At 32.8% G+C, this 72,089-nt stretch overlaps 2 protein-coding genes across 2 annotated transcripts; both read left to right on the plus strand.

The window, feature by feature from the left end:
- Positions 1 to 12,321: 12,321 nt before the first annotated feature.
- Positions 12,322 to 22,456, plus strand: LOC133198118 (inverted formin-2-like). Its single transcript, XM_061334263.1, has 14 exons — positions 12,322 to 12,769; positions 13,409 to 13,524; positions 13,853 to 14,012; positions 14,509 to 14,687; positions 15,531 to 15,610; positions 15,817 to 16,268; positions 16,469 to 16,602; positions 16,921 to 17,085; positions 20,465 to 20,722; positions 20,961 to 21,142; positions 21,399 to 21,519; positions 21,641 to 21,805; positions 21,901 to 21,985; positions 22,082 to 22,456. The coding sequence occupies exons 1-14, from the start codon at positions 12,322 to 12,324 to the stop codon at positions 22,180 to 22,182; spliced, it is 2,646 nt and encodes an 881-aa protein (XP_061190247.1). The 3' UTR covers positions 22,183 to 22,456.
- A 6,265-nt stretch (positions 22,457 to 28,721) lies between these two features.
- On the plus strand, positions 28,722 to 54,501 carry LOC133198119 (protein diaphanous-like). The gene is made up of 13 exons (XM_061334264.1): positions 28,722 to 29,151; positions 43,811 to 43,926; positions 45,004 to 45,163; positions 45,540 to 45,718; positions 46,809 to 46,888; positions 47,197 to 47,339; positions 49,677 to 49,807; positions 51,554 to 51,658; positions 53,001 to 53,182; positions 53,541 to 53,661; positions 53,910 to 54,074; positions 54,169 to 54,244; positions 54,452 to 54,501. The coding sequence occupies exons 1-13, from the start codon at positions 28,722 to 28,724 to the stop codon at positions 54,499 to 54,501; spliced, it is 1,938 nt and encodes a 645-aa protein (XP_061190248.1).
- Positions 54,502 to 72,089: the final 17,588 nt, after the last annotated feature.

The following is a 72,089-nucleotide window of genomic DNA, read 5'->3' on the forward strand; positions in this document are numbered from 1 at the left end:
GCGTACGGCATGCGATGTTGTCCGGTGTCATACAGCGAGAGTTCCCTCCGGAAGTCTCGTTTAATAGTGAAACTTCCCGCTAGAGGGAAGAATGACTACATGTATAAAGTGGGCCTTCCCTCCTTAACGAACATTGTGTATATATATATTTGTATATATATATAAGGATATCAAAATAAGTAAAAATGATTTCTGCCCTGTCATAAGATAGTGACAGTAACTGAACCATTTTGATAGAGACTAACACTGTAAATTTTCTTCCAAAGATTTTTTTTAAAATCCATGTTACAATGTTTTCAATCTCGCATTTGCTAAGCTAAGACATCTCAACCTCTCAACCATGACGTCACAGTTTATAACACTGTGTTAAGAAAAGACGGGCAAAGAAAAATGAAAGAATATGTAATAAACAGAAAAATCAACTCGTGAGACAGAAAATTCAGCTCATGAGACAGGATTTTTTTTATATCGCATTAGCACTCGTGAAAATAAAAAAAAAATGTCCCGCTCGTAAAATAAATTCCATATCCAACAACAAAATATTGAATATCCTCTCTCTCTCTCTCTCTCTCTCTCTCTCTCTCTCTCTGCATTAGGAACTGTTTTATGTAAATCATTTACAGTATTCTTTATTTACTTTGGAAGTCCAACATTAATGAATGAGATTAACATTATTATAGAATCAATTTCAAAGTGTTTCAGTTCTATTATCCTTCAAATTCTCAGTGTCTTGTATTAATTGATTCAGTGCTAAAATTAAATAGCAATGTCTAAGTACGATACATGCTAAATACATACACTGTACATGTATAAATGTGAAATATGAAACATTTCTAGGCATCATTTTATTTTTTTTACAAAACGTATGTATGCGGCATATATCTAATACAGATTAGAAGTATGTAAATATTCTAATTCTGATCAGTAAACAATGAACTTCAAATAATAAATACGCAAAACTTACATATAGTATATTTGAAAAAAAAAGTTTAGGGTTACTCGAATATAACATCTATATAGCTATACATAATCGCTAATTTTAAACGAACATAGTTTGTATTTTAGTTATACTACATATATTCAATATGAATTATTAGTGGATACATGTGCTAAGCTAATTCATTTTTTTTTTACATCAATTTAAAATTTGAGTTTTAGATTGCATGATCGTGTGTCGTTTACATAATGCTGATTTTCACAAATCTTTGAAATAACCTATGTAGATCCTGTTAGATTGCATCATTTGAATCAGGAAACAAATAGGGAAACTGAATAATAAAAAGAACAGTATCATTAAAAAATGCAACTCTATCATTTGACAACAATTACGATAGGGTAAATTTGCAGTGTATTATATTGACTGTAGATTGAGCCTAACTTGGCCAAAGAAAAAGGAAAAGGAAATATGCTCCGGCAATGTAATTACTCGGGTGGACAGACGCGAACGGACGGACAGACTAATCACTGAGAGTGGCCCTGAAACAATTTAGGTAATGATCTTATAAACTAGCCTTTATTTTCAAATGAATGAATAAAAAAGTGTGCATTAAAAATTCACCGTTAACAGCAAATTACAGAATTGTTTTGAAACGATTTTTATCAAAAGATATACATTATTAGTTTAACATTTGACAGGTCAATACTTGTGGAATCGTGACGTTTACCTATGTTTACCTGCATGAAGAATGCAATACAACAGTTTAGTAAAGATGAATACTTGTATCAGTAATGCACGTTTAAGCGCCCTTTTCTTTCAATTAGCTCACTTTTCAATATATGTAATCCCAAAATCATTGCAAACAAACTGTTTAAACGTTATCAAAAATGTTTTAATAATTAATTCATATGACGGTGAACTTATATTCAAACATTAAAACATTTGTTATAAAAAATGTTTTAAAATTAAAAAAAAAATATTCCGGAAACTATATTTGAGGGGGGAAGTCTCACTATTAAGGGGGGGGGGTCTTGCTATATAGTGAGACTTCCCCTCGGAAGACTGGCTATACTGTGAGACTTCCCCAGGAAATAGCCAGACTTCCGGGGAAAGGTCTCACTTTCAGTCCACGGGAGGGGGGGGGGGGTCTTACTATATACGACACCTGCGTAACGTAGATTATTGACCCGAGTTTAAAATTGAACCGGGGTTTATTTTTCAACGTTGAATATTGAGCCAGGGGTGTTTTTTTCTGTTGAGAACTTATCAAAATTCGTGAAATTTATACCCAGAGTCATTTTTCAACAGCCTGGTAATTCTTTTCGAATCTCTGCTGACCTCAACACGTTGAAAATTGACCCTGTTAAATATTGACTCCAACTACAGAGTTTTGAAATTGTTGGGGTTTTTTTTTTTGGGGGGGGGGGTTGGTTTTTGGTTTATTTGAATCTACATATGTATTTATAAATATTTCATTTTCATTTTTCCAGAATAATAAAAATAATTTTAATTCTAATCTCTGATTACCTCGACACGTTGAAAATGACCCTGTTTAATATTTCTGTATAATAAAAGATATTAAAGATCAACTTCAATAATGATGATCTACAGGACCCCTTTGTCGTCTACTTCTTCCTACGTCTATTGTTGTTTATGCACAGCTTAATAACTGTAAACCTAGGACAATTTTGTATGAGTTAAGTTTTTTCCAAAATTTATGGCTGCATATCTTTGCAACTATTTCATGTTCATTTCGACTTGTCAGACTCAGGTGACCTATTGCTTTCTGTTTTCGTCCGTCGTGCATTGTCCGTCGTGCGTCGTCCGTCGTCCATCATCCGTCGGTCGTAAACTTTTGAACATTTTCAGCTTTTTCTCTTGAACCACTGAACCAATTTCAACCAATTTTGGCATATAGCATCAATGGGTGAAGGGGTACAAAATTGTGAATTTCATGGTCCCTGCCCCACCCCACCCCCTTCGCCCTGGTATTAATATTTAAACAAATTAAATACATAGTTATGATAAGCAAGGATGCCTCTTCTAAAATTATCAATTTCATGGCCCCAAGGTCAGGGGTTCTGGTGCTAGGGTGGGGCTATATAGATCATATAGTGAAAGTGCATTATTTCTTTGAAAATCTTCTTCTCTACTCCTGGGTATTATTTAAACAAATTAAATACATAGTTATGATACGCAAGGATGCCTCTTCCAAAATTAAGAATTTCATGGCCACTGGATCAGGGGTTCCGGTGATAGGGCAGGGCTCTATTTATTATAGAGTGAAAATGCATTTATGTTTAAAAATCTTCTTCTCTGCTCCTGGGTATTATTTAAACAAACTAAGTACATTGTTATAATGAGCAAGGATGCCTCTTCTAAAATTGTGAAATTCATGGCCCAAGGATCAGGGGTTCTGGTGTTAGGGCGGGGCTATATAGATCCTAGAGTGAAGGTGAATTATTTCTTTGATAACCTTCTTCTCTGCCCCTGGGTATTATTTTAACAAATTAAATACATTGTTATGATACGCAAGGATGCCTCTTCAAAAATTGTGAATTTCATGGCCCCCGGGTCAAGGGTTCTGGTGAAAAGGGGGGGGGGGCTCTATTGATTATATAGTGAAAAAGCAAAAATTCTTAGAAAATATTCTTTTCTGCTCCTGGTTAAAAATCAGAGAAGCTAAGTGTATAGTTATGATGAGCAAGAGTGCTTCTTCCAGAGTAGTGAATTGCATGACCCCTGGGTCAGATGTGCTGGTGTAAGGGTGGGGCTCTTGATAATATAGTGAAAAATTAATGCATTAATTCTATTAAATAATCCTGTCTGCTCTTAGTGTTAAGCAGATAAACAAAGTGATTACTTATGATGGGTAAACTTCTGCTCCCAGGGTGAGAGGCTCTGGTGTTTCTCGCTGGGGAGGGGGGAGGCTCTATTGATAATATAGTGAATCTGTAATAAAAATGCATTATTTCTTTAAAAATCTTCTCTGCACCTTGGCATATCAGGGGCAAGAAGAGTAAAAGTTTTAATACGGAAGAGTATTTTTACCAGAACATCTGGACCATTTGCTCAAGTGTTCTGCTCCTAGCATATATTAATTTGTATTCTACTGAGAGGTGTTATTCCCCTTTGCCATTTACTTTTGATAATTAATCACTGTAAATAATGTACTTAAAAGCTTAATAGAATAAGAAAATTATGCAAGAATTGTTATTGTATAATACAAAAAGTACTTTCATAGTTTTAATGATCAGGTAGACTTGTAAGTAATACATAAATAAAAAGAGACAAAAATAACTTGTCTTTTTAAATGTTCATCAAAGACCAAGAGAGGCCAATGTAAGAGATCTCAACTAGGAATTAAAATAGTACAGAAGCACTAATAGTTTGTTAATATACTGTATGGTGATAGTGATAAATGGGAAACAGATTAGAACCTAATTTATGAACTGTTAATGAATACTAGATTAATTATTTTGTTGATCCTGATAACCCTATTTTTCTTGCTTTTGGGCAACAAAGTTTCACCTTTTAGTTCATTTTATACTCTATTGATCCTCTAAATTGTTGCATTATACTCAGGTGACCGTTAAGGCCCTTGGGCCTCTTGTTTTAATCGTGTCCGATATTTACGCCAAGATGTCAGACACTATAAACCTGGTATCCTGTTATCAAATTGTGTTTATACCACTAAAACGAACTACCATTTAATTCTGAATGGGTAGGGTGGCAATTTTTTTTCGAGTCAGATTATTTACTAAATTCTATTCTAAATTCATATATTAAAACATAATCTTAGTAAAATTTGAAATTCAAGAGTTTAACATGTTAATCTAAAGAATAAAATTAAATTAGGTGTACATTTTTAATTGAATAAATCATAATTGTGAATATCAATTTATTAATATTAAGATGTGTTTTTATATTGTTGAATTTAGAACCGGTTTCATGACCAAAATTCCACGAGGCGTCTCAATTTTCAACGCACCTGGGTCTAAATTCAATACATGTACTTTCGGTCTTAATATTCAACTTTGAAAAATGACCCCCCTCCCGGGTCAATTTTCAACTCGGGTCAAAATTCTACCTTACACCGATTTCTCATGGGTCTATAAATAAAGCGGGGAAAAGTTTATTTGTTAAAGCTGGTATATAAATGATTTGAGCCATGACGATGATAATTGTATATTGTGATTGATAAAATTTAAATGTATGACTAATAGATGGAGAAAAAGGGTTGAATATCATTTATTTCATTTTGTACATTACGCCTTATTATAATTTTGAAAAACAAGTGCATTATAAAAATTACAGATCCTTGAATGTACTACTATCCCACACGCACTCGGCATGAACGGTATGATTTGCGAAAAACACAGCAAGGTTTACGCGATACGCTACACAATATTCACGAATTTCTACACGCTTTAAACGCTTTGAACGAAACAGTCTGCACGGTTTACACGGTTTGCATGAAAAGCTTTTTTACACGTTTCTTATACATTTTGAACACGGTTTTCGCACGATTTGGCCTCCATGTGGATTTCTATTTGAAACGCTAGGACATTGTTTGAATTATTTATATATTATCATATATTATTTAAGAATCACAATGCGTTTAAAAAAAATTCGCTATACCAGTACTTTATTAACCGATAGAAATATCAAATGTTCAGTTGTTATTAACGAAAACTTGTCATTTCGTTTTTAACCCGCTTTTAAAGGTTAAATGCCTATCATTAATAGGATCGTCTATGTGCACGCCCTTTTTCATTAGATTCTAATGACGCAATCATCTTTGTAGAATTCACTTCCGGTCGCCCGTTTTCCTGTTCTCAAAATGAGATTTTGTTCACACAATTGTTCGGCCAAAAGAACTGAGGTCTAAATCCTTCAGGACTGATGAGTCAGTCAGGGATGATCTGAATTTGAATAATTTAGGTGTGGAATAAACTTTTTATTCGTCTGGGTCACTTCAGCTCATGATAGGAAGTATATAAAGAAAACAGAAAAGTATTTCGGTTATGAAGTCATTTCATTTTTTTTTTATCTGTATCACATATCTTTGGAAGCTTTGAGCTGACATTTGCTAATCATTTAGAGTAATCTTATTGATAAGATTGTTTTTCTGAAAAGATTCAATAGGCAATAAGTTTCTAGTTATTATTATTATTATTATCATTATTATTATAGCATTATTACTTTCTTTTGCTTTAATAAAAAAAATAGTAATTCGATTAATTCAGGTTCTGTTTATAATTTGCAAAAGTAGTACGTGTACACTTCATCGAACTCAAATAGGACCATTATGCAGTTTTTTTCTTTTTTTTCTTTTCTTTTTTTTCTTCTTCTTCTTTTTCAGGGGAGGGGGTAATAGATTACCTAGATTTTACTTTTGAAGATTTATTTTTTTACAAGGCTAAAGATTACGGGCACTTGCTCCAGTAATTGTACCGTTGCGAAAAATTATAAAAACAATTGCCCATGCTAAAGAAAATAAGATTTCCGATGTCTACAGAGGAACAAAAAAATGCACTTTACTGTGCAAATGGCAAATTTATAATGTCTCATAACGGGATTAAACTCTAATTTCTCATTAGAATTTTAAACGGGTGAAAAAACCGCCGGAGTGGGCGGGCGCGATAAGTCCTGCAATTCTTTACTTTTCTTTTGATGCAATGTGTTTATCAAATAGCAAAAATATACCCACCACCTACTAAAATCCTTATTTCCAAAACACGGCTAAAAAGGAAATTTTATGTAATTTTGTCACAATTTGTGATAATGGCATGGAAATATTCCCTCGCTGTAACCAAGTCTTTGAAAAAGGACATTGAGTACGTGCAAGCAAGTTTATTATAGTGCTCAAAAACAAAATGCAAAGAACATCTGCACACCTGCACACACACACAACACGCACACCTACAACACTCATGCAAATAAAATAAAAGCAACAAAATAATAATAAACTAAAAAAATAATGATAGTATCAATACACCGACTATAATATCGTCATACCAGACACGACAAAAGTTTCATTGCCATGAGCAAATTTAATCAAAATCGGAAACACTGACTGGCAAGACCACAGAGGTTAACTCAAGACGTTACCATATACTGTTCATAGACACACAGTCGTTGGTTACTCATGGAATTACGTCAACGCCGTCCACGCCTTAGTACGTAGGATTTCCTCAAATGTTTCAGTATGCTATAATGTTCACCTGCTACTTCAAACACGCACATACACAGCTGGTCACCTATAATAACACATTATTTAAAGATCTGGGTTTCCAGAGTCGGTGATAAACACATTCATACGGAATACTTCAATATGTCGAGTACATTTTCTAGTACAAATAAGTCTTAACAAAGTAATGAAATAATAACTCTTTCTTTAAAAAAAAAAATAACAACAAAAACCTAGATAACAAAATATGCAGTTCAAACTCACCGCTGCCAAAGTTCTCAAAATTACTCTACTGTCCACACAGGAAAACTTCTCGAACACACACAAAACATTCAGGCTAAATGCACGCAGTCATTTTTCTCGCGACCACACAGGTCATACAACATTTTACTTAGGAAGGACACACCCTCTCACTTCTAGGGCCTGCTCAGAACTAACTTACACGTAGACGAATTGTTAAGTTCAGACGATACGTTCCTCAAATGTATGTTTTGTATATCTTCGTATTGTGTGGAAATTATTCAAGATTTTAATTACCTTCTAATTTCAAAACTGCTTTCTAATTGTCTTTAAAAAAATTAAAACACATAAAAATGTGTTATTGGCTAATTAGGTTTTTTTTCCAAAAGGATTTTATAGGAAACATCATCCTCTGGTATCTTGCACAAATGCCTGGTAAGGTACCTCAATTTTTTGCGAGTGAACATGTTAAAGTAGCAATACTTCAAAGACAAAATCTAAGAAAAAAATATATATTATTGAGGAACGTATCGTCTGTCCTTAAAACCGGTCTGACAGCCGTGACCAGCTATCCGTAATATACGATGAGAATGAACCTATGGTACACTATAACCAACATAATCAAATTAAACAAAATTGTGTCAATACCTCCCCTTTTTTAAGTTTCAGAATTGGAAATCATATTTTGAGAGTAAACATGAAACAACTATATTACAAAATATGACGACTCAAAAAAATCAGCGCCCACGTTATCAACATCTTTGATAGCATGAACTACAAAATTATAGGACTGCAGAAAGATGGCCCAGCGCATTAACCTACCATTTAAAACTTTTGATCTGTCCAGATACACCAATACACCTAATCTGTCTACAGAATGAAAGTCCTACCATACAAGTATGCCTGAAATTTTCTTACAGCCCATACAATAGCTAAGACCTCCTTCTCAATCACAGAATAACCTCTCTCTCTCTCTCTCTCTCTCTCTCTGCATTCAACATTCTACTGGCATATGCCACTGGAAATATTTTCTCATGCATTTGCAATAAAACTGCACCTATTCCGTAGTCGGAAGCATCTATTCTGAGAAAGAAATCTTTATTTAAGTCTGGCAGTCTCAGAATTGGGATGTGTAACAGTAATAACTTTACAATTCATAAATGTTCTTTCACGTTCATTAAACCAATCAATTTTATTTGGGGTGCTTCTTTTAGTCAATTCCGTCAAAGGACAAGCGACAACGGCAAAATTGGGAACAAACGTACGGTAATAACCAATCAGTCCCAGGAAAGAACGTACCTGTTTCTTGGCTTCAGGACGAGGGGGATTCTTGATGTCTTCATGCTTGTCATTATTAGGTCGGATTACAGCATTTCCAACTGAGTAACCTAAAAAATCAAGTGAGGAGAGACTAGAAAAGTCTAGATATTGGGACACTTTAACAGATTTAAAACTTGAATTCAAACATCTTGATTATTACAGTCTAGTGTCTGTGCCTCACAGATTATGATCATTGATTAAATATATCACTTCTCAGGTTTGTAACTTTGTCGCTCGCGTGGCGCAGTGGTTAAAGCGTCTGCTCTAGAGTCGCGAAGTAAGGAGTTGATCCTTATGTCGCGGGTTCGAATCCCACTGCGGGACGTGGAGTCCGGTCCTTCGGATGAGACCGTATAAACCGAGGTCCCGTGTCGCAGTAGGAGCTGGCACGAAAAAGATCCCTCACTGCTCTATGGCCCTGAGTGCAGAGCATAGGACAAAATTTGTAGCCCTCCACCGGCAAGTGCACGTGGTGGCGTCTCCATATGAGTGAAAAATTCTCGAGAGGGGCGTTAAACAACAAACAAATAAGGTTTGTAACTGACTGACTGTCTATAGAAATATATCGTGTTGATCAATTTCACATCTGGCTCGTATGTACGTCGCCGTTTATAAAAGCGATAAACCAGATATACTAGTATTTTTGTGTGTGATTCACAAAGAAATACATATTTTTTCTGATTTTTTTCATCAATGATTTATATTAACGAAGATAATTTGCCGTTCACCAATCGTTCTATTATTCTTGACCTCCTTCAAACAAACAAACAAACAAAAATTAAAAAAGAATATTATGTATGTACATTTTATTTCTCCAGATCAAAAGCTTGAGGTCAAACACTTGAAAAGTGGTTTTAGAATGTTAGTGTTACCAGAAAATATGCACATGTATCTGTGTGCATGTAAGGGGTGGTTTGCACTTTCCGGAATTTGCCGGGATGAGCATATACAAACCCATTCCTAACACTACCTGGAATCCTTTTCTTTTAAAAAAAAGTTGCAATCGGTAAGCTTTTTTTAAAGAATAATACTGCTTTTTATTTTTGGTTTTAATTCGTGGCAGACAGGTTCAATGTATCTGCATCTCAACATACGTTGCGGTGATGCAATTTGAATTAATGGTCATTTTCAGAGTTTATTTTCGTCGAGCCTTAACTCAACTGGAGGAGTGATAATTATTAATTAATATTTCACAGACGGGGAATATTGGCTCCATATTCATCAACGACACTGACAGTCAATCTGCTTGCTATGCAGTGATTGAATAAATGATTGAATTAATCCTTTGTTTATTTTTTTGCGTTTGCTTTACTGTTGATTATATATTGCATCCAGGTCTTGTTCACGTATGAAGTGAATACCCACTACCCAGTGCACCCATTAAGTGGTCATCATGGATCATCGCACATTTACTTCACGATTTGTTGCGCTGCGTTCTGTGGGTAGTGTGCAGTACTTATTTCATTACGGTTTTCCACATGTGAATAATATACACTATTAGTCGGTAGTTATTCCTTGTTTAAATTCATATTCTCCGCTACGAATTGTAGTGCTGGTGTAACCCTAAGGCCAAATAAAAAAATATGTGTGGTTCCGGTTACCCGACCTTCCCTATTTTATACCCCCGACCCTAAACTTTTTTTGGCAATTTTCATATTTTTTCCGGAATTTTCCCCGATTTCCATCAATGGCTCCGGTTTAAGTTTTAGTTTCAGCAATGACGGCCTCCTTGCAAAACATAGTGCAAGTGTTTAATAATATTAAGTCCAAAGCAAGCTAGCATGTAGGTGTCCCCTACCAGTATTGACTAGTATATTATCACATCACATCTAAATGCCATTTGCAAAGCAGTGATAGGTAATATTTAGAAAAATTAAGAAAATCATTTTGTTTAAAAAAAAAAAAAAAAAAAAAAAAAAAAAAAAATCCCTACCTACCTACCCTAATTTTTTTGGAAGTGTAACCGGAACCACACATGTTTTTTTGTTTGGCCTAATGTCAAATTGCGATGAAATATCTAAGTACTATATTCTGGAGCACATCATCTTGTTCCGACTTTTCACGCTACAGAAGTTAGTTTGTAAATAACACTTGTAACTCATGGCCATCCGACTTCTTTACTCTCTCGGACTTTGCACATTGATCCAAATAAACTTTTCTCCGCAGTAACATCAAGACCCACAATGCTTGTGGATCTCGCTGCTTACTTCGTTCTCGCGGTAAAAACAACTTAATAAATTTTTGGGTTTTTTTTTTTTTTAAATTACAGAAAATATTTTCAACCTGATTTAATGGTTATTGCATATAGATTGTAGATTAAAGGTTCTTTGTTATTTTTAAATTTTGCCTGGAAATGCAGCTAACATACGACGTCATGTGACATAACAGTCTAGACGTTCCAAATGTCTCGTGCGGTTTGAAGAGGCGGATCTTAAAATTAAGAAGAATTTTTTTTTTTTTTAAATATTTCTTGCTTTCGTTAATTTTTTTTATTGTTTTCTATAAATTATAACAAAAAAGACGGAAATCAGGAAGTAAAATAAATGATTTTTTTTAAATAACTCCGAACAGCCCTTGTGCTGAGAGTTAACGATGTGCGCAACCTTTGTAACTAAGAGACTGTTTTACAAATAATGTAAGTAAAGAGCTTATTTATAAATCATATAAGCTCTACTTATACACAGGGAAGAAATGCGCACTGAGATTTTAAGTGTTTACATGTTTTGTTCACAATATATAATTATATACTTACATATGTAAAAGATACTTCAAACTCAAAACATTAGAGAAATATTTTCCTTTTCCTTTCTCTATGACATTCCATCCCGACATCAGATTTTTTTTTTTTTTTAATCATTTGCAAATCTTCTCTTACCTGTGCTGAAGGGAAAAAAAAAGTTTGTTAAATTGGAAATCCAGCTTGAAATGCGGCAAGTCTGATATATATAATAAAATAAAAAAACATTTTTCTCGTTAATTAATACTATATATAGCAGACAATGGCTCATTTTGAAAATTACATGCTTTGTATATCTCAAAATCACTAAATTTAACGTAAGCTTAGTGCATCTTAAAATCAGCTATTACTCTTGATTTGTTTTCAAACATACAGAAAATAGTCGTTTCTTTTTTCTCTTTCTATTGATTAAAAACTGAAATATTCACTGATTTAGAAAAAAATTATTTCCACTAAAATTAATAAAATTAATATTAAAAAACATTCCTAAAAGGTTTAAATTCCTACAAAATAAATCTGTCAACTTAATTAAGTAGTCAACCTTTCGACATCTTTAAGAAGTTACTGAGTTGTTTACATTGAACCCCAGGCGTAAATATATCAGCAGGTGAAGGTCGGCGTTTAAAGCACAGATTTTTTTTTTTTCTGTTAGGTATAAAACAAATTCAATGACTATCATATATCGTTACTCGGCGAACTTAACAGATTTCAAGTATGTTGTAAAGTGAATTGAACGACACTGCTTGGACTGCACAAAAACATCATTAGTGAAACATTTGAAGGTTATTTTCTTCGTTGAGGTAAGTACATGTACGAGTAAACACAACATACTTGAGTCGACAAAAGCGAAACCAGTTCCACTCTAGCGTAACAGACAATGTAAATAAAAATAAAATGGATGATCGGAGGAGCTCATCACAGGAAACATCGTCTGTGAATACGTCGTCTTCATCGTCGTCGTCGTCAGACGAGGAAAATATACAAGAAATATCCCGAAAAGAGAAATTTCGAAAAGTGGTGAAAGAGGTTATTCGTCAGATACGTAAACTTGACCCAGAGATTTGTGTTAAATTGCTGCAGGACCCTTCCCTTAATGTTTTGTCCGCTCTCAAAAAGAAAATAAAGAAACTGGATAAAAATTGGACGCTAGAGTTTCTGAATTCAGGCGGACTTGATGCCTTGTTAGATGTCGTCGACGTAATCGGAAACCGGAGAGTTACAAAATTTTCCGAAGCCGTAAAGCTTTTGGAATGTGTTGTTTGTGTTACTAAATTGGTAAATTCTAAGGAGGGGTTATCTTTCTTTGTTCAGAATGGAAGCTACACGAAGAAACTTGTCAAAGGTATATTTTTTTTTTCTTTTTTTTTTTCTCCCCCCCCCCCCCCTCAGTTTTCCTAATAAGACATGGAGGATGTCACTTAATTGTGAATTACATGTCCAACAAATCAGATAATCAGATAAATCGAATGCGGTGAGATTTCCCGCTAATACAAATCTGTTTCAAACTATGTACCCTACATTTTTATTGAATTTCCTGAAAATCAAGTCTTGTGTCTAAACATTTAATAATTTTTCAATTAGTTTCGGAATACATTTTTATGTTACTTTGGAAAGTATTTTATAATATCAATCGACTGGGTTCTAAAAACAAATATTTTTTCACTGATAGTGTTTTCTTGTCAATTCTGAACTTTTGCTCATTATTTAGCACGAGTCAAAATACATGTGCTGATCAATTATGAAAATAATAACGATTAGTAAATATACATTTAAGATCATATCATTCATTGATATTCCTGTATCTTTTATGCAGATTGTTATTAATTTTTATTTATTTATTTTTTTACTTATTTATCTTTTTCACGATTGCTTTCGACTATGAATGGATTTAAACAGAGTTCCTTATGTATGTTTAACGCAGAATGTTGATGATGTTACATTTGTCTTTTTTTTTTTAAATATTTTATTTATTATTTTCAAGCATTGGACACAAGTCATGCAATGGTGAAAAAGCAAGTATTTGAACTACTATCAGCATTGTGTATATATTCCAGTGAAGGATACAGTGTAGCAATGAGTGCTCTGGACAGCTATAAGGTATATCAACAGCTAGGCCATTTTCCATCTATTTTAGATTTCTAAATATCTTATTTTAGAATGAAAATAATGTCAATGTCAATGGAAAATTGAAATCAATGCAGGTAAGTGAACAGCATTGAGTAAAGAAACAATATTTATTAAAAAAAAGTATCCGATTTCATTTTAAATTTTATTGAAACATTCTTTAACTTCAATGAAAAACATGAAGAATATTTGAAATCATGAACTTTGTATTAAATTGTTTTGTCAATTACCATAATATCATTTTTATTAAAAATGCATGTCAGGAGGTCCCAATGGCTATCATCTTACATTTGTTTTCAAGATGATGAAGAAACAAAGGTATCGATTTAGTGTGATCGTAAATGAATTGAAAACGGCGGACTTGGTTCCCTACAAAACCACATTGATGGCTTTTGTTAATTGTGTCATTGCGGCTAATGAAGAATTGGAGGAGAGAGTAAGAATCCGCAATGAATTTATTGGTAAGATGTACATTTGTCATTAATCTGTATGATGTAAAACTGCATGAAACTATGTCATTCAGTTAGATGAAAGGTGGACCTGATGGTCACTGAATGGCGGAACTCTTCCATTCAGACACCTTTTTAATACTTTCATTGTCCATTTATTTGACTGAATGACGCAGCCTTATACCGTGAATTAAATTAAAGTGCTTCTTTGCGATCACTGATAAATTTTAGAGGATTAATTTTCTTCCACATATGAACTATATTTATAGCTAATATATATAGGCCCGTAGAAGGCGGGGGGGGGGGGGGGCTTTTTCTGAATACAGTATTTTGCTATAGTAGATTTTCCTTTAGATGCTGGTTCAACCCCCACCCACAGTTTAGGTTTTTTATCTTGCTTGTCAGATTTTGGGGGATCCCCCCCCCGCACACAAACTTTTGAAAACGTTGCTCCGGGCCTGTGGTACATAGCTGTTAAGCAAAAAATGTTGTCTGTTATAATTTTTAGGCTTAAACCTTCTGGATGTGGTCAATGATATGCGAAACGAGGACGACGAGAAAACGATCATCCAGTGCGATGTTTTTGACGACGAGAAAGCCTCAGATGACGAGGCAATGGCGACCTTGAATCCAGCCGTGATTGACATAAACAATATCAGGGAGGTGTTCAATGCTCTCTATCACAAGGTTAGTTTCTATTCTCTTTTGTATTGTGGATTTTATAGAGAAATAATTCTATACTAGGAATAGTTTATATCTTTACAAGGACATCGACGCAACACTGATGGTAAGATATAATTTAACGATGATTTTTTGTGATTTATCAAATTATCAGAGAAATCAACTTTCATATTTTTTTATAAGACATATTTCACAGTCAAGATGTAGCACGTAAAGTTTTACAGCAAACTGTTTGTTAGAACAGTTCCATTTCCCAGATCAAAATTTTAACCTATACGACATACAAGGATTTAAATGTACAGGAAGATTATTAGACTTTTTCCCTCAAAGCAAGATTGATTGATTGTAAGTTGTTCCCATTCGAGCATTTTTCACTCGTATAGAGACGTTACCATATACCGGTGAGGGGCTTCAAATTTTGACCTTTTACTCGGCACTCAGGGCCACTGAGCAGTGAGGGATCTTTATCGTGCCAACACCTGCCGTGACGCGCGGGGCCTCGGTTTTTAAGGTCTCATCCGAAGGACCCGCAACTTTCACTTCAAAGTGCCGAGCGAAGGAACAGTTGCTTACCATTTTTATCGACTTAGGTCAGTTGCGGCCGAGATTCGAACTCACGACCTCCCGAACAGGGAGCGAGCGCTCTACCGACTGATCTACCGTGAACGGTTTAAAACAAGATTGATATCAAATTTTATAAACGATAAATTTCTCTTCTAGGGAAAACTAAGTGAAATTGCATATGTATATGTGTGAGATTCGAAAGAAAACTCGTATCATGACTCATGAATATTTTTAAATCCAATGACTGGTGAAAATTTTGAGTAAATATTATTGCCTTAAATTTAGGTTTACAATACACCATTGGCTGAAATGCTTCTGAATATATTACAAACACTCCTACAAACAGAGCCAGAAAACCCAAGTAGGTAAGATTTTTTTAATATTTTGTTTACATTCATAAAAGCATCGCATCTATTCCGTCTACTAGTTTTTATTATGAAAAGAGGACGTAGCGATTACATATAGTTCATTATGCTAGGACAAAAAGGACTTTTTTTCTTTAATTAATCTGTGAGTTGATTAATTTTGACACGCTTTGGCTCTCAATAACATTAAATCTACTTCTTTTCAGTGACGATTGTTGGAAACTAATTGAAAAGTCAGTTAAGAAAGCATTTCTGATGGACTTAACTCGTGTCAACAGATGTCTTTTATGTGGAAAAGACGCATCACTACCAGGGAGTGTGGTGCCTCCAACTCTTCCTCCTCCACCACCACCACCTCCACCTCCACAATGTACAGTGCCTCCCCCTCCTCCACCTCCACCACCGCTAGGATTATCGCCACCACCTCCAGCACCACCACCTCCTCCTCCACAATGTACAGTGCCTCCCCCTCCTCCACCCCCACCACTGCTAGGATTATCCCCACCCCCTCCACCACCACCTCCTCCTCCAGGTATAGCGGTCATCCCTTCGTCTTCAGCAACAAACTCTCAGGGGTCCTGTAATGTGTGTACTCACACTCCCAAACGCAAATTGAAAACAATTAACTGGACCAAGATACCTCCTCGTAGTATTTCATGTAAGTGTGAAGATGGATACATAAATTCACTATATTATTTCACTCAGAAATTGAATACATTGTTTATGTGGAAATTTATTTTATTTAAAATAAGATCTGGTTAATTAAGAATATCTTTGCAACATAGATTATTTGAACCAATAGATATAAGATTCTGCTTAAAAAAAGCAGCGAATCTGTAATAACCTTTATACCCTCAGGCAGAGGAAATGTCTGGAAGGAAGTTATCATTATGAAAGATAAGGTGCCTGTGAAGCATGAGACCTTAGAACAGGAATTCTGCCGGAAGCAATTCCAGAAAAAGAAAGAAAAGAAAATTAAACTTCCTACAGAGGTAAGATTCAAGATTGGGAAACAAATACAAACATAAATATGCAACATCACCAATCATTTTTTTTTTAAATTAAATCTAAATATCATGTCAAGATGAAAGATATATATAAATAATCAGTAGCAATGAAAATCAATTTACTTCTACGTATTTGTTTTACATGACCTCGCTCTGTTCTTATTTCTTTAAATATCTCCTTCCATTTATGTTTTTTTTTTCTTTTGCGATGAACGAGAGACAACGTAAGTAATTAGCGGAAAACATTTTCACGTAATTAATTACGTAATTAACGTAATTGATAAGAAAAAAACTTTCTTACAGATACTACTTCTTGATGTAAAACGAAGTATGAACGTAAACATCTTTCTGAAACAATTTAAGTGCAGTCATAGGGAAATCGTATCTATGATAGAGAGGGGTGATGTACCAGACATCGGCAGGGAGCGTCTACTGGGGTTACAGAAAATACTTCCAAAGGAAGAAGAGGTATTGTAAATTTAGCATATATACGTTTTTAGAAAACGATCGATTGAATGAAATACATGAGTTACAGTGCAGCCTTTCACAAATTTACGTTTGTTTGTTTGTTTGTATGTAGTTTAACGTCCCTCTCGAGAATTTTTTTCTCATATGGAGATGCCACCACTTGCCGGTGGAGAGCTGCAAATTTTGTCCTATACTCGGCACTTACGGCCATTGAGCAGTGAGGGATCTTTTTTGTGCCAGCACCTACTGCGACACGGGACCTCGGTTTATACAGTCTCATCCGAAGGACCGGTCTCCACGTCCAACAGTGGGATTCGAACCCGCGACGTAAGGATCAACTCCTTACTTCGCGACTCTAGAGCAGACGCTCTAACCACTGCGCCACGCGGGCGACCACAAATTTACGTAAAACAGTCCAAGAACATTTTCTGGAACTTGTGTCTGGGACCACAAGGGGACAATTCTATCAGATGCAAAGTATATCCTGTACTGTCCCAGAAAGCACACAGGTTGATTAAGGCTTACCCTAATTATCATTGCACCCTGGCAGTCACTTTCTTGAACTACTAAGATATGATGTCATTATGTAATATAAAAGCAATAATGAGCTTATACTGTTACTGGGGGGAGAATTTTACTCTGCATTTTAAACTTCATGTAAAATGTTAAATGTAATGAAAGTTTCTGTGTCTTAACTGTAGTTTAAAGCTTGATGGTGCGGCTGTGTTATTGAATATAATAAACTGTACTAAGTTTCATTACCATTGATAATTTAGTCTACTAAATACGAAACAAAAATATACTTTGAAATTTTTTTTTCTTTCATGCCATTGGTTAGAAATAGAAGTTACCGTATGTGTATAAAAGCGACTAGCACAAGTGATAATAAGGATAAGTTAAGAAGTTGAGAGGAATCTGTTCTTCAACCTAATCTTGCTTGGGAAAATGAGTAATTACTTTGCTTTAATATTAAACACGGGGGAAGTGGAAAATACCCCCAAGTTGAACTCAGAAAAATTATTTCACTATGACTCAAGCTCTTTTCAGGAAGAGAAATATAGAATAAGTTTATTTATGTAAAAAAAGTGAAAAGTAATTGCCTTAATTTTCTACTTTGAAGTGTTTTCTATTTCTCTTTAAACTTCTAAGAGTCTACTTTCTCTATAATATAATCAGTTCTCAAGGAGGTTAGATCAAAAGTATTATCAAAAGAATTGAGAATTTTTTATCAAGTATATTTTTAGAATCTACACGCATAGGTTAATTAAAAATCAAAACAAGGAATGGGGGTCAATGCGCTTCTTTTGGCGCTGCGGAGCTTTTAATATTACCTTTTTGCACTGTAATTACGTATAACACGTTAATCAATTTTTTTTCAAACTTTTTCCTCTGTTTTTTATCCAAATAAATTAATACATCTTTTTTTTATCTTGAATAGTCACATCTAAATTTATGACATCAAGACAAGTTTCAAAATACTTCTCATAGTCAATTATTTGACCTTTCTGCACCAACAAGGTCATTTTCCTGGCATTAAAAATTTAACAATAAAATCATTTGAAAGTAATGACACTTTTCTGAATTTAAGCAAAATTGTTAAAATTACCTGATAAATTTAGAAAAGAACATTAAAAGTGGGGGGTCTGTGATGTTAATTTTTAGCTATTTCCAAGATAGTGTAAATTTTATACTTAAATTGGGCTACTTCTTTCCAGGGCTTTCACAATATATTTGTGATATTTTTCCAAATATGATGATAGAATTCATGACAGTTATTTTAATATATAATTTAGGAACAGTATAATACATTTTACTGCACAAAACAACTCTCTGTGCAGACTGCATGTAAAAATAGGAATCCAAACTTAACAATACTGGAATACTTCAAAAGAGAAAAATTGATCATTTCCATCTAAAAAGCCTTCCGCTGCAAAATATAGTTCCTCACTTTATGCTTTTTGTATGGAATTTCATCATGGGTTTTAATGGAATATAGTTTAATTAGCATTGTAGAATCCAAATTAAATGAAAGAACTAAAACATTATGCAGATTTTTTTAAAACAGAAATCAAGACCAAAAAAAAAATGCTCAAAAGCTCAGGAAAGAACCTCTTTAATGTTTTAGCATCACTAAACGGTTGTTTGTAAGGCAAGTCCGCAAATCATCTATTACATCTTCGACCCTTAAAATCATTTTTTTTTCATATTTGCTTTTTTAGCTCACCAGAGCTGAAAGCTCAAGTGAGTTTTTCTGATCACCTGTTGTCCGGAGTCTGTCTGTCTGTCTCTCTCTCTCTCTCTCTCTCTCTCTCTCTCTCTCTCTCTGTCCGTCCTTTCGTCTGTAAACTTTTCACATTTTTAATTTGTTCTGAGGAACCTTTGGGCCAGTTTCTTATCAATAGTTGTTACAAAGCAAGGATAGGACCAGAAAAGGAAACCAAAGTTTTACATAGAAATAGAAAGGAAAAATCTTTGAAAATCTTCTCAAGGACACGGATTAGATCTAGAAAAGCTGAATCAATGTGAAGCTACCTGAGAAAGTTTAGATTGTTAATTGTTCAAATCATGTGGGGGTAGGGTGGTCAACAATAGGGGATCAAAGTTTTACCTTGAAATGTTTAGGAAAATTCTTCTTCTCAAGGACCACAGGACTAGAGAAGATGAAAGTTATGTGAAAGCTCCTGAGTTTGTGTATATTATATTTTGTTCAGATCATGGTCCCCGGGGGTTGAGTGGGGCGATAATAGAGAATCATTTTTTTTTCATTAATATATATGGGAAAAACCTTATAAATCTTCTCAAGAACCTCTGGACCAGAAAAGATGAAACTTAAGTAAACGCTTTCTGGGGTATTTTAGATTGTAATTTGTTCAGAGCATGCTCCCAAGGGATAGAGTGGGGTCACAGTAGGGATTATATAGGGAAAAAATCTTTAAAACTCCTCTTCTCAAGAACAGGGAAGCCTTGATTTATTGTATTGATGTGGAACCATCCGTTTGTAGTGTAGATTCATTTTTGTTCAAATCTTGGTCCCTGTATATAGGATTGGGATACAAAAGGCGATGGGAATTACTTAGGAATTCATCCAAGCTGATGTAAAACAGCAGGGCCAAAGTGATTCAGGTGAGAGGTGTGGCCCATAGTCATCTAGACTTGTTTTTTACTATACAGATGTGGAAAATGTTTGTCACATCTGTTGTTTTTCACACGGTATCCATGCATTGAATTCTGGTTGGAATATGATTTGTAAACAGAGTTACTCTCATTTCTTGAAAAGAACACACATTTTTTTTTTTTTTTTGAATTTATTGTGACTAATGTGTAAGTCTACCTATAGAAAGCAATCATTTTTTTTAAATACCATCTTTTTTTCTATAAGGTTAACATGCTTGAAGAATTTGAAGGAGATAAGGAGAAACTTGGGAATGCAGAGAAATTTTACTTAAAACTGATCGAGTTACCCGCCTACAGAATCCGTATAGACGGTCTTGTTCTCAAGGACGAGTTTCATGTCACAATGGACAATCTTCTGCCAAATATTAATTCTGTGGTTAAAACATGCCAATGTCTCCTCGAAAATGAGTCTCTCAAAGTTTTCTTACGATATGTTTTACATACTGGAAATTTTATGAATGCGGTAATGTATTTTCTTGGCTGCAATTTTTTTCCAGAAAATTATAGAAATAAAACAGTTAATCAGGAAAAAAGAAGAATCATTTAAATCGTTTGTTTATAGAATTCAAGCGTTTTGTACTTGTACCAACTGTATCTAGTAAAAAGAATTTTAAAATTTACGTTTTAAATATTAATACTTCTTAATAGTAAATCATTGAAAAAACACATGTAAAAACTACAATTCATCCATTAATCACTAGGGTGGGTATGCAGGCAACGCAATGGGTTTCCGGATAAACTCCTTAAATAAATTGATGGACACAAGAGCCAACAAACCAAGGGTAACTCTTTTACATTATCTTGTTGAGGAGGCTGAAAAAGAAAACAAAGACGCTTTATCATTTGTTGAGGAGATGTCTGAACATCTGACCATAGCCTCAAAGTATGTCAAATTTTCAAACTCGGCATTCATAATCAATTTTTTACCTAAGTCTAAAAATCATTTAAAATCGCTTCATTGATAATAAGAAATAAATTATAGGGAGAAATGAAAGAAAAATACACTTAATGGTATAATAATAACATGTATTATATCATAGTTATTAACATAAAAAAGCAAACCCTTTTATGGTGATAATAAGCAATAATCTTTGAACATCAAAATAAAATCCTTTTACAAACCTTTACGAATTTTAAAGTTTGACAGTGGACTCACTGACAACGGAAGTAAAGGAGGCAAAGGGCAATGTTAGCAGCCTGAAAAGAGATCTGACAAAATGTCCCGATGACGTCAAGAAGCAACTCGATATGTTTGTACAGGCAAGCAAATTAAGCCCGTTTTATAATTTGAATCAAATAACACAATAAATTGTTCTTTTAATCTAAACGGTCAGCCTGATGTTCTTGAAACATATGGACAAATAAATATTGATAATTACAGGAAGCAGAAAAGGAAATGACGTCATTGGATGATGGTTTAGAGAAAATAAGTGAACTGACAAAGCAACTTGTTTGTTACTTCTGTGAAAAAGAGAAAAGTTTTAAAATAGATGAGTGTATACACGACATGAATACATTCTGTGATAATATTAAACGATGTCAAAAGGTAAATTAAATACAGATCCCTAGATTATTGATCTTAATTAAAATAGAATTCTTTTTTTTTAACTTATAAATGCATTTCTGTGAACTCTTCAAAAGGAAAATTTGCGAAGGAAACAACAAGAAAAAATGGCAGAGCGTAGGAAAAAGCAAGAAGAGGAAATGACAAAGACACATGCTAAGCGTATGTTATAAAATTAGAAACTTCAATATAATTAAGAAAAGGTTTGATCTTAATTGAGATAAGAGTATATATATGGTGTATTTTTTTTCTTTTCAGATACTTCAGCGAAAAAGGAACCAATGGAGGATAATTGTATCATAGATCGATTATTGGAAGATATACGGAAGGGACACAAACTACGAAACACACGACAATAGACATTGTTTCGAAACAAGAATGACATTTCTCCTTTAAGCCTATTAATATTGAAATCACACGCATACACATTCTCACACAGACAAAAAAAAAAACACGCAATTAAACAAAATGTATTATTTTCTACATTATCTACAGCAAAATAGTGATTTAAATCCATTCATAACAGTTTGTACCGCTTAACCATAATTTGGAATAAATGTAAATATTAACATCCAGTGAATATTATCTCCTAAAGAAAGTCATTGCCGTTTATCAGTCAGTAAACACCACTAAGTAGATCACTTCTACAAATTTCTGGAACAGTGGATGTTCCAACAATTAAACGTACAGTGACGTACATATCAATAATACACTATTTCTTCTAAATTTTATTTTAAATGATTATTTGCACAGATAAAAATATTCACAATAAAATGTTCTTTGTTTGTTAGTTCGTGAATTAACGATGGAGCTATTGCAGGAAAAAAAAATACATAACCCGCTTACGCTGGTTATGCATTTTTTCTTCAACAGCTGCAACATTAATTCCCTTAATAACAAGCAAAGAGAGCATTTTATTGTTGAAATAAATCATTTATTATGAATTTAATTATAGTACGTGGTCTAGCCACAAATCTAATCATTCAGTCTAGAAACAAAGACCATGCAACACATGGGTGGTTGTTGCTTGGTAACCACATGAGCATCCTTTGAGGCTGTGCAACGACCCATTTATGCTTCATATATCTCTCTTTCATGATGGTTATCAAAATAATTGTCCAAACACACACAGGTATAATACATTTTTTAAATACCCCTCAACATTGAAAGAATGACATCACAATCCGTCGTTCCTATCATTGGTGTGTTAAAGTTTATAACGTCGTTGTTGAATGCATGATTACCAATGATTCAAGTTACGCAGTTGTTGGACTTATTTCCTTTTTATCAACTACAGTAAATGTATATATATATATATATATATATATATATATATATATATATATATATATATATATATATATATATTCGAGGGCTGTTCGAAAATTATTGAGACAATTACTTTTACTCCACAAAGGACAGAGATAAATTCATGAAAGTTCGTCAACATTTCATAAAGAACAAATAAAACAATTGTGCAAAATTTCTAATTTATAGGATAATTGAATAGGTTCCGGTGAAATTATAAACAAGCATATGTCGTTTAGTCGTCATTATCAGATTGCTATACCGCGCTTAAATTTTTAATGATCTCCGTTTTTCTGATCGAAATTCTAGCAAACTTGCACAAATTGAAGTCAAAATTAAATCGAAAAATTATACACATAATTTGAATTATTTTCGCTCTCACTATGGATCCACTGGGAGGTTTAACGTTGGTGTCACAAATTTTTTAATATCTGATTTCGTGACTGCGCTGGGTACCCCTACCATTGACACATTTATATACCATTGAAAAGAAGAAATAAAATATTTTTAAAATATTTCTAGCTTTTATTAATTCTTAGTGTTTGTCAAACGTATATGCAAATTTTCACCGAAAAACGTTCATTAGAAAGAAGAATATACACAATGTCTCAATAATTTCCGAACAGCCCTCGTATATATATATATATATATATATATATATATATATATATATATATATATATATATATATATATACATGTATATATATATATATATATATATATATATATATATATATATATATATATATATATATATATATATATATATATATATATATATACGTTGATAAGTTAAATTCTTGGTACAGTAAAAATACTTAAATAAAGAAAACAGAATGCTACAGTCCAAGTTAAATAAAATCTTTACTGCCAATATATATATATATATATATATATATATATATATATATATGTATATATATATATATATATATATATATATATATATATATATATATATATATATATATATATATATATATATATATATATATATCTCTTTTTTTCTATTCTGCATAAAGGCGAGGCGATATTCTGAAAATAAATTGTTAAAAAAAATTGTTTCTCATTTTTATCGTAAAATTTCCTCTATTGATTTGAATGTTTTAAGTTTTAAAAATATAAGAGTACAATTTTTAATCATTTTAAATAAAAATTACTCATATGTGTAAGCTTAAAATTGAAGGAATTAAAAGTCTTCAAATCATAGTTGTTTTAATTTGCAGAAAAGGGAGAATGAGTATTTATTGAAATTATGAAAACTATTTTCGCTCTCTTTAACGAGTTTTCAGAAAAATTGATATCCGAAAAACATCATTCTAAGAAGATCAAGATGGCAATGAACTATCGAAGGGAAGATAAATATTGATACATGGCCCGGACAACATAATGTTACATTAGCAATAACATAATATGTGACAATTATGCGAGAACTGTTTCAATAAGACGGATGTATCATGAAGCTTCAGGTGTTAAGCAATAACTTCAACTGCGGAAGGCAGTGTTCACTGAAACGATCGTTCCTCTTAAGATGGTTAAAATGTGTCATTCTCAAGACAGATCTATGTTCTGTTCATTCAGACAAAAGATTTTTTTTACAATTTTTATGCATAGTTATATAAATTTAAAGAATGTCACAACATATTCAAACGAAATATTTAAAATAAGTATAACTTACAATGTCCCTATATGGGTCATGGTGGATGGTCGGTAGAGCGCCCGCTTTGTGATCAAGGTTTGTGGGTCTTGGGATAAAACCTAAAAAAAAAAAAAACGAGGACCCATATCACAATAGGCGGAAGGTGCGATAAAGAATTGCCCTGAGTGCCAACTGAAGTTTAAATTTCAGATCCTAAGCCGATATGTGGTGACATCTCTATATGAGTGAAACGTTCTCGACTGGTACGTTAAACAACATACACATAATCCATCAATCAATTACTCACGGTGTAGAAAGCGTGTGGTAATATGAAGACCCACATGTTTCAAAACAGATTTTTGTAAAAGGTCTCTAGGTGGGTATTTGGTCTAGTTGTTCCCTAGAACAAAACACATAAGGGAACCACTTATTTTGTTTTTGGAGGGGGGGGGGGATTGTTACCTTTAAAAAACAGAATACACAAGGTATGTGAAGTAAAACATGAGAACGCAGACCTCGCTGGTTGGTCAGCATTGCAAATATTTAAATACAACACGAGAGTCAATTACTGACCAATACAATCAATTTCTAAGTTAAGGGTTCATTACAGGTAAACTTCAGAAAGGGGCTCTGTAAATGAAAATAAAATTGATAACATTTAGAAAACAGAGTTTCTCCATATCTCAACATTTAACCATAGAGGAGGCCTAGGAAATTTGAAAGTGCAAATGCGTGTTCAAACCTCCAGGTTTCACTTCATCAGATGCTTAATTTACAGAAGTGTCTACATGCCAACTATTTTCGGGAAAAAAAATACATAATTTCGTATTCATTTAAACCAAATTCAACTGAATTTTAACAAATAATATAAGAAAATTATCGTTGTTGAAATATTTCACATATTTTTTTCTAATAATATAACCAATGCAACACCTAAAAATAAAAAAAAAACAGAATTATGAGGTCTACTGAGATATGAGGTCTGCATACATATAATACTTTATTGAAAACCGTAGGAGGAAAAATTGTTTACATACAAACAGGCGAACGATATTACATAAGCTTTTTTTTCGTCATAATGTATTTATTATATGTTTGTATAAATACAATATTCACAACAGTATTTTCTATCTTTCTTCTACCTTCTTCATTTCTTTTTACCTTGCAGTTCTCACAGTTTTTTCCTCCGTAAATGTTTATTTTTCCAAGAGATATTGATAAAAAAAAATGCGAAATATAGCACCGTGATTCTTTTTTAACTTCGATTAAGTGTACGCTTTTCATGGATGATGGGATATGTACATATACACATGTTGTAGCAAAAAAAAAAAAGCAAACAGACTAAACAAATAAAAAAAAAACGAAAGCAAAAAAAAAAAAAAAAAAAAAAAACCCAGAACATTTGGGTGGGGCACTTTTGGTGGGCTATGCAGAGATGAGATAAATTTTGTCTAGCTTTAAACATGTTAACTTAGACTTATGAAGACTGGGCCTTGCTTGGGTGCGTGTCAATTACTAGAAATTGTGGATTAATTTTTTGTGTATGTTTATTTGTTTAATGTCCCTTTCGGGAGAATTTTTCACTCATATTGAGACGACAAGACTTGCCGGCGGAGGGCCACAAAATCAAGACCTATACTCTGCAATCAGGGCCATTGAGCAACGAGGGATCTTTTTAGTGCCAGCACCTGCATCGACACGAGACCTCGGTTTATACGGTCTAACCCAAAAGACCGTTTCCTTGTCACGCAGGGAGATTCAAACCCGCGACGTAGAAATCAACTCCTTACTCCTCGTCTCCAGACCAAACGCTCTTTCCACTGCGCCACGTTGTCAAAGATTTTTTTTGGTAAATCCTCTGTAAAGTATTTGATACATTTACGCAAAATAAATGCAGTACCAGGTCTTGGAAAATAAAGGAAAAAAAAACTTTGAGTGATATCGTGTGCATTAGTTGATTAACCTATTATTCTTCATGCTTCACTCAACACAATTTGCCCCTAGATAAATCATTGCAGCCCGGAGGAACGGGCTGCTCTATACATATAAGTTTAAGTGTTGATATATGGGGATCGAGGTGGGAGAAGTTATTCAGAATTAAAGGTTTTCTAAACATTAAAAAGATTGTTAATCAGAATGTTCTTTCCCTTTATAAATTACGAGATACACAATATATTTACTTCCATAAAGTGAATCTGTAAAAATATATATGTTTTTCATAATTAATATATAAAGTTGCTTATCATTTACTATCGAAAAAACGACAGGTCCCTTTTTTTAGAACATCGAATTTTACTTATCGCATAAAAACGTAAAAATGTACTTTACACAGTTCGTGTTTTATATTCTTAAAGTGAAAGATATTTTTGAAAATAGGTGATGCATGTGTCTGGTTTCAAATTATATTTTATGCAGCCAACATTTACTTGAGGAATTGATAAAGTTTAAAAGGGTATCGTTTTTGTTCGATTTTCATCCGACTATAAGTTTTCAAAATATTCTCGACTATCGTCTCCATCATTTAGACGCATGCCTTTTTCACACATATCGAAGCGGTTTGATGATAAAGACTCATTTCCATTGTTTACTTTATTTATTTCCCGGGCGACAATTGATGGTTACATCAATGTTTTCTAGTATTTATAGTTTCAACCTTGTATTTATTCAACATAGTATCCATCTCCCCGTTTGGAGGGAGATGCAGCCACGCTGTATTAACACAATTAACTACTCAAATTATTAAACTACTGGTGTCAACAATGTAATGCAACAGAAAAACAAATCTTGGCGGCCGCTCGTTGAACAATGTCCCATATAGATTTAACTATGGCGGGCCACTATTTAACTGTTGCAGGCCGTAATGGTAAAATCCCTTATGAAGAACCTTGATGAAATATTGATTTCCCGTCAGTGATAGAAAATCCGGAACTGAAATTTGACTTGACCTAAAGGTAGCAAAATGTGGCTGGAAGATGTGTAAGGGGCTGTAGACAATTTTCCTAAAAGTATCTGGAAGATAACGTATGATTTAAAGGCAGCTTATAGAAGTTTGGACATGAATAATGTGTAAGCTGTTACTTATAGGTTGCTTTACAGAATTACCTTCTTTAAGGTATGTTAAATTTTCTTCAAGCTTCCGTTGAGCAAATGCTTCAAATGATATGTTTTTCCCTTACATGCAGAATGATAGTCTAATACTCTACCGAGATAAGAATATTTATGAATTCCCTGAGAAAATTAGAATACAGGGATGATTATGGTCTTGGACGTAAAGGGCATGGGGATTAAAACAAAGATATAAAACGTTATAAACATGACGGTTGTACGACGTGCTAAAAGAGTTTTCTATTAACCAAGAAATTGACGTTTTGTTTTGTTTTGTTTTGTTTTTTTTTTTTTTGTTTTTTTTTTTTTTTTTTTGTTTTTTTTGTTTTTTTTGTTTTTGTTTTGTTTTTTGTTTTTTTTTTTTTTTTTTTTTTTTTTTTTGTTATTCAAGATAGAATTATCACAGAGAAAAAACTTCCGATAAGGAAGAAAAAAAATGTAAATCTGTTATACTGAGAAATATTAGATTTTTCTGAATAATAAACGTTGGTTTCCGCTTTCTAATTGAAGATGCTTATGATACTGAAGTAAGAAGTGGACATAAATATTGAAACATTTTCATAAGGACATATGATTGCTGTATCCAATTAAGCATTCAAAAATACACACACACAACTCATATATTATAGGAAATCCAACTCGAATTTTGAATTAATATTGTATAAAATTTCAAACAGGTATGGAATTCTTGGAAATATATTTTGATCTGAAGCTTGACGGATATTGAGTGGATGTCAAGTATGTTGTAAACAAGACTTATTCTTATAGGAAAGAGTACTTAGTGAAGCAAAATTCCAAGTTATTAAAAGGAAAGGAGTTTGTCTTTTGCATTTCAGAGGATAGGATGACTGATAGGAGCAACTCCTTCCGGAAGAGTAAATCATCTCTCCCAGCAATGGAGAACGATACTCCATCGAAAACCCCAAAAGAGAGATTTCGAGCATTAGTGAAATGGATAATCTACCAGATACGTTTTGATCAATTTGATCCTCAGGACTGCGTACAATTATTAAGAGACCCTACTCCAGAAGTCCTAGGTTCCCTGAAAAAGAAAGTACAAAAACTGGATGAGGAATGGACGCATGAATTTATGAATTATGGTGGACTTGATGCTCTTTTGGACGTTGTAGATACAATGGGAAACCGAAGAGTTTCTTTTTTTGAAGCATTGATGCTTTTAGAAAGTGTGACATGTATCAGATACTTGGCCAATTCTGCAATGGGGTTATCTTTCCTGGCTCAGAACGACAGCTACACCAAAAAACTTGTTACAGGTAAGATAAATTGTTGTTTTCTATGGTTTGTTTTTAACATAGATTTAAGACCTGTTTGTAACAAATTGAGAGTCAAGTGAGCAAAAAGTTCATTTTATTTTTCTATTGAGAAAATGTTTGAATAGCCTAAATATATTGATAGAATTTCTATATCATTGTCAATAAATATTCGCTTTCCATTCTTGATTTTTTTTCCCAATAACTTTGGAATGTATAAAGATATTTATGGTTCCTAAAAAAACAAAACATGAAATAAATAAATAAATAAAAATAAAAATAATTGATTGTTGCTTTTCTAACATCATGCCTTCTTAATATTTTTTTTTTAATTTCGAGGGTTGATCAAAAAGTTCGCGAACTATCTCTATATTAACAAAACCACAATTCAGATCAAAACGAAATTTGGCAAACATATAGTCATACACATCTTCTATAAATAGCAGATGTTATATAATGTTTTGCTTCGTGTTTGTGAAGTCACAAGTAAAAATGATGTCAATAGGTAGGTGACTTGTGACAAAAAATGATTGACACAGTCGTACTCGAGGAACGAACGGCTTTAAGTTTTAACGTATATCTGGGAAATTCCTTTCCAGTAGAATACTGTAAACTAACTTTTATTCGCGTACGAGAAATATTCGCGAGTTTCGTTACCTACTTTAACTCGCGAATATTAATCGCCGCGAACCATTCATTTTGTTTTGTATTTATAGAGAATTTTTCCCCAGTCGTGAAAATTAATCGTCGCGGATTGATTTTAAACTGACGAATCGCGAATAAAAAGATGACGCGAATAATAGTTGGTTTACAGTATGATAATTTGTACAAGGTCGATGAAGACAAAGGACTTACCAGAAGTTCAATCACTCATTGAATTGATTATTTCAATGAAGGCAAGGAGATGGTTTAAAATGATGTCTGTTCTGTCGCCCAGCGAAAGTATACCGATAAAAAGATGTGTCCTTAGTTGAGCAATTTGTTTTGAAAGATCGCCAAGTTACAATTAGAAAAATAGTTGAATATCTGAACAATAATATATTTATTAAATATCTAAAATATCGTTTACTTTAGACTTTAAACATATCAGATATTTTTAAAAAAAGCGCCCATACTTTTTCCATATTTGATAAACGACGCTCCCGAGACAGAGGACTCGGGTTGTGATAGTCACCATGCTAATTTTGGGAATGGATCTCCCTATCCACCCATCCTATTGCTTAGATTTGGCCATTTCTGACAGATGGTCTGGTACTGTTGTAAAAATAACTTTCATGGTAAGAAATATAAGACTCGGTAAAATTTCATAGCCTCTGTGAACAGATCGCCACGGAGCATGTCACCTGACCGCCTGGATCGCGTGAGTCGCGCATCGGCAAACAATGGCAGGTGTGCATTAAAATCGGTGAAGACTACTTAAAAGATTAATGAACACTGAGACCTCATTTTATTTCTTTTAAGGAAACAATTCAATTAGTTCGCAAACTTTTTGATCACCCCTCGTATAATGACTTATAATCCATATTTGCACATTCTAACATAAAACCAAACATCTTAACGTTTTCAGTATAAATCTGTATTAAGCTACATTCATGATCTTGTTTTCATTCAGGGAAGGATTTTTTTGTTATAATAATAAATATTTATTACCCTGTTCAAGTGAACTTGTACTTAAGTACCTCTTGGAATCAGTCAATATACATTTTACACGTAAACAAAGATCCTAAGTTTGCTCCTTGATGAACCATTATGCATTTAAAATGAATGATAAAGAAATAAGTATAACTTAAAACATCTCTCGAGATATGAAATCGGGATAGACGAGTAAATTGGGGGGGGGGGGGGGGGAGGGGTTGACTTATTTTCATTTATATATAAATATAAGGGATGGCTATCGATTAAATTGCTAATCGATTAACCGCAAGACGTTCAGACCGATTCACCCGTTAATCGAATCAAAATACATATCTTCTTGACATTTCTTTTTCAAGTAACTCTACTCATATAAGATGTTAGAAACAATCTGTTTATCTTGATCAGGAAACTACACGTACATGTATTTTATTTCAATTTGAATAGATAAGAAAAAATTAAGAAACCATAAAAAAACATGCCTGAGAAATCAGATATTGATAATTTCTTAGAGCAGATGTTACACATTCTGTATTGTCGCCATAATCAAAACTAAGTCTGAACTTTCACTTAATTTACAATGTTTGTATAGTAATATAATTTGATAGATAACTGCAAAAGATAGACATAATAATTCACAGTACGGTGATTTATTTAAATTCATTAAAGAACTAGATGCTGTCATGAGACAGTAATACCCGCACAAAGGTGTTTGCCTCTAAATGCACACTCCTTCATATTGGGCTTACCAAGGAAAAAGTCCAAATAATTCTAAAATTTACACAGTACATGTATTCGTCAAATCGAGCATAAAATGCTCAGGTGACAATGTGACCCATGGACCTCTTATACGCATTTCATATACTTAATTCATTACCAGTCTGAAATAACAGAATTTAATTAATGATGTAAATTAGGTTTTGATGAAAGGGGGAGGGGATATAAATTTTTGGCCCATAATTGGAATTTTTTTAAATTTATTTTCTCAACAACAAATAATATTATTTTAGTACAAAACGTTTTTGATGAATGTACAAACTTATTTTAGTATTTGATTAGGCAAAAACCTCCTTGAAAAGCCATACCCAATCAATTTTGTCACCCCCCCCCCCCAAACACACACACACACAATTTGCCTGTTTTTGGAAAAAGGCCTAGATGGCAAAGTCATGTTAAAACATCGTTTGTTATGATAATTTAAAATTTGTTCTTGTACTGTACATGTATGTGAACACCTTTTTGAAAATTTCTACATCACATTGGGCTTGCGTCACCCTACCAGTACTAGTACTAGTTTTACCATTATCATTTTTAGATTGCACATGGTGCAGTGTTACATATATATCAGTGGAAATTAATTCATTTTGTGTTTTAATTGAATTTCATGAAGTTGACAGGACCTATGACAGTCGGTAAGTACAAGTTTAAGTATAGATTGGGGTAAAATAAACCGAAATGCAAATGGTTAGATTAAAGTTTAAAAAGGATCAAAGATCATCGGCAATCTCCCATGCAGAGTTGTCGTTCGTTTCTCTCTCAGACACTGAATGTATGAGCCGATGGTAGAGAGTGGATCATCGGATGCCACAGTAGACGAATTTCACATTCTGAAGAGTTATCTCGCGTTGTCGACATTACATTCAGTTACAGGCACAGATCCAGGAATTTTTTTTTCCGGGGGGGGGGGGGGGGGTCCACACCTCACTCAAAAAAAATTCCAGCCCAGAATTTCCTGAGAAGCAAAAAAAAAAAAAAAAACAAACAAACAAACAAACAAACAAACAAACAAAATAAAAACAATGATCGTGGGGTCCATATTTTTTTAGGGGGGGGGGGGGCATCCAAATTCATTTTTTATTTGCTTCTGTAAATCAGTATATAGCCCTATTTAAATAACTCTGCAAATTCGAGGGGAGGGGGGGGGTCCAATCTCCCTAGCCGCTCCCTGTCCCTGAAATGACATATGATCATGTGACTCCAAAATAGTAGAAAACTTTTCCATTTGACTATACATAATTTTGTTTCTTGTGTTATTATGTTATGTACATCTAATGGTTTAAGGTTATGAACCCCTGGAGGTCATTCCCACTCTCTTAATAAATTGGAAATGTTCATAATATGACTACATCAAATTAAATAAAAGTGCATCAGTGATAAGATTACTTGACATTTCATTCATGAATTTGGGTCAAACCATGTACAAACAGGGGTCTGGGAAGGGGAAGGGGCAAGGGGAAGGAGTTATCCTTTACGTCTTAATTGTTGAAAACTCCTAAAATGAATGTTAACCTCAAATCCGACTTGTACGTCTTCATTAATTTTAAGTGGTGGTGTCTCCATATGAGTGAAAAATTCCCGAGAGGGACATTTAACAACAAACAAATATTAATGACTTAAAAAACACAGTATACATGTACATGTTTATTAGTGAACGGATATACTTCTGGTCATATCTCTAGTTCTTCCTTGAATCAGAAATGGTGATATAAATATTTTAAGAATGATTAAGAGTTGAAAAGGTTGTGCATTTTAAAATTCATAAGCTCTATGGTTGAATTAGCTATACCAGTTTAGCTTATTTTGCTACTCAAAGCACCTTGATTAACTATTTTTAATCATACTGTTTTCTGAAATGTGAAGTTTTTTCAACATGGATACAAGTCATACCTTTTCAGCTTCTGAAAACAATGCATGAAAAAAAAATGCTTTTCAAATACTGTAACTCTTTCCAAGTACTTGTGATCATCAGTTTTTAGCTCACTTGAGTTTTTCTGGTTTTCTGATCACATTTTGTTTGTCATCCATCTCTCGGCCTGTAAACTTTTCACATTTTTGTCTTCTTCACTAGAACCGCTGAGCCAATTTCAACCAACCCTGCCACAAAGCATCTTCGGGTGAAGGGGATTCAAGTTTGTTCAAATGAAGGGTCACACCCTCTTTCAAGAGGGGATAATCAAGAATTAGTGAAAATTTGGTGGTATCATTTTAAAAAAGTCTTATCAAGACTCACTGAATGGGCCCAAAAAGTTTAGTGTAGCTTCAAATTTGTTGAAATTATGACCCACTGGTGTAGGGTGGGGCCACATATGGGGATCCAATGATTTACATAGAAAATGCAGGGGATTTTTTCCATCATAAATCTTCTTCTCATGAACAGCAAGGGCATTATTGTCATCCGTTTTCGCATGAAGGGACCTAGGGGACAATAAATCTCATTTGTCTGTCAGTCTGTTCGTTTGTCAGTCTGTCCGTCTGTCACAATAAATTTAACCTTGGTCATAACTTCTGAATAATAAGAGATAGGGCTTTCATATTTCACATGTACATTACCTACAAGAACTTTCTAAACATGATTTTTGAACCCATGACCTTGACCTTGAAGTTTGACCTACTTTTCCAAAAATTTAACATTATTTTAAATTGATCATTTTGAAAGAGAAAAGATAGGGAATTCATATTATAAATGTATATTACCTGTGACAAGACCTTTCTAAATATATCATGTCTTTTGACTCTCTGACACTGACCTTGAAGTTTAACCTACTTTTCAAAAATGTTATATTTCCTTATAACTTTTGTTTGAGAAGAGATAGGACATATTTGACATGTACATTACCTGTAACAAGATGTTTCCGAGCATGCTATGATTTTTTTACCCCTTGACCTTCATGTTTTACCTAATTTTCAAAAATTTTAACTTTGGTGATTACTTTTGAATGACATATGATATGGCGTGCATATTTGAAACAACATGTCATAAATAATGGCATCCCATCCACTAGGACACGGAAAGCAGGGGACCACAATTCTTTGAATTTGCTTATTAGTCATTTTGATATGGACACATCCTCACATAGTGTAGATTCAAGTTTTTTATGCCCTGCCATAAATATGGCCGAGGCATATAGTGTTTCTCATGTCCGACTTCAATCAAACGTCATATGCTGATACATACTGATGTAAGCTTTTCAACTGCATCAACCTTTTTGACCTTGACCTTTCCTTTGACCTTGACCTTACTTTTCTTAAATTAGTGTCTATATCAGTTTTGAATAAACAATTCAAGATATATTTATCAAACTTCATATGCTGATATATACTGCTAAGATCTATCAATTGCATCAACTTTTTTGACCTTGACTTTTCCTTTAACCTTGACCTCACTTTTTTAAATTAGTGTTTATCTACATTTATGATATTTTTATCGAACTTCATATGCTAATAGTAAATACATACTGATATAAGCTTTGAACTGCATCAGCATTTTGACCTCAACCTTTCCTTTGACCTTGACCTCTCTTTTCTCAAATAAGTGTTAAGCTCAGTTTTAAATAAATCATTCAAGATATTTTTATCAAACCTAATATGCTAATATGTATTAGTGAGAGCTATTCAACTGCATCAAAAACTTTTCACCTTGCACTTTCCTGTGACCTTGACCTCCCTTCTCTTTAATTTGTATTTTGCTTAGTTTTAAAGAAACAATCTAAGATATTTTTATGTAAGCATGCACTTATACATAATTTTGTGAGATTTTATCATCTATATCCATTTTTTTTTTTATTTTAGTTTCAATTTAAAAGAAACTGTTCAAGATATTCTCCTCAAACTTCATACACTCGTACAAATTTTCATGTTGCATAACAGTAGTAATATAGATTTCAGCGGGGCATTTATATCCTATGGACATATTTCTAGTTTTCCAATCATGACCTCCGAGGATAGGGTCAGGCCACAATAAGGGATCAAAGTTTTATATAGGAATAAAAGGTAAAAAATATTCAAAATTCTTCTTTTTAAGAACAACAAAAGCATGATTAATATGGAAACATTCCCAAGAAGTGTAGATTCAAGTTTGTACAAATCATGACCCCATGGGTTAGGGAGGGGCCATTTTTTTTCCTGCCCCTATTTGCTATCCACATGGAAATGCAAATTTTAAAACCATTTTACACATCCACAGGAAAAAATCATGCATCTTCCAAATGATCATGATTTAAGACTAGTGCATAAAATATAAGAGAAGTTCTGGGAACCAGGATGTTTAAACATGTAAAATATTTTTTTTTTTTTAAATTTGACCCCCCTCCCCCATTTGACCCCCAGGGGGAAAATAAAAATTCCAAAACCTTATTGCACATCCATAGGGCACCACCAACCATCTCCAAAAAGATGATTAGGCTACTGTGTAAAATGTAAGAGGAGTTCAGGGAACCAGGGGCTTTTTGCATAAAAAACGTCATTTTTCGACCCCTATTTGACCCCCAGGGTGAAAATGAAAATTCCAAAACTTTACTGCACATCTGCAGGACACCACTAACCATCCCCCAAAAGATGATTAGGCTACTGTGTAAAATGTAAAAGGAGTTTGAGAAAGAAGAGTGTGACAGACGGACGGACGGACGGACATGAGTAACAACAATATACCCGAACTTTCTTTAGAAAGTGCGGGTATAATTACAGGACAGTTTTGATAACGACATGATGTAGTAATTAACACTTCACATCCTGACCAATTAGCCTGCGATCTCAATCAGGAGAACAATAATTACCTCCAATTCGGCTTAAGAGCTTCCTTCCTGAGCTTTTGAGCAGATTTTTTTGTCTTGATCTCTATTTGAAAAAAAATCTTCATAATGTTTTAGTTCTTACAATAAATTTGAATTCTACAATGCTAATGAAACTGTATTCAATTAAAATCCCATGATTATATTCCATACCAAAATCATAAAGGGAGGAAGTATATTTTGTGGCTTCAGGTTTTTTTAGGAGAGAATTATCTTGTTTTTTTTTCTCTTTCGCATATTTACAGTATTATTAAGAGAGAATGTCACGAATCATCAAGCTTCCTCAGTGTAATTGATGGAAACTATAAAATTTAAAAATTTCGGGATTTTTGCGTTAATAAACTTCTTTAACAGTCTTATCATTTGTGGTAAAACTTTACAATGATTAGCCACTCGTTTCCATGGTAACCATATATCAAAGTAAGTAAAATACACGCTTTGAAAAATTCAGATTCAGTCAATTTGCAGTACTTTTTCATAGTACAACAAATAAAAAATCAATAATTATTAATAAATCCGATTAAAACTATTTTTAAAAAAACAGTATTTTTATATTTTGTCTGCATGTGAACAAAAACTTTTAAATTTCTATTAGTTTTTCTACATACACTTAGCCTATTTATGACCCTGTTTCGGTGACTGAATTCTCAAATCTCAAACAAGAAAATAAATATCTGATGCTATCCTCAAAAAGGTGAACATTAATACTGTTTATATCAAAATTAAAATTGAGAAGCATTCTTAAGTGGGCTTAAATTGAAAGGGTTTTTTTATCATACTGATGGGTACTTTTCCCATCTTTTATTGTCATGAATTACCTCCCTTGGAGCTCTTCTGTGATAGAAACAAAAAATGTCGGCAACCTTTGGATGTTCTGGTGCACTGACTCAAGGAAAATTCATGTTGTTTCAAGAGGGACAAAGATTCATAAACTTGGAATCTTGTCAACAACAAAAACCTTATGACAAATCAGGTAATACAATTTAAAAAATATATATATTTATTTCTAAAAGCGATCACTTTCTTCCTTATCCGAATTGTCTCCATTCATCTGTGTACAACTTAAACTGGTAGCTAAATGCATGTAAAATCCAAATGAATTGGTTTCCTTTGTTTATTATCCCAAAAATCGCCACACACATTACATCGATCTTCAAATATTTTTCCTTTTTGTAGAAGTATGCAGAAACAAATATATTAATTTGATGCAAATATTTTAATAACAAATAATGCAAAGCTGATACAGTGACAATCAAGACCGACACCTGGTACTGGTACATGTATATATTTTCTCTATATTTATTTGTTATTGAAATGCCCAGTATAGCTATGTACATGTTATAATCACAGATTTTTTAATCATCATGTAAATTTATTTAACATTTAAAATGTTCTGAAAGCGAAACATTAATTTGTATAAATACATTTAAAAAAGCTCATTGAAATTCAGGTTGCGGATCAAAGATTTTTGTGGTGGATGGAATGGAGGTGGGGTTTTTCAAGTTAATTTTAACAGATGCCAAACATAAAAATTTTTGACATGCAAGAAAAAAAAATAAAAATACCTGAAAAACCTTTTCAATTTCAGGATTTGGGGGAAGGGGGGGGGATGAAAGATACTTTCTTAAGGCAATTCTTTCAGATATATTACTATGCTTAACAACATACGAGGGGTCCTTGTTTCCTTGGCAAAGATCATTTTACTGTTACTTTTACTATGATAGTCTGTAGATCAGATTTGCACATGGTAATTGCAAATTGCAATACAATATTACATTAATTAATTTTGCAAGATAACAGTGTCAAACTGATTTGTTTTCAGATAAAAGATAATGCGTGAATGTATTATAAATGTATTTCTATATTTCATTCCTGTTTTACTCTACAAAAGCCAAGAAAAATCTCTTGTTAGCAGCACTACAGATTTTCATGTAAATTATACAAGGTAGCTCTACATGCAGATACATGTACATGTACTCTACACTCTACAGATTCAAAAGAATGTTTAGAAAATGCTGCTAGCATCTAGAAAAAAGACAATTTAGCCTTTAGCAGTTATTCACTGGTATTAAGAGTCATTTACTTTTAAATAGAAAGACATATTAAATAAGACTAGAAATATTAATCATTATTTTAATATTTATTTGTTGTTTTAGTTTATGTCTCTGATCAGAAGAAAAGAAATACTGTAAAACATATATTTTTTAATTTTGAGGGGTCAAATTTTCAAGGTTTGAGAACAAATATTTAATTTCATGGTTGAAGATGTGTGGCATTGTTAAAATTTATAAAACTCCATAAAATTAATGTTTCCACAGTTCAATACTGCATCATAATGTACATGCCCATGCATGTAAAACCTTCCAATAGTGATCACTGAATTTTAATTCCCTCTGTCTATTGAAAAAAAAAAACATGTTCTTAAATGTATTTTATTTCCTCCATTGAATATTTCTCAATTTTCAAGTTAAAGGATGTGTGTCATAACATTTTAACATTCACGGAAAAGTCAGTATAATAACAGGCATATTTTCAAGGGCAAACCTATAATTATATTTTTTTTTATACTTTCATAGAGAGAATGAAGAAATTATCTATTGAAACCAGAATCAGTTATATTAGGCACAGATGGATCGTAAGATAATGTAAGTATATTGTCATTTATAATAATTATTGGGTTTTTTTTCATTTGCACCTTTTAGCTCACCTGAGCTGTAAGCTCAAGTGGTCACATTTGTTCAGTGTTCGTCTGTTTGTCCAATTTTAAACTTTTTGACTTCCTCTCCAGAAAAACTAGGCCAATTTCAACCAAAAGTGTTACATAGCATCCCTGGGCAAAGGAAATCCAAGTTTATTCATAGAAAGGTCACACAATCTTTCAAGAGGGAGAAAACCTAGTGAAAATTTAGTGGCATCTTTAAAAAAAAAAAACAGAACCACTTGGCCAGATAAGTTGAAACTTATGTGAAACTTTAATTACATAGTGTAGATCCAGTTCTGTTCAAATTTTGACCTTTTTGGGGTAGGGTGGGGCCAAAAAGGGCAATCAAAGTCTTACATAGGGATAGGAAAAAGAAAATCTTTAAAAATCTTCTTCTCTAAAACAGCAAGACCTTGATCAGTCATATTGATATGGAAGAACCCTCAGGTATGTAGATTTAAATTTATTCAAATCACGTGTCTTAAAATAAATTGTGTGAAGCGTCCTAATTCATGTCCTTATGAATTCTTAAAAGTTGAATTCATTTCTTAAATGAACTCATTGTATCTTAGTGTTCCAATAACAAGCAAAATTATAAATGGTGTGCAATATATTTCATAAGAAAATCGAAATTCGCAAGTCTTGTAGATACAAGCTGGGTTTAGTGGGGCTAAAATATGGAAGCAAATTTTACGGCTACATAAGTCATATTGCTATCCAGCATATGCATGTTGTGAGTGGATTCAAGTATGCATAAGTCATGGGCTCTTGATGCTTGGGTACAGCCCTGGTAAGAACATTTTTCATGGGAATATAGATTAAAATGTTTTTTCAAAAACTTCTTAAAGAAAAGAGCATTGCATAGGTGGCTCAGGTGCGCAGTGTGACCTATGGAACTCTTTCTTATTAATTTTTTTTCTTTTAATTCATAAATTTGAATCCAAAGTAATATTTTAATTTTACTCAGATTAAAGGGAAAAAAACATCCTTTGAGATTGTTAATTTTTCTCCATTTAAGGAAATGTAGTTTAGCTCACCTGAGCTGAAAGCTCAAGTGAGCTTTTCTGATCACCCATTGTCCGTCGTCCGTCCGTCCGTCCATCTGTATACTTTTCACATTTTCAACTTCTTCTCAAGAACCACTGGGCCAATTTTAATCAAACTTGGTACAAAGCATTCTTAAGTGAAGGGAAGTTTAAATTGTAAAAATGAAGGACCAAGACGCCTTCCAAGGGGAGATAATCAAGAAAAGACAAAAATAGGGTGGGGTCATTAAAAAATCTTCTTCTCAAGAACCAATGGGCCAGAAAAACTGCAACCTACGTGGAAGCATCCTGGGATAGTGTCGATTCTAAATTGTTCAAATCATGACCCTGGGGCTAGGGTGGGGCCACAATAGGGAATCCGAGTTTTACATTGAAATATGTAGAAAAAACCTTTAAAAATCTTCTTCTTAAGAACCACTGGGCTGGAAAAGCTGGAACTTAAGTGGAAGCATCCTGGGGTAAAGTAGATTTTAAATTGTTAAAATCATGACCCCCGGGGTTAGGGCAGGGCCACAATAAATACTACAAGGTGGGAAATAGGTGAAAAACAACAAGGCCAAAGTTACTCAGGTGAGCGTACTGGCCCATGGGCTTCTTGTTTAATATTGTTTTTAATTTTTGAAGTTTTTACACAGAAGTCAGATTCTAATGAGAGACTGTGATTTCCAGGGAGTCAAGACACACACATGACTGAGACAAGTGAGATGACACAAGCCATCAGCATTATGGGTCTCTCTGATTATGTTCCGAAAAGTACCGTTTGAGATGATTTCTTTGAATGCTGTGACATGGGCATTGCCTTATCAAGAAACAGATGAAAATTAAATGGATTGAAGATTTCATTGAATGAGGAATGACTACTCAATTAAAAGAAGAGAAATATTGAATTTAAGACAAATTATGTAAAGGTTAAACCTAAACAAACAAAAAACAAAAAACAAAAACAAAAAACAAAAAACAAAAAAAAACAAAACAAAACAAAAAAAAAAAAAAAAAAAAAAAAAAAAAAAAAAAAAAAAAACAAACAAACAAAATCAAAAACAATTCTCATACATAAATTGATCATGTTTTGTTTGAATTTTCATAAATAGTTCATTGGAGTGTTACCAACATTTTTTGATAATTTAAGGATTACAAAATGTCTGTTCAGCTCTGTTGCTGTTGACCACTTTGGTTGCTATACACAGATTACATAACTGATGCAGAAAATTGACTATGTTTTTATAATTCATAAGTGATGAAGCTTAAATATCTTGTTTTCTGTATATAAATACATATTCTCCTTCATTTTTTTGTCAGTGTTTTGAAAATATATCGGTTACTATGCAGCAAAATTGGTTACTAAGGGAACATTACATAATTATTTCAACATTATATCACTTTATTTATTGATGTTGCAAGAGTATATTAGCAAATATACATGAAATTATGTAATGGACCCTTAACCATCAATTCGGAAGAAATTGAAGGTTTTTTCCCTTAAAAATTGATGTGTTTTTAACCTTTATTGGCGTAAAAACTTAAAAATTAACTGTTGCTATGGACATCATTTGGTTGCTATGCACAGAATATGATTGATACTGAAATTTAAGTATGTTTTATTATTCCTAAGTGAAATAAAGCTTGTTGATTTATTTTTTTTTATATGTAAATACATGTTCTCCTTTATTTTTTGACACAATCTCTTGAAAATGCCTTGGTTGCTATGCAATAAAATTGGTTGCTATGGGCACATTACAGGATTTTTATCTCATAATATTACTATATTTATTGATAATGCAAGAGTATGATAGCAAATATACATTAACAATTATCAATTGGGAAGAAACTGAAAGTTCTCCTTAAAATTTGCTGTGTATTTTTAATGTTTCTTAAGAGTAAAAACATAAAATTTAACCGTTTTTTCCACAAAAACAATAAAAATGCTTCTCAATTTTATATGCCATTCTTGAATATCAACCTGTATTGTGTAAGAATAAAATTCATTTTAATGTTCAGCTTGTTGTAGATTTTACATATATAAGTTTAAACTTGAGAGGTAATTTTCAATTTTTCAAACTGTAAAACTGTACAATATTTGTGTTGCCATGGCAACCGATGCCTAGGTATTTAGATTTGCTTTTAAACTTTTTTGTATACTATGCATCTTTAATAATTAGCATAAAGTCTGTTGTAGGTGATATCTCTATTGTTTTTGTAAAAATATTCTTTAAAAAAAGTTAAAATTGAAGTGTTTTTTCTTAACTTATGTTGGTTTCCATGGCAACACATAATAAGGGGAAAAAATAATAGTTTCGTTGATCAAGCATCATTTTCATGTATGTGAAAGTTGTGTACTATGAACACTTTTTACAACCAATAAAAGAAAACAGGAGGTTAAAATTTAAAGTTTCCATCTGAAGCTTGATGATTCGTGACATTCTCTCTTAAGTATGGGTTCCTAGCTAGTTTTACATGCAGCCTGCACATAGAGTTATTTTGTGCAATGAAATATTTTATGCTGGTCCTAAATTATGTATTAAATTAACTGTCATGGATTCTATCATCATATGTGATAAATTTAGCTAAATAAATATATTCAGAAAGTTCTCGAAAAAAATATAGCCCAATTTAAGCTTAAAATTAACTCTATTTAAGTAATATCTAAAAATGAACATCACAGATCCACACTTTTAATTTTCTTTTCTGAATTTATAAGATAATTTTAACCATTCTGCTTGAAAATTCAGAAAAAATGTCATTACTTTCAAACGATTTTATTGCTTGTTGACTTTTTAATGCCAGAAAAATAACATTTTTTGAGTGCAGAAAGTTATAATGATTGACTATGCGGAGTAATTTGAAACTTTTTTGTTGTCACAAATTTTAATGTGAGTATTGAAGAGGAAAAATAAAGACTGCGTTTGTTCCCATAATTTATTTGGATAAAAAATATTTGAAGAAAAACTGATTGATTTGTTAGACGTTATAACAGTGCTAAAAGGTAATATTAAATGCTCCATGCGCATAAGAAGAGCATTAAGCCCCATTTTTTGTTTTGATTTTTAATTAAGCTATGTGTGTAGATTCTAAAAATATAATTAATACATGTAAAAAAAAAAATTCTTAATACGTTTGAGAACAGGATCAAACCTCCTTAAATAGATAATTATGTGAAAACGCTAAATTGTCAACGTTTATGTAGACGTCTCATTTTTTAAAATGAATTGTAAGAAAATTGCGTTCAAATTTACATGTAAATCATATACGATACCAATTTTGATGCACCAGATGCGCATTTCGACAAATTACGTTTCTTCAGTGATGCTCAAGCCGAAACGTTGGAAATCCAAAATATTTAATTAAAAAGACTTGGAAGAGCTGAAAAAGATGCCAAAAACTGGAGCCAAATACCTCTAAGGATCAGAGCTATGCATGAGGGAGATAATCCTTTTTTTTAAAATAAATTTACAAATATTACCACAGCATTTAGATATATGTTCTATTTTTTTCGACTAACCGATTACAGATTTTCTAACCGACTACAATCGTTCCGACCGAATAATCGGTTATCTAGATGCAAATTGCCTTTCCTAATAAAAATATTGCTGAAAAAGTGTTATACAAAACGGAACATGCAAATAAAATATAAATTCGTAAATACTAAGCTATAATTTATCTCAGCTCAATTCTCTAAATATTTTGTTCAACCTTTTCTTCATTATTTTTGTCTCAAGCATTGGATACAAACCAGTCAATAGTGAAGACCCAGGTCTTTGAATTACTGTCAGCGCTGTGTTTGAAATCAAGCGATGGATACATCCTCACTCTTTATGCTCTAGACAGCTATAAGGTATACCCGTATCATAAAATATTCTTCCATTTATTCATTTTGCTATTAAGTGTTCGAACCTTGACATAATTCTTGTCTGTATTGTGAAGAACTATGAACACAAACTCTCGATTTTATACCTTTATACCCATTTAATTCATCTGGCCATTTAATTCGTTTAAATGACAAGAAACGGTCATTAGTAATGATAAATAATTTTTAAAACAGGTCAAATAGTTAATTGCTCTAATTTATGTCTTCTCATAGGAGGGATAGACAATTTTATCCATTAAAATCAGGCTTTAAAACATCACTAGATTTTCAAATACTCATGGAAAATGAAATAATGACCCTTTAATCATTCTTCATGTTTGATTTATGTAATATTCAACATACACTGTATATGATTGATAAAGCTATTATTTTTTTAATTTGTAATCTCATTTGAAATTTATAATAAAATAACTTTTTTTGTTGTTCCTTGTCTGTAAACATGTTTCCCTTCCCTCTCCCTCGTGAAACAACAAATTCTTTGGTATGTATTGTGAAATAACAATTCATAATACGTGTAAAGAAGAATTTTTATTTCAGGGGAGAGAGCCTTTAAAAATCTTTTCCGTTTTCCTTTGATTTCTATAGTGAAAAAAACCCACATGTTTTACCAAAATAGTAGAGTCGCCTTTCTTTGTTTTCCCAAATAAGTTATGAAAATTTACATAAATCTGTACATAAATATGAAAATTCATTTAAATATGTTAATTCTGAAAACTGACTTAGCTTGGAGGTAGGCGGCAGAAAAATATGATCGCTCTTAGTTCTTTGTCTTTCAATCCTTGTCCGTTATTGTTAATTATAAAAATAAGTGTTTCTTTAAAAAAAAAACAAAATCCAAACGAAAACCAAAATCAAAGCAAAACATGTGTCACAACAATTCCCTAACTACGCGAAATCAGCATTGTTCCCAAAGATGGGAGCATGGGCGAAAACAGATAAACAAAATGTGCATTAATAACTTTGTTATGAAGGCAAAAAAGTTAAAACATTCCAAACTCAAAAAAGTACTTTTCAGCAAAGTCAAGGCTGACATTTGTTTTTCAGATAAAGAAAAACCAAAGATATCGCTTCAGTGTTATAATGGATGAACTGGAAAAGGCAGATTTGGTTTCCTACAGAACTACATTGATGGGTTTTGTCAATTGTATCATTTTGGCTAATGAAGAATTGCAGGAGAGAGTAAGAATCCGCAATGAATTTATTGGTAGGTAAAGGAATACCTCTGCACAGTGCTTTTACAAAGCTCTGTATTATTTTATTATTATGTATGGGGTGGGCTACCTTACAGAAAATTTTGGTCTTTCTTCTTTCAATCACAGGTTGATTGTTTACATGTCGAAAATTTATATTGAAACCAAATAGAGTTTAACATATAAAGGAAACGATAGGAGAACCCCTGATATCTTGATTTCCATATAACCCCAGTTTTCAAAATTTGGGATACATGGCTTCTTTTCACGTTTCTAAATGAAAATGGTGAAAATAAAGAAATGTATGAAACATATATAAACAACATATTGAAAATCGATGTCCAACACTAAAACTGCATTTAAAAAATGCATATTTTAATCTTTATTTAGGATTAAACTGTCTGGGTATTATCAACGATCTACGAAAGGAAGACGATGAGGATATGATGGTTCAGTGTGAAGTTTTTGACAAAGAGAAGGCGTCAGATGATGAAGAAATGGCGACCTTATACCGGACATGCATCGATATTAACAATGCCAAGGAGGTTTTCAATGCTCTTTATCATAAGGTTAACATACATATGTTGTATTAATTTTCTATATATTATATTCTTTTCATCTTTCAGTTGACATTTTTTTTTTCAATTATTCTAGGAATCTCTTGTAATTTTCAAAAAAGAAAAAAAAAATCTTAGCGAACAGGAAAAGACCATATCCTTAAAAAAATTCCTTAAAAATAAATCTGCTAAAATTCTCTTTAAATTTTTTTCCTAAAAAATCATGTCTGCGGGTATGTTAAGGAAGCATACAAATCGTTCCTCGGGAAATTTAGACTTTTTAAAGAAAATTAAGTTTGATAATTTATCAAAGTCGCCGATAAACTTATATTAACTAATGCAGAAAGACAACAGAGTGTCTGAGGCCAAGAAATGCACCATCACGACGTCATCACGTGACTGGTATTACATGTAATAGCAAAAATTTCCTTAATAAAAAAGTTAACAGAGCAACAATACCCCGGGGTTTGATAATTTCTTTGAGTAAACTGAAAACTAGAAAACTTGTGTTCTACAATTGACGTCATCTCGCCTACTATGACGTCATATTGTATCACTGACTTAGTCTAGTCAGATTATCTTAGTGCTTCCTTAACACCTGCGTCGTTGAAATAACCTGATTGTAGCCCCGAAACAATCTTATTCTATTTGATGTTCTTGAGCTGCAGCATGATACTTGAAGGTATTTAACGGAATGAAAATATTTCAAGTGCGGGAGACATAAATTAGATCTCAAAACAACCTTGAATCTTTGACATTTGTTTTCCTAGCTTGGTTATTGAAATAATGTTTTGATTAAAATGCGTTTCGATTCTTCACTGCTAAGGAGAATAATCAAATGTTTCAATTTAAAAACATATCGTAGTCAACTTACAAACCACTAATGATGAATGCTGATTTGAATGTTTTTCTTCTCTAGATGTACCTTAAATTTCCAAACATAATGTAGTGAGTCAATGTGATCTATTCAGATAAAGACAGACCTAGTTATATCAGTGCAAAAATGAAATTTGAATATTTCAGTATTCTTAATTTTTAAAGCTGATTTCTTTTGTTTGAATAACCAGGGGTCGTTAATTAAATTCTTTATGATTGTTATCAGGTTTACAACACACCATTTGCGGAGGTGCTTCTTAATATTATGCTATTTCTTCTACAAAGTCAGACGGAAAAATCACCCAGGTATAGAAAGAGTTTTGCATCTTCATGAGTGTCTTTGTTTACTATCATAACTATTAATTTTATAAACAATCAGCTTAAAGGGACAAAAACTGCTTCCAGTAACTGTCTTTGATATATCAATATGTTATGTCTTATTTAACATTGGAAACATAAGCACAATTGTAATTCTTCTTCCCAAAATATCATAGTTTCACAAATGCTTCAATTTTTAAGACAACTTGCGTATACGTTCATCTTTTACAATAAACTTATTGACTACTTAAGTACTAACAGTACCATTTGCGAATAACCCGAGACTAAATTTTCAGTATAAAGCAATGGAAAAAGGTTGAAGATTCCGTGAAGGAGGCATTTCTGAGATGTGAAACACAAGTCACCCGAAGTGGAAACCACGTATCACAACCCCCTCCCCCTCCTCCACCAGTGCCAGATCCAAACTTTAGAGGAGTCGGTAATATTTGTTCTCGCACTCCCAAACAAAAAATGAAAATAGTCGATTGGACAAAGATCCCTGCCTCTTGTATTTCAGGTAAATGAAAGTAAGGTATATCAGTCTGGACATTTTTTTTTCTTGGGGGATCAGTAAACTCTTTTTTTCTCTTAAGTTTTGAGAATAAAATGAAAGAGTACTTTTCTTGAAACGACAATGACAGAAATGTGGATGATGCTGGTAATATCAAAGTGCCTACACCATCTGGATTAATATTTTTAGCTCACCTGAGCTGAAAGCTCAAGCGAGCTTTTCTGATCACCCGTTGTCCGTCGTCCATCCGTCCGTCCGTCCGTCTGTAAACTTTCACATTTTCAACTTCTTTTCAAGAACCACTGGGCCAATTTTAACCAAACTTGGTACCGAGCATCCTTGGGTAAAGGGAATTATAAATTGTTAAAATGAAGGGCCAAGCCCTCTTCAAAGGGGAGATAGTCAAGAAAATACAAGAATTGGGTGGGGTCATTAAAAAATCTTCTCAAGAAACACTGAGCTAGAAAGACTGAAACTTATGTGGAAGCATTCTTGGGTAGTGTAAATTCTAAATTTTTAAATCTTGACCCCCGGGGTAGGGCGGGGTCACAATAGGGAGTCCAAGTTTTACATTGAAATATGTAGAAAAAAATTTTAAAAATCTTCTTCCCAAGAACCACCGGGCGAGAAAAGCTGAAACTTAATTGGAAGCATTCTTGGGTAGTGTAAATTCTAAATTGTTCAAATCTTGACCCCCAGGGGTAGGGTGGGACCACAATAGGGAATCACAAGTTTTACATTGCAATATGTAGAAAAAAGATTTTAAAAACTTCTTCTCAAGAACCACTGAGCCAGAAAGACTGAAACTTATGTGGAGGCATCCTGGAGTAGAGTAGATTCTAAATTGTTCAAATCATGATCCCCAGGGGTAGGGCAGGGCCACAATTAAGAATCTTAGTTTTACATGGAAATATGTAGAAAATATCTTTAAAAATCTTCTTCTCAAGAACCACCGGGCCAGAAAAGCTGAAACTTAAGTGGCAGCATCCTTGGGTAGTGTAGAATCTGAATTGTTCAAATAATGACCCCCTGGGGGTAGGGTGGGACCACAGTAGGGAATCACAAGTTTTACATTGCAAAATGTAGAAATTTTTTTTTAAAAATCTTCTTCTCAAGAACCACTGAGCCAGAAAGACTGAAACTTATGTGGAGGCATCCTGGAGTAGAGTAGATTCTAAATTGTTCAAATCATGATCCCCAGGGGTAGGGCAGGGCCACAATTAAGAATCTTAGTTTTACATGGAAATATGTAGAAAAAATCTTTAAAAATCTTCTTCTCAAGAACCACTGGGCCAGAAAGGCTGAAACTTATGTGGAGGCATCCTGGGGTAGTGTATTTTCTTAATTATTCAAATCATGACCCCCTGGGGGTAGGGTGGGGCCACAACAGGGAATCCAAGTTTAACATTGAAATATGTAGCAAAAATCTTTAAAAATCTTTTTCTCAGAAACAACTGGGCCAGAAAAGCTGAAATTTATGTGGAAGTATCCCAAGGTAGTGTAGATTATAAATTGTTCAAATCATGACCCTAAGGGTAGAGCGGGGTCACAATAAGTACTACAAGGGGGGGGGGACGGGTGGAAAAACAGCAAGCCCAAAGTTACTTAGGTGAGCGCCGTTGCCCATGGTCCTCTTGTTCATATTTTTACCCTGGATATGTCATATTTTCACAAATAGATGAAGATTTCCCCTCAAGGATAGCAACAAACACTTAAACCTTATGTTTCACTTTTTGGCCAAAAGAGACACTGGAATTTTTTTTTTTTTTTTTTTTTTTTTTTTTTGAAGATCTTGCACGATTGCTTTTATCTCTGCAACTAGTACATATTTAAATCGAATATGGTTTTTTCTTTAATCAGACTCAATAATCATCATGAGGGTGCATTAACTGTATTGAGCACCATGAATCTTTTATACTTCTTTTTCCTTAGGTATGGTTGATGTTAAACGTCATTTTCTGTTAATCAAAACGTATGTACAGCTAAGCTGGTTATCATTGTCAAGATTAATTAAATACAGTCGGGGCTTGGCCATCCGGTCGCTTATATTTCCTGGATTAGGTCTCTGGATTAATGATACTTTTTTATATTTGGTTTATATACAAATATATATTTTTGTTCCAAACAAATGTCTTTCGGATGGTGAAGCTTTTGTGGTGAAGGTGAATGATTTTTTTAAGGATGAAAGAGTCTTCACTTTATAAACATGTACATGTATATTATTTCTATTGATAATAATTTTTAAACTTGTTATAATTTTGATAGCTTCAGATCAAGAAAATGTTTGGAAGAAAGTCGGGTACATGGAGGATCGAATCAAAGTGAACCATGAAACCTTAGAACAGCTATTTTGCTCAACAGAAGATAAAGCAATTAAAACAAGGCAATCGAAGGAGGTAAGAATATTGTATGAAATATATGGAGATAACGAAATTGTTCGAGCTCAAAAGTCCATTAAACATAACAAAATAGAAGCAGAGCAAACCTCTAAGACATCAGAGGTGGGATCAGGTGCCATGGTTTAGTGAGCATCCCCTGCCGACCGGTCACACCCGCCGTGTGCTCGTTGTCATGATCTGGAAATAACGGGAAAATACGTCGACAATTTAGTGTGTAAATAATGGTCAATAGGTATGAAAAACGTAAGTCAGTATTTGACTTAGTGAAAGATTTTATTTGCTGACAAGGTCATTGTATGTATTTAATGGAGTTGCAGATAGAGTACTAGAGTATTAGGAGAAAATTAGCTTTTTATATATGATATCAGTTTTTAAATGCTGTGATAACAAGTAATAGTTTAGTGAATTATCCTAAATGGCATTTCTAATAGATATTTCTTCTTGATCCGAAACGGAGTATGCAAGTCAACATCTTTCTGAGCCATGTTAAGCATAGTCACAATGAGATCATCTCTATGATTGAGGGGCTATCAATAGGCAGAGAGCATCTACTTGGTTTGCAGAAGATTCTTCCGAATGAAAATGAGGTGACAAATTAATTTGTTATATTCAAAAGAATGTAATTCCATGGCTAAACAACAATTATACATATCTATGTGTCAAATGAAGACAAATATATAATATAACGTACCCCACTGACTACAACATTGAAGTATTTTCCCTATATGACTGAAACCCTTTATATGCACCAAATATTCTTGACTATTCAAAAAATATTGTCAAAAAACGACCATAAGTATAGATATTCTCTTCTCAATGAAATTGAAATAGTTCATAGATAATATTTATCTCTGATTCATCCCAACTGTGTCTCAGCTATGTAGAATATAAAACCATCCCATCTCAGCGTATTTGGCTCCAGTCCTTTTTTCAGCTCTTCCAAGTCTTTTTTTTTTTTTTTATTTAAATATTTCGGATTTCCAAGGTTTGGGCTTGAGCAGCTCTGCTGGTGGACTTTTAGTCCCCGAGGGTCTCTACAGTAAATTAATACTTCGTTACTAGCTTAAAAATATGGATATATATTTAATTGCTGTGGTAAAATTTCAAAAATTATTTCAAAGTTAAGGATTATTTCCCTCATGCATAGCTATGATCCTTCAATGTATTTGGCTCCAGTCTTTCACACCTTTTTTTCAAACTATTCCAAGACTTTTTTATTTGAATATTTTGGATTTCCAACGTTTTGGCTTGAGCATCACTGAAAATATATAATTTGTCGAAATGCGTATCTGGTGCATCAAAATTGGTACGGTATATGATTTACATGCTATATTTAGTTATGAGCTCATTTATTATTTGTAAAATTATAATTAATATTAGAACTAAATTTAAACTAAGTTATTCAATGAAACAAATGGTATCAATTGAGTGTATTCCTACTGATATTTGTTTTGAAAATAGACTTGTCGTCTGTTCTAGCAGGATTCAATACGTCAAGGGGTCATAGATTTCCCCATCAATTTATTTGTTAACACTATGTCTTGTACAATAAAACGGGGAAATAAGGATGCATTTTTGGGACCTCCTTTTTCAATTCCGTATGACATATCTTTCTTTTTATTCATATCTTATAAAAAATGTTAAATTTTACATCCCTTTTACCAAGATTCAGTTATGACAGATTCTCTGGTAAGCAAGCTTTACTGTTTAAAATATAATGTATAACAAAGTATAATTTTTCAGGTTGCAAAGCTAAAAAATTTCGATGGAGACACAGGAAAGCTTGGAAATGCAGAGAAATTTTACCTAAAACTTATCCAGTTACCTGGCTTCGATACCCGTATTAAAGTACTTGTTCTCAAAGAGCAGGCTTGTGATAAAAAAGACATTCTTCCAAAAATCAAGGCTTTTGAGCGAATTTGCCAACAATGGTTGAAGAACGAGTCCCTTGAGTTTTTGAGAATCCACATCTGATTTACCCCACTTTAGAATATGCTGTAGCACAATACGTCTGTAGTTTATCCTTTACTCTGGTTAATACTTTGTAAGGAGTAAAGACAGGGGCTTGGTAGGGCATTTGCTGGACCCAGAATATATCTCTGTTTAATGCATTATTTAAGGACCAGTATTTTTATTTGGATACATTAAACTGAGTTATTTGTTACCATTTTTTTTTTTTACCTTTACGATTTTATGATTCAAACTTTCTTTCACACGTATCCTCCCCACCTGTATTTCTGTATTTTTGTCACAATTGGTCTAAAATAATTGTCTTTTTACAAACAATTTAAATTGATATTTTATTCTTCTACCTTTACTTAAAAGATAAAAAAAAAAAAGATAATTATTATCTCTATAATTATTTACTGCAGAAAATTGACCAGAGTGATCTTTACAGCTATTGTCGATTTCAGTACTAGTACTGCTAGATCTGCTTCCTGCCTTCTCCCGTGGATAGTTTAATATCCACATTGTCGTTCATGTAAAAATATATTCAAAAATAGCATTTAGTTGAACAAATTCTATAGCATAAAGTTCAACGACCTGATTAAGCCGTAGTAGTCGCACATTCTTACACATAGCAGGTGTGAGTCCCAAATTTTTAATACGACATTATGTTTTTTTTTTAGTTTTGTTTGTTTGTTTGTTTTTGTTTGTTTGTTTTTTCTGCTTTTTTTTTTTTTGTTTGTTTGTTTGTTTGTTATTTTTTTGTTTTTTGTTTTTGTTTTGTTTTGTTTTGTTTTGTTTTTAAAGATGCAAATTGCAATTCATGGGAATTAATTTTAATATTTTACGAAAAAGTTGTTATGTGTTCTTCATTCCATATCCTGACTAATCTCATGATTGGTACATTTTTATGACCATATATTATCTAAAACAATCTCAATATCAATCTGATTTGGATAACTTTAACAAATAATTTGTTATCGAATTCCTTATACTTTTTTATATTTTTTTCAAAATAAAAAAAATATCTAAAAACATATATTTTTTAAAAAGTTTTTGCCCCCCCCCCCCATTTTTATCTGGTGATGCAACGCTTAATTGCTAGTGCATATGTGCATATTTTGTAGACATTATGTCGTCTTTAAAGAGGTGATTTTTTTGTTGTTGTTGTTTTAACAAAGTAATTAGAAAATCACTGATATGTTATTATATCCATTTAATATAAATATATGTTCATCTTTAGGGTGGTTACGCTGGAAATGCCAAGGGTTTCAAAAAAGAATCCTTAAATAAACTGATTGTCATCAAAACCACAGATCCGAATGTCACCCTGCTTTATTATCTAGTTGAAGAAGCTGAAAAAGAAATAACGGATGCTCTAAATTTTGTGGAAAAGATGTCAATCGATCTGGATATAGTCTCAAAGTAAGATATGTTCATCGATAGGCTAGATTATTGACTGTTGGTAAAAATAAGGAGAGAACATAAGCCATACATTTTTCTATTCTAGTTAAAGTGTAAAATGAAATTTACTCAAATATTCAAATTGTAACATGTTTTGAGAAAGATATAAGCATGTTATCACTTACGTGTATCAAATCCATCAGTGCGATTGTAATACTTGTATACTTTTACATTTATTTGTATTGACCCATGGAATGTCAATAGATGATGTGTTTATTGATGCATATTTTTAAAGCATGATTCGTAATAAAAAAAAAGACATGAAAAATAAATTATCTATATCAAGCAAATTTGCTTAATTCAAACATCCATTTTAAAGGCTGAGCGTGGACGAATTAAAGAAAGAAATAAATACGATGAAAGACAACGTAACAGTAATTAAAGAAGAAGTTGAAAAATGTCCAAATGATGTCAAACATCAACTAGAAATAATCCTTCAGGCAAGCGTGTTAGGTTCAGAAATTTCAATTTGTTTCATTATACTTGACAGAGGTAATTTTTGAAGTATTTTAGATCAGATGTTTATAATGATACCTCTCTCTCTCTCTCTCTCTCTCTCTCTCTCTCACACATAAATACACACACAAACGCAAGAAACTGCATAATGTTTTATATTGTTAAATTGTACTTATATTAAAATAAGCAGCCATTTCTAATATAGTGACTAATTATATAATCATATTAATAGGCTGCAGAAAAAGAAATGGGGCCATTATATTGTGGGATAGGTAAAATTACTGAGAGGACAAAACTGCTTGTTGACTACTTTTGTGAAAACGGGAATAGTTTCGACATTGACGAGTGTATTGATCAAGTGAAGATTTTTTGTGATTGTGTGAGACGATGTCAAAGGGTAAATTGGAAGTAGTATTTTTTTTAAAAAAGGAAATAGTACTCTGGTTTTTGCATCCATTACTAAATAAATGGATTTGAATTACTTTTAACAGGAGAATCTTGAACGAAAAGAAAAAGAAGCAAAGAGGAGACACAGCACAGAACATCAAGGAGAAAAGACAAAAAAGAGTATGTTACATTATTTATACTTTTGTTATCATAGATAGTTACTCAGTTTATTGAATTGTTTTTTCTCATTTATCAAGGTTCAACCCAGACGATGGCAGACAAGAGCCATATCATAAACCGTTTTTTAGAAGATATAAGAAGAGGATTCAAACGAAGAAAAAGGCTTTCCAAAATAACAGATGAAAATTAAAATCTTTCCTTTTTCAGTCCTGGAAATACGTGATGGAAGTAGAAGATGTAATGTAACTGCTTTTTAAACTAGAACTACAATTAACTTTGGTCAATTTGTCGTTAATCTCTTTTTATAAATTGTCCTTTCTTTAAAAGGTGAAATTTTAGATCACAATTAGATTAATAGTGTAATTGTAGAAAGCCTGTTTTGTTTCAACCTTAAACAACAAACAGACAAAAAGAAAAAAAAATTCAATTTTCGGTAATTTTCGTCTTTTATTTTAAATGTTTAATGGATTAAAATGTTCAAAAATGTATGTCACGCTCGAATAAGCACTTCATAATTATAATATTTATTTTATACACTTACACATCTAGAATATAAGAATACGAGGGTCGTTCAAAATACTTAGACAGTGTTGCTATTCATAATATCAATACTACAAAGTTAAATATATCAACACATTTTCATATGTAAAAACCATTATTTTCTCGAATTGTGAAGTTAAATTCCATTTGACTAAATGGAAATCCATCGTCGCAAACCACGGCCAAAATGTACGAACCTCCCCACTTTTGGTCGTTGTTGGGTGAGAAGAGAACATTTCGTAGCTCAATAAAATATTGACCAATGCGAGGAATGCTAGTCGGAAAATGAATTTTGAGGCGACTTTGCAATACGCAATCGCTGTTTACGTAACACTTCTTGTTTATCGCTGATTTCAATGGAAACAATTATTTTCATTGCATTAAAACGACGTCACACCTTAAAGGCGTGATTATCCATGATTACGATACTTTATGTGATTAAGCAGCCACTGGTAGGAGAGAGCTATGTGTGGGCTCCGGACCGTGGCTTGAGACGATGATTGAAATTAGTAACTACTTATTTTAATATTGACCTGTTTATCACCACGGAGCGGTCTCAACAACATCGGACTTTCATATACATTATCAAAATGACTCTTCCTATTCCCATTCATAAAAAAATGACTCCATAACACTTGACACTAAGTTTGTAAGCAATGATTTATTGTGCGAGTAGCTTAAGTTAGTTTGTGTTTTCAAATTCTTTATACATGTATCGCGGATGTTGTAACTCTGCTTTAACCATTTCTGCAAAAATGAAGCGCATATCACTTTACATGACATAACGTACTTTATTGTTTAGATTTTTACTTCTTTTGTTTTTTGGGTTTTTTTTCAAAGTCTCTATCCTCAAAAAATGTCATGGCCATTCATGAACAAACATAGGCCTCGTCTTTAAATGATTTCTTGATCCTCTAGTATTTTCAAAATGAAATCGCTACTCCATGCTTAGTTCCTTAGTGTCCTACAATGTCATCTTTTTTTCGGATGAGAAATGCCTTTATTCTGAAATTGATTTCTTTTCAAAGAAGCAATGCAATACATTACAACTTAAAGACAAGATTTTTTTAACAATGCTGACTTGGAACGGTTAAACGTTTTTCCTTTTATTTCCTTTTCAGGGATATGACTATAGAGACTTTTATTTAAGTTATTTGGATTTACTCTCAAAACATACCGACCAAATTCGGTTAAAATATGAGGTTGAATTTCAGAAACTTAAGACAGAAGTCTACGTATTTTTCAATGACCCTCCTATAATGAGAAATAGCATTTTTATAAAATCCTCTCAAATGAGGAAGAACTAAATTGAAGTTAGTATTAACCCATTAAGAATGCTTAAAATTGACTAAGATTATATAAAAGTAATACGTTTTTTATCTACTGTATACTAAGCGCTTATGAGGTTTTGAAGTTAGTCTTATATCAGCTTGTTAAAAATCTTCAGAGGAAGACACGTATAAAGCTGTTCTGTATCAAAAACTTTTTATTTATGTCTTTATTTAAATAAAGTTTTCATTGTCTTTTCTCCAATTGATGATTTTCATTCAATAGTAAATAAACTTAATATTTTATTTATATTCATTGCAGTTTTCAGATAATAGAGGGAAATAATGATAAAAACAGATTTGGTGTTGAAAATAATGCTTAAAACAGGAATGTTAACTATGGTGCGAGAGTATCGTAGACAGATAAATTTATTTCACAAATAAATTTCAGACTAATCAAATTAATTTGAAGACATCCTTGCTTTCAGTTCACAAAGCTGTATTGAAGTGTGATTACATTTCTGCTGTTGATTTATCTTTATCTTTTGTATTTATGCATTGTAATCAAGTGATTTAAAGAAATATGAAAGAAAGTTGCATTAGCACCTGTTTCATTCTATATAGGTAGAAAATTGTTTAAAAAATTTTCAAATAATTTTTGATCAATTTCTTAACTAAAACTAATAGATGTGTGTTCCATTGAAAGGTACGAAAAATCGACCACCAACGAAATGAGTTAATGAATAAATACAAAACGAAAATCTTGCGAAAAGATGTGAAAAGAGAAATGTAAAGTAATTCTTTTTTACCTAAAAGGACAATGATAACTTTCGAAAACTTCATGAAAAAATAACATAGATAATAACATTAAAAAACGATAAATTTGTTCTCAGCAAATGTTTCAAATAATCATGTTTTTTTCTTACAAATTTTTTTGGAGAACTTTACAGCCTCTACAGACTTTCCCTCTAAGATGATATTTATAAATTAAAATCTTATCTTTAAAACGATTATATTGTGTTTGCTCCGCTCCGTATTTGTATTGGTTCAATGGACTTTTGAGCTTGAGCTTGATTACTGTTCATTATCTCATTACTAGTATCTTACATACATACATCTATTTCTATTCGAAATGAGTCCAAACACATTAAACAAACAGGCTTTTTTCCCACCACGACATATATTTAACAAATGAATTTAATTTTTGAAGATTCATGAGGACATGAACTACGACGCTTCACGCCGGCATATTTCATGAAGCGCGTTAGCATTTCTTATATTTACATTATTTTTTCCACAATTTACGCAATTCAACTGTCATTTTTAAAGCAAAACAGTTTGCACTATAGTTTTGACGTCAAATACGGTATTCTGACGTAACAATGGAGATATTCATGCACATCCATGGTAGTTCATGAGAAAATGAACAGTCTTCTAATTTGCAAAGAATCTTAAGGAAAAATATTTGGAAATGTAAATATTTCGCTATATCGGTAAATCTACTATATCTGTGTTCATACTGGACGAGTTTTCCTGTACTTTAACATTTATCTGACTATCTTCACTATATATTTGTGACATTTTTTGCAAACGTTTATGAAATCATATTTAAAATTGAATATACATTTATACAGACTATCAATACATTCATTTCAAAAACAATTTAATTGTTTTATAAACATTATATTAATTTATAAAATATTTCATCAAAATCAGCATAAAATGTAGCTTATATGAAGAATTAGGACTGATAAAAGCTATTCAAATTTCACTCTTCGACCTTAAAAAATCGAAAAAAGCCTAATACATGTACGCATATGGAAGAAATGTTATATTTTCTGAAAAAGGGGACTTGTTATACTATTATTAAACACAACTTTGGCATCACTAAGCATTGACAAAATAAAGTCTTATTCAAAATTACAGGTTCCCCGATATAGATTTTTTTTCTTATTATTATAATAGTTTTTGGAAGTGCCCATCTTATAACTTCATCTGGAGATACACCATCAATTATTGCCTCCGATTTGACAATGCTGAATTTGTTAAAGAACTGCTTCAAATGGGAGCTTACCTAAATCGCAAAAAAATGACAAAAATGTTCCCCCTTATTTGTTTCCTCCAAAAATGATCCAAAAAATACAAAGAAAATTCTGCTGAAGGGAGTTTTGATAAACATACCGGCCGAAAATAAAGTCAGCCCTTTCTCAGTTGAGACAAGAGAGGGTTACATAGAAGCTGTCAAATTTCTTCTCAATAAAAATGGACATTCATTCACAAGATACGTCATTTCAAAGACCTGTATAATTGGTGGCTTTATCAGGTCATACGCAATGTTTAGAAATTTTGATTTAATGTCGGTCAAATGTTTACGACTGGAATGAAAAGCGTGAAAATCATATGTTTCTGACATGTCAAAGAGACCAATTTGAGATTATTGGGATAGATTAAGAGCTAGGTGTCGATAAAGAGAGGTCAACAGTCGACATAAAAAGGCGAATTGCTGCTGCAGCAATGTCAAACAACACTGATGTTGTCCGAGTGCTTCAACAAAAAGTCAATTCGGATCAACCAGTTGGCATATCAGCATAACATTATCCTCTGGCTTATGAAAATAAAGGGATGTTAACTTATTCCTTGAACACAATACCAATGTCAATGTACGAAATGCACAGGGAATGCCGATTTTTCAAACCGCTCTGTCAAGTAGAAATAAATAATATAAAATCTCTAAACTTCTTTAATATGATTGTGATTTTTCTGTAAAAAAAAATACACGAGGTGAAACAGCTTTATACATAATATCTAGAAGGGGAAATACAAATTTACTGGCATTCCTTTGACATGGGAAAGGAGGAACATTCAAAAATGAACAGAATATGTATGCAGAAGCAGCATTAAACCTGGCAGCCGCAATAAACATTTGTAAAATTGTTGAAATATTGATTGCTAGTGGATCTGATATGAATATATGTGATTATTTAAACATGTCATCTTTACACGGAGCGTCTAAGAAAGAACTTTTAACTACTGTTTCAACTTTGCTTGATTCTGGAACAACGTATGACATACTTTGCTTTGACCGTTCAATTTCACCTATGACTGCTGCAGCGAAAGCGTAAGAGGGTAAAGTGGAGATTTTGAATTTTTAAGCAGATAATAATCTCAAAGACAAGATAGAAAGAACAACTCTATGGCATGCGGCAGCTGATGGATAACTGATGTTGTTTCTATATTGTAACACAATGTAACCTAGATATTGATGTTAATATTTCTAATAAATATGGGAAGCAGCTGATGACAAAGACAAATGAATTTCCAAAAATAGTGAAAGGCACTACTTTCAGATGCAATTATGAACAGAATCAGACTGATAACAACACAATCTGTTATATATTCTTCCATCTGCGTAAGTGACAGGAAAAGGTACGTCTTAGGGAATGTTCCACAAAATACGATTTGAATGAATGGTATCCTTTACAAGTCTTAAAAATTTAAGTCTGTATAAAAATACATTTGACAAATAACAATTACGTATCTACTGCTTTTGGTAAACCAATTAATTGAATGAATTAAGGCAACTTCTTTGCAATTTAAACAAATATATAAATATATACTTTAAGTTAACTTTACGTGCGTCTGCATTGAGAATTTAGATTTTATCAAAATTGTTTCCTTTGGGTGATCGAAAAAAAAAAACAGCACAACGATAAAGACATAACTTGAAAATTGAGATTTCCAAATTAATACCCAAATTAAATGTGCATCCCAAATTTCGAACTTATGTTCATTTGCATAACAAGAACCTTTTACCAAGAAATGGTGAAGTCTTTCTATGAGTGAAAAATTTCAAATTGGACGTAAAACAAAAACAATCAATCAGATCAGGTGCATGTATCTAAAACATAATCATAAAGTAAAATTATTTTAATTTGTGTAGGTTAATATTCTTGGGAAATCAAAATTTTACTTGTTTAATGAGTACGTACATGTAAATGCGTTGGTAACTTCTATATAGAGTAGATTCAATTAACATCTTCGATGACAAAATAGAAGTTCCAGGGGATGTAAATTCGTAGGTAAGAGTGACACACGAAATCTACGAACATTGGTCTCTAGCAAACAATGAAGTTTCTACAGTAATTTTGTGAAGCGAAAAAATGTTTTTTTTCAAACGAAAAAAAAAAATGTTTCTATTTATAATCTACATAGCAAGAAAGATTTTAATTGAAAACATTCAGCAAGTCAGCGAGTCATACACTGTATCATCCTAGATATTTGTTTCACTTTTCATGAATAGGCTCTTTGTTTAGAAAATGCAAACAATACTGCATTTTACTACATTGAAAAAAAAATGTGATAATTTTTTGTCTTATTTTGAAATATACAGAGTATGTCCACAAAGGAGTATTATTCTTTCTCAGAGTGTATATATTTTTTATATGTTATATTTTAGTTACATTTATTATACAAACTCATTGATATTTTGCGGTTCAGCATACTTTTTTATCACTTGTGTAGTTCATTTAAAACAGATAAATAAACATATTTTTACATTATACATAACATTATATGAAATTGCTAATATTATATATTTATCACGTTTACTCCATCATACAGTTGATATAGGTCATATTAGATTGTTTTCATATCAACAGTTTCTTTGTCCTATTTTCACGTGAAAGTGGTGAAGTCAGACAAGACAAATTCGTATAATTATAAAGTGCACGAATATTTACGCAAGGAAGAAAAGAATACCTAATTATGCTTATAATAACGACAGGCAAAGCTTTGAAATCCTGATCAGCCATTCTTAGCAACAAAGATGCATAAGTTCAATATTAAGCTGCATACTTCAAAACAATTTTGTCCATATTGAAAGCTTGTGTTCGACAGCAGTTGGAAAGTGCTGCTAGAATCGTATGATTACATCTATCAGGAATTATTGAAAATTCTTCGAGCATATGTACAAAATTTGAAAAAAAAAATAATTACAGTTTCATGCAAAAGGATCTCTTTTCATCACCCAGACATGTTTTACTTTTGTTGTCGAATCGGACTATTTTTAAAAACCAAGTTACTTCTCCGACCGATTAACTAGTTTCGCGCACGTTGTCTTCTTTAGACATCTAAGCATCCTTGATTGAGGTATATATTCTCAAGAGTAAATGTAATACATGTATATGCAACATCGTCATAATTTCTATATTTATCTCTTCATTGTTTTATCAGTACATGTATATACAAAACACAAATGCACTGCCTATGATCTTTATTTGTTACAACAAATTCACAATATCTTCTAAATAAATTTTTGTTCTTAAACATCCCGTGATAGTTTGCAATATTTACCGATGGACAATAATACATGAAGTTAGGATAGGGTACATTTTATTGCCGGCGAAAATAAGTAAAGAACGATGATATACCTTCGCAGGTTGTTAAACAAATTATGCCTGCATATCAGTAGTTAAAATCTTCAAACCCACCCAATAAAACTACATATTGATCAACTCACAATAAAACATGTAGATAAACGATAAATTAACTTCAGTTCAACAACAGGATTATTTTGGTTTTGATTTTATTTAGTTTCCAAAAAATATATAGTGAATATCTTGACAAAAGTTTTGTGAGAAAATTTCACTTTTGTCAAGTTTTATGACATTCGACCTTCTTATAACAATGGTCTGAAATTTGATTTCTTTTTAGCTCATTTTTGAATGCTACATAAACAAATTATAACACAATTTTCTTTAGCTTAGAAAAGTATAAATATTACAAATTTTTGTGACCTATACACCTTCATTGGAACTGTAACGTGTAAACCTACTGGGTTCTAAAAGGGACAAGGGTTCTACATATATATATTTTCCTCTTACTCTGTCTGAGTTGTAATTGATTGGATCTATGTACAAATAATTTAAAATGGTAGGCCGTGGTTCCAGAGCAAGGTAACCTGCACTGTGTTCCTGGAACAGTCAGAGTTCCTATTGTTTTGTGAGGTTCTTTCACCCTTACTCAGAATTACTTTGCCCCTGTACCTCACCACAATTCCTTTAGACTACTCCATTTTCCAATTTCCCTCTCAGATTCAGTGATGACAGCCATAGCTAAATACTCTACCCATCACAGAACTTTGTGTTCCATGTTGATTTTGCAATTAAAAAGTAGTGAAGAATTGGGCTTTCATGTCGTATTCTAACTGGGGAAACGATTTTATTAAAAACAACATATTAGTATTCTATCGTATATACAAATTGGGATTGGACGAGTGTGAAGCACGAGTCTTCGCCCCAAAATTGTATCAGCGATAGAGAACCTGTCGAGTTTTCTAAATGATTTGTGGCACGATTTAGTAATAACAAGCATTCTGAGAGTATTGCATTAGCAATACTAGTCCCCTACCGGCAAGTGTAATCTTGTTCCCGTTAAGAATTGAAAATGTCATAATTCCGTCAAAAATCAATGAAGCAGGACGAAATGCAAATTTGATCTTTAACTATTCAAGGTAAAGTCGTATACCAAAAATCAGCTCAATATCTGAAAGCGTTTAGAAGAAAATTGCGGAAAATCAATGAAGCAGAACGAAATGCAAAGTTGTAACTCATCAAGATACACTCACATACCAAAAATTAGCTCAATATCTGCAAGCGTTTAAGAAAAAAGTGCGGAAAACCAAGTGGGACAGACTGACAGACAGACAGAGGGATAGACAGACAGACAGACAGACGGACAGACGGACGGACAGACTCAGAGGAAACCTATAGTCCCCTCCGGTTTCACCGGTAGGGGACTAAAAAGCACCTCCCACTTTTAGCTGTGCAATATCTGCAGTATCCGCGGTCGATAGCGGACAGGACAACGTAATATGCAGTCAGATTAGCTTTATCAACGGGTAGACGAATGTCGATTTGAGTTACTCTGATAAGGTGGACTTAAAATTAATCTTGATATATTTGTGGAGTTTTAAAATCCCATTTAACTTAGATCTTCTTTGGACAAATTGATGTCTCGAATATTTTTAATGTGACGTTCAAAGCGAAATGAAAGAGATTTGGGTCAGCCGTCAGCGGTGAGAATTTAAAGAGAATTTCAAAAGATTAGAAAACTAATAATAAAAATAGCCTTGAATGAGTTTAGAAAAAAAAATGGTACCAGCAATGTGAAAAGGAGGCTATCGAATTTTATATAATGTTTGCTGCAAACCGTGAAGCGTTTGCTTTACAATTTTGAATGGGACACAAAAACATTTGTACGGAAAGCAAGCAGACTTTGAGGAATTTATCCAACACAGCATCTGCTAATTTTTGTTTTCGATTGGATCGATGTTACGTGTACTTCCTGTGCGGAATAAATTTTTAAAAGTGGCTGAGACAATTTGATGCTTTACATTCACAATGTAATATTAATCAAAAAATCATAATAAGACAAAATTCAGTCGTTACAACTTGAACGTGATTTGATATATTGAATCATATTTATTTTTAGATCCTTCTGTATTTTAGATACAGAATAGTTGGCCAATACAACAAAGTATTTAGGTCTAATACAGAAAGAAAATAGCTCCGCCTACTGTGTTCCCGTTCTGTTTTGCTATAACGGGAAGGAAAACTTCAAAGAAAAACACAACCATCATGTCAGTAGAAAATCGTAAAATATATAGTCAAAATAGAAACATGTGCTAAGAAATAATGGAAGAAATTCACAAAAAGAGGCGGAAGGAAAGAATGCTAAGATTAGAAAACCTTAACACGGAAGAAAAAAAATAAATTTTCAACAATATTGTGGATTTTGATAGAAAAAAATTAAAAAGGAAAAGAGGCAGAAGATAGCTTGTGAAAAATTAGTGTTACAAATGAAGGCAATATTTCAAAAGTGGCAGAAAAAATACCAGAATAGGTACATCTTTTTATTTGACCTCAGTGCAATTCCAAAAGTCAAGATGGAGAAAACAAATTGCTAAAGAAAAGCTATTGAAGATGTAAGATGGTCAGGTGAAGAATAGATGCTTAAAGAGTCTGTCAACTCTTGATTCCAATAAAAAAGGAAATAAAAATGATAATGAGTTGTCTGTTTTTAAGGACTAGAAAAATACATACTCTCTCCCCCCCCTCTCTCTCTCTCTCTCTCTCTCTCTCTCTCTCTCTCTCTCTCTATATATATATATATATATATATATATATATATATAATCCTTGTTTGTTACGAGCATTCCGACTGATAAGGGTTTGTACTAAAATAAAATTTAATCTACCAATTCAGGAAGAAATTCAAACAAGAATTTCACTGTGACTTATCCAAATGCACAGTCATTTTAGGAAATTATCAAGGTAAGTGACATTAATTGTGTTAAGAAAAAATCAAATTTTCTTAGATAATTAATACCCAAACCTCCTAAGTGTTTGTATCCGAAAAATAAAAATTCTTAATTCTACCAACATTAATGAAATATCAATAATATTTTTCCATTCTATCTTTGACAAGATAAAGTTTACCAACAGTGATCGATCTCATAAAAATCTACAAACAATACATTTGTGAACAGGGCACAAAACACGGACCCCTGGAAATTCCAGAGGTGGGATCAGGTGCTTAGGAGGAGTAAGCTTATCTCGAAGTGTTATTAAATATACTCATTATTATAACATAGTGAGAGTATACTAACCATCCAATCACGGATCAAAACTGACAACGTTTCTACAAATTGTTGTTTAAGTCCATATTTTCAATTCTAATCTAATAAAAAGGAATAATTCTGTCTCAGTGATGAAATACATTCCATATTCAATTACATTTTTTAAAATATGATTTATTTAATATCGAAACAAATATTTTTGGGACCGGCTATTCGCCGAAGTTAAGAAATACAGAAAAGAAGAAATACAAAGCAATTAAAAGCCCAGATTTCACACAGGTTAAATATTTTCTCAACCGTTCCCAGTTTTCTAATTAAAATTTACAAGTATTAAGAACGTATATTCCTCTTAAATTTCTAAAACTGTAACATCTTTACAAAGTATGAGGTAGAGGTAATGACAATTATGAACAACAAACGTCTACCTAAAAATCTATGGTGAATCTTGTGTACATCCCATTTTAAGAGTTACAAAATCGGTAAGTGAGAAGATCAAAGATGCAGGACATGTCATCATGTTACGGAAGCTACTAGTTAAAGCTATAAGAAAATGAAATTCAAAATCAACGTTAAATATACCGCCTGATAGTAAGAGTACAATTGTTACTTCCATTCATATCTCGATATATCCCAGTGAGCTTAAAATAAAAGATACCACGTGCACAGAGTCTGATACATCTGTTTCATATTTGGATATTTTACGAGAAAGAGGTTTTAATGGTAACCTAACAACAAAGCTTTATGATAAACGTGATGACTTCAATTTTTGGATTGTCAACTTCCCTTACTTATGTACCAATATACCCTTATCACCTGAATATGGGGTTTTTGTCTCCCAGTTTATTCCATTACGCAAGAGTATGTCTACGTATTAACAATTTTTAAAACAAAGCAAGCTATAGACAAACAAGTTGATGAAACAAGGGTATCAACAGTCTCGTTTGAAGTCATCATTTGGCAAGTTTTATGGTCGATACAATGACCTTCTCAGCACATACAACCTATCATTAAGTTAAATGCAGACTGACGTTAATCATACAAATTGTTAGGCAATTATTAACGCACTGAATTGGCTGTGGATTTTTCCGTTTTCCCCACCATATGGAGCACACGGCGGGAGTGACCTGTCGACAGGGGCTGCTCACTCCTCCATGGCACCTGATCCCAACTGTTTTTGAGGTCCGTGTTTGCTCTGCTCGCAAATTTGTATTGTTTAAATAAACTTTGAGCTTGAATAATGTTCGTCATCTCCATATTTCATTAGATAATTAAGCAGGGGTCATTTCTAGTTAATAGAACAAATACATAGGTGTTCGTCGATTCAAATTCGAAAAGTTATTGTGTACACAATTTCAACATTGAAATCACAGTGGAAGACACAATGCTCAAAATACTTTCCTGATTCTAAGCAACATAATTAAACTATCGAATTGTACAATGCTGAAATAAAAACCCTTCTGTAGTATTGACAACCTATTAATGTTTAAACGGTTTGATCAAATAAACCAATGCTTCAGAAGCCTTCTTTTGTGAATAATAATGACGTAATTTAATTCAAAGAAGATTTTATTTTTTGTGACTATGTAGTTTGATCGAACAAGTCATGTACTTTAAATAATATTGAAACATGAAAGACAAAGAATGCAGTGTGTCTTATCCATTTTTCCTATGGCAAACTCGATGAAAAGAAAATAACGCGAATAGTGTGTTAGGTATTTATATACTGAAAGGAAAAAGAAATGCAGGTTAAACTTTTTAGGTGAAATAAGGTTATATTTTTGAGATGTGTTTTTCTTTATTCCTATCTAACTCTAAATTTTATCTTTAATAAACATGTAACCAAAATGAGTTATTGAAACTCATATGACGATACTCCCCAAAAAAGAAAATTGAAAATTCTCATGCTAACATGTCTCCCTCCTGCATCTATCACAGCCTTGATTCTCACATGCAAGGAGTACATCAGTGTGTTTATCCTTCTAATAGGGATATTATTCAACCCTTCCGACAAGGCAGCAATAAGTTGATTGAGACTAGCTTCGGCATTTTAAACCCTATCGTACACGTAGTTCCAAAGATGATCAAATTCACATGCCCAACCATAATTTAATTCTGTATTTATATATATTTCAAAAAAATAGGAAGGAAAATATTGAGTAGAACATGCAATCCCCTGTGCAACAAATTAAAGCTATGACTTACATGTGAATATTTATATTATTTTTTAAGTCACTTGCCCACGGGCAAGTGGTTGATAAAATTTCATTTCCCCTCTCCAAATATTCATTAGCCCCGGGCGTCAGGCAATGGGATTTGTCAGCCCCTGTTTAAGACATAGAGAAAACTTGAGTAATGTTTCTTTTTCCAGATTTCTGCTTCATAAATATTCATTATAATCGGAATGATTCACCTTCCTCGGCTATCAGAGGCGGTCTATGTGGGACTGTGTCATAAAATAGGTAGCCCTACCGAAGTGAAAATGAGGAGAGAAGTGATGCACACTACAGAGGTTGTGAAGAAACCTGTAAATATGATGAAAGGGTATGAGAGATTGAAGAGCGGGAGCATGGGCGAGGGATTCAGAATGAGAACTTCAGATATCGATTGGATGTTCTGGATTCCAGACCACAAGGTAATCTGTCATGGTTCTCAGATCAGTCTCTACCGTACCCCACAGCACACAGTGATTCTGATGGAATCTGATCATTTACCGCCAGGATTTACAAGACTCAATCTGATGACTCCATCAAATAATTCATTAGTAAGATCCTCCTGTGTAGCTATGAATAATAAAATATATATATCTAGTATATTATTCCGTGATACCTATTTGCGTTTATTACGAACCTGCGATAATGACACTGCCTTATCTACCTCTCATGGACCTTGTTCTACATTTGTCGTAGTTGGAGGTCTAGAAGCAGATTTCGCGTTCTGTTTTTGGTCACATCTCTGGCCCACAAATGCTTTGCCATGGATACACAGATGTCGTCAACAAGGATGGCCATCAGAGAATGTTGTATCTAATATTCTAAGTGGAGGATTCCATGTTGTTCCTATCGGCAGCACACCTACGAGTGGAGAAGAATGGAGAATCTCATTTTCGAAAGCAGAACAAAAATGTGTATATGCAATGAATCATAGCCAGTTTTTGTGCTATGGTCTATTTAAAATATTTCTAAAGGAAGTAATTAATTTTCAGAACGATACTCCCGTTCTTTGTTCGTATTTCATAAAAACAATTGTATTTTGGGTAATTCAGAATCATAGTTTTTTGATTTGGACACCTGATAACTTATTGTCTTGTTTCTGGGAATGCTTTAAGTTATTGATATATTGGGTACATATTGGAGAATGTCCAAACTTTTTTCTGCCACAACACAACATGTTTCGAATGAAAGTTACCGGGTCTGTACAAGTTTCACTGTTCGTTCAGTTACATGATCTGCATTGTAAGGGGATATCATGTCTATTATTAAGTAAATCCATAAGATCTTACCTCAGTAAAGCCATTTTAATCAGATCATTAAGCATTTGTACTAACGAGAGCAGTATTATATCTAGCATTACATTAGATTTTAGCTTAAGTATTGAATTGCAACGATTCGCTCAACGTATTTTCCATATAAAAGAATTCGCAATATGCATGAAACATATAGAAAGATTAATATGTGAAGGGTTGGCGCCGTATCAGGAAGTTACATTACAATATATGACATCAACTACATTACGGAACACTGCAATTTTTATACAGAATAGTATACACCCAAACAAAAATCCCAACAAGGTATATTACAAAGCTACATGTAATAAAGCATCCGTGATGCTAAAATTGTCCTGTAAATTAGGGTATGTGTCAGATATTCTGTATCTTGCCATGTTCTTCTACAGAACACGTATGTATGAACATTCAGTCAGATGTGTACAGACAGCAAAGGATAGAATGTTTTTGCCATATATTATGTACAGAGGTAAGGTAGATGTAGATATGTACAGACACTATATGAGGGGTGTGTCTCTTGTTTATAGATTCAGGAGAGCTATAGCAAATAATATTGTGCTAGACATGATGTACACTTACATTGATGAATTAGTTTTAGAACAAAAAATTGTCGGGAAAAATGGCCTGCCTAATTTATATATACCACCTGCAGTGATGTTACATATGTTGTCAATACTCAATCACCACAGACTTGGTAATAGAGTAAGTTCACAACAATCTTTACGAGATCTACAGAATCTGTTGCTATATGATGAAGGGTTTTATGTACCTGCTTCTCTTAGAGATATTTCATGGCAAATACTGGGTATTTGCCAACAAATCTGTGGGGATTATTCTGGATCATTGCAATCTTATCAATATTCTTTACAACAAAAATCATGCCAAAAGATTCAGGAAGCGACCCTGTTAAGAATGTACATACTTCCCCATGAATTGCTGTAATTTTATTTTGTATTTTTGGCATTGTATACAGATGCTATATAATTTCACTGAAGGACACTGTAATTTTCAATCTATATATCATTTAGTTTCAGTTGGTTACGTGTTTGATATTTGCATGTATTATTTGTTATTTGATTGTCGATATTGTACATGTGTTATGTCGTAAGCAGTCAATATTCGTCTTTTGTGGGTTATTGATTGAATTGTTTTAGACAATTGGGTTGCGAACAAGGGTTTATAATGTTTCAGGCTTCCATGCCTGACTTTTCGATTACATGTCCAATTAAGCATATTTTGAAAATTAATTTGTTTTTATTTTAGAATTAACTGGTACAAAAAGCATGTCTCTCGAAACATAAGTGTTATGGTATGTGTATGTTTTTGTGCTTCAAATTATTACTTACAAGAAAGTTTGATGAAGTTTTGTAATGTTCAGTATCCTGCTTGACATCTTTGGTTGGAATCATTGTCATACCTTTTACATGATTAGTAATAATCGTGATCTTGAAAGTTATTTGGTGAAGTCCATAACCTGAACCAGAAGTAAGGCATTTTTTTCATATTAAACCTTGGCATTTGTGAAAAAGGAGGCAAACATGCAAGATAGATCTACTTATGCTGTGATCACATCAAGTCCACAGGGCAATTTTTTTACACCAACAGACACTTGTTTTCAGAATAATGCAGGTTCTGAAGTTGACAACAGAAAACGAGAAATAATGACCCCCGTAGAATAATGACCGAGGCTTCATTTGTCGACGTCGAAAAAGACCCCCTGTGATTATTCGACGTCGAAAAATGACTTTTTCGCCTGTAGAAAAAGTGGCGTCACCCTTAAAATCTGCATACCCTACGTAAAGAAAAATGAACCCCCGTAGAATAATGAGCCCTGATAGATTTTGGTAGGGATGAACATGTATTTTTCTTTTTGGTTAAAAAGGTTAAATCAAAAGGCTCAAAAGGACAAAAAAATGCGCACCAGAGGTATACGTAAAATGAGTATGTTGGTCTCATTAAATCTTTCGAGTAAAATGATTTGTCTCTAACGATAAATTGACAGCATTATATTAATCGACTTTAATCTACGTGGACATGCTTCCCTTTTGAATTGACAAATGTATATTTGTTTTTAAGAAGATTTTAAAAATTCATATATTTCAAAGAGAGAGAATGGTTTATAATGTCTACCGGCTCATCAGTTACATGTTATCGCGTTGCGCTTAACTGCATGTATTTTTAAGTCAATGATTTTAACAGTGTACGTACTTGAAATTTTCGGACATATAGCAAAAGTTATTTGAATAAGAAGAATTGGGCAAGGCTCTGGAGACTTTTGGTACACTTTAGAATATTAACATTTGCTGTGTTTTTCTACTAAGCCAACTGTGAAATTGATTTGAAAGTCATTTTCGTGGATACTCACGCGTTGAAATATACACGGTGAAATTCGCGCTAAAGTGACGTCACAATGAGGCTACAGAGACGTTAATAAAAATGTAACGATATAGGGCAGCGAATAATTCAAACACTGAGTATATTTTTGGTGCTTTTGAACATGTAAAATGTAAATATAAGGAATGTTTTTTAAGTTTAGTGTGAATTATTGGTGTGTAAATCACACAGACTTGCACGTAGGCATATTTTTCATGAAGCGCTAACGCGCTTCATGAAATATGCCTACATGACAAGTCTGTGTGATTTACACACCAATAATTCACACAAAACTTAAAAACATTCCTTAATAAACACAAAAGAAGAAGCATTAATGAAGTATCCATTGTATATAGCAAATAAAAGTGGAAATGCAAGCAGGTTTAACCTCAATCTGATTAAAATCAGATCCTTTGATACGCTCACATAGATATCTACACAGGGATCTGAAGAAACCCCATTCAGAGTCATCTCCTGGTGACCTTTCAATTATCCAATCAAACGCTCGGTTCAGAGAATTTAGAAGTATCTCGGAAATCAGTCACAGAAGTGAAAGATCCGATGATACACGAACGGAAAATCGTGACCTGGTTTCCGTAGCCTGTGAAAAGAATGACCACAGTCTTTTCTGTGTAGAAATATATTTAGTATTGGCTTTTGCCTTGTATTTTAGCACTTTGTATTGTACGAAACAATACGATCCTCTCCTCGGCTACTTTCACTTCTACATTCATTTTCCCGAATGTCGCTTAAGTCCGATCTCTCTGATTGCTCAAAATTTTAATGAATATTTTTCTTAGAAAGGTCACCAGGAGATGACCCTGAATGGGGATTCTTCAGATCCTTGTGTAGCGATCTAAGGATCTGATTTTAATCAGATTGGTTTAAACTAAACTGCAAGTTAAACTTCCATGAAACCCCAGAAACCGCAAAGGAATGGCGTCAATAAAAAAGCTAAATCATGCAGATATTCATACCTCCTCCCCAAAGTTCAGTTAACCCATGAGCTTTAAATCTGCACCATCTTTGATTTTTTGGAGAATGATAAATCTTGTAGAAACATAAAAAATGTTCGAACAAACACTTAATTCGCTAAGTTGTCCAAATATACAGTTCGAACAATACAATTTCCTTCTTACTATATTTATGACATTATTAGGGAATATTTTGTCATATAAATCCAAGTATAAACAAATTTGTGCTTTTTAACCATGACGTATTGAATTAAAAAACGTACAACACACTGGGGGAGGTAACTCTTGCGATTTCAATAAAACGTTTAACATAACGTTACATTTGACGTTAATTACGAAGCGTCAAAATGACGAGCGATACAATCCCGATGTAATTAATTAAAAAAAAAAAATAGAATAGAGGTTTTTATTGTGGTTTCTTTAGGAATAGCAAATCCTATCCTTGATCATTTGCGCAATTGCAATAAATCTCCCCCTCCATAAAAAAAAGACAGGTTCCTTAAACTTCTTTAATTTAAATTTAGTTAATTAATTCATTAATATTGTATTTA

This window comes from Saccostrea echinata, unplaced genomic scaffold, assembly GCF_033153115.1.
Source record: "Saccostrea echinata isolate AGI-Se365-2 ecotype Australia unplaced genomic scaffold, CSIRO_AGI_Sech_v1 ptg000033l, whole genome shotgun sequence".
NCBI classification, from domain to species: Eukaryota; Metazoa; Mollusca; class Bivalvia; order Ostreida; family Ostreidae; genus Saccostrea; species Saccostrea echinata.

Coding starts and splice junctions, on each gene's coding strand:
- LOC133198118 (XM_061334263.1), top strand. CDS start 12,322: ATGGATGATCGGAGGAGCTCATCACAGGAAACATCGTCTGTGAATACG. Junction 14,013..14,508: donor AATCCGCAATGAATTTATTG/GTAAGATGTACA, acceptor TATAATTTTTAG/GCTTAAACCTTCTGGATGTG. Junction 16,269..16,468: donor ACCTCCTCGTAGTATTTCAT/GTAAGTGTGAAG, acceptor TTATACCCTCAG/GCAGAGGAAATGTCTGGAAG.
- LOC133198119 (XM_061334264.1), top strand. CDS start 28,722: ATGACTGATAGGAGCAACTCCTTCCGGAAGAGTAAATCATCTCTCCCA. Junction 29,152..43,810: donor CACCAAAAAACTTGTTACAG/GTAAGATAAATT, acceptor TTTTGTCTCAAG/CATTGGATACAAACCAGTCA. Junction 54,075..54,168: donor GTGTGAGACGATGTCAAAGG/GTAAATTGGAAG, acceptor TACTTTTAACAG/GAGAATCTTGAACGAAAAGA.